At 56.6% G+C, this 56,317-nt stretch overlaps 3 protein-coding genes across 4 annotated transcripts; 1 reads left to right on the forward strand and 2 right to left on the reverse strand.

Annotated features, from left to right (window-relative positions):
* Positions 1–8,564: 8,564 nt before the first annotated feature.
* GPR142 (G protein-coupled receptor 142) lies at positions 8,565–12,047 on the reverse strand. The gene is made up of 3 exons (XM_019028581.3): positions 11,881–12,047; positions 10,829–10,987; positions 8,565–9,767 (listed from the first exon to the last, which is right to left on the reverse strand). Exons 1-3 carry the CDS (start codon positions 11,972–11,974, stop codon positions 8,896–8,898), a joined length of 1,125 nt encoding a protein of 374 aa, XP_018884126.3. The 5' UTR covers positions 11,975–12,047; the 3' UTR covers positions 8,565–8,895.
* A 7,464-nt stretch (positions 12,048–19,511) lies between these two features.
* BTBD17 (BTB domain containing 17) lies at positions 19,512–25,032 on the forward strand. Its single transcript, XM_004041051.3, has 3 exons — positions 19,512–19,720; positions 21,222–21,498; positions 23,718–25,032. Exons 1-3 carry the CDS (start codon positions 19,636–19,638, stop codon positions 24,790–24,792), a joined length of 1,437 nt encoding a protein of 478 aa, XP_004041099.2. The 5' UTR covers positions 19,512–19,635; the 3' UTR covers positions 24,793–25,032.
* A 708-nt stretch (positions 25,033–25,740) lies between these two features.
* Positions 25,741–55,224, reverse strand: KIF19 (kinesin family member 19). Of its 2 annotated transcripts, XM_004041050.5 has the most exons (20): positions 55,019–55,223; positions 52,901–52,981; positions 39,596–39,706; positions 38,864–38,951; positions 38,421–38,557; positions 37,233–37,358; positions 36,625–36,819; positions 35,056–35,202; positions 33,675–33,797; positions 32,242–32,407; positions 31,017–31,191; positions 30,687–30,885; positions 29,447–29,717; positions 29,245–29,366; positions 28,631–28,764; positions 28,277–28,382; positions 27,997–28,084; positions 27,019–27,416; positions 26,636–26,795; positions 25,741–26,395 (listed from the first exon to the last, which is right to left on the reverse strand). In XM_004041050.5, exons 1-20 carry the CDS (start codon positions 55,055–55,057, stop codon positions 26,265–26,267), a joined length of 2,997 nt encoding a protein of 998 aa, XP_004041098.5. In that variant the 5' UTR covers positions 55,058–55,223; the 3' UTR covers positions 25,741–26,264. The 2 variants fall into 2 exon arrangements, with proteins under 2 accessions (XP_004041098.5, XP_018884125.4); XM_019028580.4 differs by lacking the exon at positions 37,233–37,358 and having other exon boundaries at positions 55,019–55,224.
* Between the last annotated feature and the right edge of the window lie 1,093 nt (positions 55,225–56,317).

The raw sequence follows: 56,317 nt of genomic DNA on the forward strand, positions 1-56,317 counted from the left end.
ATATCAAGTCAAATAGTGTCCTTATAATTTGCAGGTATTAGGAGAGGGCCCTTTGGGAAAGGGTTGCATTAGCTGCCTCCCTGAGGGTTCATGACACAGAAAGTTCTAGAAAAGTGATGGCCCCTGGTTAGGGGAATCAAAACAGCATCAGCTGGCATGGCTGGGTGGCAAGCGAACCCTGGATTGCTTCCACAGTGGGCTGCTGCTAACTGTGGCAAATCAAGTCTTTCTCTGCCAGCTGGAGGAGCTGCTACTCTGATGCGCAGGTACCCAAGGCCTCAGCAGGTGTGGCTGGAATGCCACTGGGTCGGGAAAATGAGGTCTAGGACAAGCATGAGGCTCTCTTGGGTCTAACTGAGCTGATCCATTCACCTGGGAAGAAGAAGAAGGGAGGGGCCATGGAGACAAGCCAATAGGACCAAGCCCTTTGTCCTGGTCCCTGGGGACAATCCTGAGGCTGGGAAGCCAAGATCTGCAGAGTTATTCTTGGGACCTAGGGAAGGGTACAGACACTCCTGTTGAAAAAGCAAGCGAGCAAACCAAACATCTTCCTTGTGAACTGAACCTCCAGAGGTCTCAGGTACTTGGAGGAATTGGAATAAGGTGAATCACAGGTTTCCCCACTTAGAGTCAAAATACAGCCCTTAGCAACCAGTCCCGCCTAGTGGTTACCTAGTGAATACATTGCTCTCCCCCAGGGCAGAGTCCTTGGAAATAATCTCTAAGGAGGACTTAGAAAAACCTGTCTGCCCTTGTCTCCACTGGCCACACCAGAGCAGCTGTCCCAGAATGAAAGCACAGCTCTGAGAGGGTGGTCACCTGGACTGGCCAGGGCTATGCTCCCACGGTGCTCCCTGGTCAGGGGTCCCAGCCATTTCAATAGGTGGTAGAAGCTCTTCTAGCCAGCCCTGCCCCATCACCTTCACCGTTAAGCTGTTTCTAGCCCTTTTTCACAATCCTTCTACATCCCTGGGAGACAGAGTCATTGGGCCCTTCTTTCACAGATACAGAGCAAGCTCCTCCCCCAACCCCACACACAGGGCCTCAAAGTCCTCTCTGAGACCGCAGCCTTCCCTAGGCTGTTGTTAAAGCCACTTAAAGCCAACTCCCGTACCTGCCCCATCCCTCCACCTAGATGGGTCCCTTCCTCCATCCTACCCCGCTCCTGTGGCACTGCCTGCCTGCCCCTCCCTCCGAAGAGCGGTGTGGTAAGGCAGGGGCTGCGGTGCCAGGGCATCTTGGCACGCCTCTCCCGCCCCACCCCACCCCGCCTGCTAAATATATATCTTGGAGGAGTCCTGGAAGGAGCCGCCACAGATGTGATTAACTCTTTCACCTCCAGCACCGTGGAGAGAGGGCAGGCTGGAAGGAGCAGTGGGAAGTGGGGGTACCCAAGTCCCGCCCAGGCTCAGCTGGGGGATGGGAGGACTCGGCCCCTCACGCCAGGCTGGGAGGACGGGGTCCTGGGATCCCACAGACGCTGACTGAAGCCCTGAGGCTCCGCAGCCTGGCAGGCCAAGCTCCCCAGGGTGGGGAGGGCAGGTGAGCAGAACCCGAGGCCAGCAGGAGGGGCTGGCAGGACCCTGCGAAGGAGAGTGGAGAGAGGAGGGCGATGAACGATGAAAGGGCCCTTCACACCACTCTGCACAGGAAACCACCAAAGTCATCTGAGAAAATTGCAGGGCCCTGCAGCCCCGTGGCTGGCCAACCCCAGTGTGGCAGACGTGGCTTTAGGGTGGAGGAGACTGACAGAGGGTACAAAGCCCTCCCACCCAACTACTCGGTGCTGGCTGCTGGCGCAGGGCAGGCAATTTCTTTGCAGTAACTCGATCTTCCTTTGAACCTTGGCTTAAAGGCCCGCCCGTCCAGCCAGTCCTGCAGCGCCCCCTGCTGTCTGAGCTGACATGGACATGCAAAAGGAGGTGGGCAGAAAACCCGCCAGGGAGCTCAGGCCACCCCCAGCGACAAGGAGGCCAGGGAAGCAAGATTTCCAAGACACCCCCATGCCAAGGGCTGTCCCTTGGTCCCTGCCAGCCAGCACCTCTGTAATCTGGCCAACCAAAGTGCTCAATGTTTTCTTTTTTTTTTTGAGACAGTGTCTGGCTCTGTCGTCCAGGCTGGAGTGCAGTGGTGTGATCTCAGCTCGCTGCAGCCTCAAACTCCTGGGCTCAAGTGATCCTCCCACCTTAGCCTCCTGAGCAGCTGGGATTACAGGTGCCCACCACCATGCCCGGCTAAATTTTTTTTATTTTTATTTTTGGTGGAGACAGGGTTTCGCCACGTTGCCCAGGCTGGTCTCGAACACCTGGGCTCAAGTCATTCTCCTGCCTTGCCTCCAAAGTGCTAGAGTTATAGGCCTGAACCACTGTGCCCAGCTGGCTAAATGCTTAATTTGGAAAATATGGTCTTGCTTTCTGGGCCAGGGTGCTGAATGGATTCTGCACGATCCCTCTGGAAGCTTGTCTCCCTGTCCCCATCATGTCACCCACCCCACCACTGGTAAAGCCACCTCCTCGGCCCGGGCATGGTGACAGGAAGGGAGCCTTGTCACCTTGTCAGAATCGAGGGACACTCATGTCTGTGGACTGGAGCTCCCATGAAAGATCCCAGAGCAGAAGCGACAGATGTGGCTCCCTTTTATCCAGCCAGCATGCCTCCTCTTTCGGACTGAAAAAAAGAGGGGAAGGGGAAGAGGAGCAGAGCACTCATCGGGGAGGAACAAAGTGAGCATGGGAGTCAGAGAGAGGGGCAGAGGCTGCGTGTGCGGTGGGGCCTGAGACCATGCCCCGGAAGCAACCTGGGTGCGTTCATATCCATTCCAGAGACAAAAAGAAATGTGCTGCTCAGGCTGGGCGCGGTGGCTCACGCCTGTAATCCCAGCACTTTGGGAGGCCGAGGCGGGCAGATCACCTGAGGTCGGGAGTTCGAGACCAGCCTGGCCAACACGGTGAAACCCTGTCTCTACTAAAAATACAACAATCAGCTGGGTGTGCTGGCACGCACCTGTAATCCCAGCTACTCGGGAGGCTGAGGCAGGAGAATAGCTTGAACCCAGGAGGCGGAGGTTGCAGTGAGCCGAGATCGAGATCGCGCCACTGCACTCCAGCCTTGGTGACAGAGCAAGACTCCATCTCATAAAAAAAAAGAAAAAAGAAAGAAACGTGCTGCTAAGGGGGAGTGTGCAGTGACAGCATTGCAAACCGGAGCAACTGGGAAACCCAACACAGAGGGAAAGAGCTGTTTGAGGCGTGAGCAATGAGGAACCCAGAAAAGGTGCCAGTGGCAGCAGGACACCCCGCCAGAGAGCACATAAGAGTGGCCGAGGGAAAAGGGGGCCCGAAACCCAATTGTGATTAAGAAAATCAAGAAGGCCAGTGCCGTGGCTCACACCTGTAATCCCAGCACTTTGGGAGGCTGATGCAGGAGGATCGCCTGAGCTTAGGAGTTGGAGAGCAGCATGGGCAACATAGGGAGACCTCATCTCTACAAACAAACAAACAAAAAATTAGCAAGGCAGGTGGTGCATGCCTGTGGTCCCAGCTACTTGGGAGGCTGAGGCCAGAGAATTGCTTGAGCCTGGGAGGTTGAGGCCGCAGTGAGCCGTGGTCGTGCCACTGCACTCCAGCCTGGGTGGCAGAGCGAGACCCTGTTTCCTAAAAGGAAAAGAGGCCTGTAATTCCAGCACTTTGGGAGGCCGAGGCAGACACATCACTTGAGCCCAGGAATTCAGGAGCAGCCTGGGCAACATGGTGCAACCCCCACTCAGAAAGAAAGAAAGAGAGAGGAAGGAAGGAAGGAGGGAGGGAGGGAGGGAGGGAGGGAGGGAAGGAAGGAAGGAAGGAAGGAAGGAAGGAAGGAAGGAAGGAAGGAAGGAAACGAACGAGAAAGAAAATAACCTTTTCTGAATGAAAAGATACTCTCAGTGTGGAAATTAAAAGGCCCACCTCCAGGTACCTGTTCAACAAGGGTGAATCTTCAAAAACTTCAGGATCTTCCAGGAAGAAAGGAGAGATCATGTTTAAAGATACGAGACTGGCTTTGAGTCCTGTTACGCCAGCCAAGGAGAAGAGAAAGGTGGGGATAGTTCGTATACGGCCAAGAGAAAAGTGACTTTTACTAAAGCCTGGATCCACAGCCAAGGAACATTTGTACTTAAAATACCCATAGTTTCCCCCAACCCAAATTCATATGTTGAAGACCTTCCCCAGGTTGGATGAGAGCCCATCGTAACAGCCTCGTTTGAACTTCATCACCTCTTTCAAGGCCCTATCTTCAAATGCCGTCCCATTTTGAGGTACTGGGGACACAGGGAGAAGGTGACCTTCTGCAGGGCAAGGAGAGAGGCCTCAGAAGAAAGCCAAGCTGCTAACACCTTCTTCTTTTCCTTTTCAGACAAGGTCGCCCTTTACTCTGTCGTCCAGTCTGGGGTGCAGTGGCGTGGTCTTGGCTCACTGCAGCCTCGACCTCCTAGGCTCAGGTGATCCTCCACTACATCCAGCTATTTTTGTATTTTTGGTAGAGACAGGGTCTTGCTATGCTGTTTAGCCTGGTCTTGAACTCCTGGGCTCAAGTGATCCCCCTGCCTCAGCCTTCAAAAGTGCTGGGATTATAGGTGTGAGCCACTACATTTGGTTGATACATTGTTTTCAACTTCCAGCCTCCAGAACTGTAAGAAAACACATTTCTGGCCAGGCAGGGTGGCTCACGCCTGTAATCCCAGCACTTTGGGAGGCTGAAGCAGGTGGATCACTTGAGGTCAGGAGTTCGAGACCAGACTGGCCAACATGTGAAACCCTGTCTCTACTGAAAATACAAAAATTAGCCAGACATGGTAACGCATGCCTGTAGTCCTAGCTACTTGGGAAGCTGAGGCAGCAGGATCACTTGAACCCAGGAGGTGGAGGTTGCAGCGAGCCAAGATTGTGCCACTGCACTCCAGCCTGGGCGACAGAGTAAGACTCCATCTCAAAAACAAACAAACAAACAAAAACTCACATGTTGTTTAAGCCATCCAGTCTGTGGTATTTTTTTTATGCAGCCCTTGAAAACTAATAGAGTCCAGAAAACAATTTGTCAACCAACTTCCAAACAGCAAAAATCATATATACCCTTGGGAAGAAATGAAAGACATGTGAGCAATAACCATCCTCAGATATTAACAAAGGATGAATGATAGACAGTAAGATCAACCAGCACATCAAACCTGTGGTGGGAATCGTTAGGAAAGAAACTCAGAATTTCAAAAAGGATTTTCTTTAGCTAAGATATCTCAGCAGATGAGTGGGTAGGCTATGGAGGGAGAAGGGAAGAAGGATAAACTGAAACCATTTAAGTCTTTCTCTCCTCTAGAAGCCAGTTTGGCAGATTTAATAATACTTTTCATTTACATTTCAGTGACATGCTTACCAAGGTGATTATCACTTCATTTTATTAAAGGTTACACAAATGCTAAAAAGAAACTGTTACCTAATGTGTTTTTTCTCTTTTTTTTGAGTCGAAGTTTCACTCTTGTTGCCCAGGTTGGAGTTCCATGGTGTTTCTATGGTGCGATCTCAGCTCGCTGCAACCTCCGTCTCCTGGGTTCAAGCGATTCTCCTGCCTCAGCCTCTGAGAACTTGGAATTACAGGTGTCCACCACCACGCCCAGCTAGTTTTTGTATTTGTTAGTAGCGATGGGGTTTCACCATGTTGGCCAGGCTGGTCTCGAACTCCTGACCTGAAGTGATCCGCCCACCTCTGCCTCCCAAAGCGCTGGGATTACAGGCGTGAGCCACCACACCTGACCACCTAATGCATTTTATTAGGAAAATGTGATACTGGTTCTCAAATCTGATAAGTCCAGCACTAGAAAGTTCTAAGCAATGCAAAAGATCCCCGAGAGTGGTCTGCCTCTAATCTTCTACATCTGAGAGCACCTGGAAGGTGTGGGGTGGAACAGACAATGGACCAGGAACCAGGAGACTTGGGTTTGAGTCTCAGTGCTGCTCTTGACCAGCTTTGGGCTAGGGGCATACCATTTAATCTCTCTGTGCCTCAATTTCCTAAGTTTGTAAAACAGTTACAATACTCCACATGCAGGGTTGTTTGAAAAGGTCACTGACTGCCCCAGCCTGTCGGTACAAGCGAGGTTATGGCAATATTAACACTGGGGTTATGGTGGCTCAATGCAAAATTGTCTCAACCAGCCTGGCCAACATGGTGGAGCCCCGTCTCTACTAAAAAGAAAAAAATTAGCTGGATGTGGTGGTGTGCACTTGTAGTCCCAGCTACTTGGGAGGCTGAGGCAGGAAAGTCACTTGAACCCAGGAGGCGGAGGTTGCAGTGAGCTGAGATCACACCACTGCACTCCAGCCTGAGCGACTGGGCAACAGAGCGAGACTCCATGTCAACAAAACAAAACAAAACAAAACAAAACAAAACTGTGTCTTGAAAGAGCCTCCCCAACAGTTTCTGGAAGTTCCTGGTTTCACTGGTGCTCAGAGACAGTTGAGCTGATCTTGCAGCTGGCCTCCTGAAAGACAGCCCCCCAGCCAGCTGAGGAAGGCATCCTGCCTCTGGCCTACACCCAGCTGCTGTTGCCTTCCATGGAGACACAGATGCTCTTCCCTGATACTGGGTTCTCTCCTGCAGGATCCCTGCAGGTTGTTCCATTTAGTTCTTCATCCGTGGAACTTTGTGCTTTCTTCCCGTGCCCGCTTCTGTAGGGCAGGCTCAGGCCGGGCTGGGGCCGACATTATCTGGTCCTCCGGTGGACCTTCTCCCTCCCCGGGTACCTGCGTTTGCATCCCCCTCCTCCTTAAGCAAAGAATAAAGCGCAGGTGCATCAACCCTGCCTGGGGATACATCTGTGTGTGCACATGGAGGTGTGGGCGGGTGAGGGGGTCCTCCATCCTTAACACCTGCTCAGGGTCAGTGTGGACCACCCTGGAGCAGAAGTGTTGGGCTTACAGGTCCTCAATCCTTTCTCTGAACTCGGCACCACATGTCTTGGAATTCAGAATACGTCAGAGCAGAGGAAGGTGCTGTGTGCATCTAGTGGTGCGTGTTCGATCATGATTCCGTGGGGTGTGGACAGCAGTACATGATCACTCCACTAACAGTCCCGGGTGGGGCTGGCAGGACTCACAATCACAGGACAACTTCGGGACCAGAAATCACCTCACACCGGGTCACGCTGTGCCGCTAAATGTGTTTGTGGCCATTTTGGAAACATGTTTTGGTTTTCAGAGTTTTTTGGAGTTGACAATCATGGCGAATGCATTGGAGACCCACATTACCCTCTTTCTGGGTTAGCTGAACCTCCCTGTCTGGACATCCCTGCTCTAGGGAGAAGCAGAGAGGCAAAGTGGAAAGCCAAGCATTGATTCTGCATTGACTGTGTGCTGGATGCACAAACAGCTCTTTGACTGATGTCATCCCACTAAGAGGGTGGGGGCAGGTCTGAACCTCCCATTCAGGACAAAGGTCAGCTCAGCCTGACCAGGAAGCAGAAAGTGGTCCTAGCTCAGCTGCTAATGTGTTTACCCACAGCCTGGAGCAGGTGGGAGTTCCATCTGCTAATCTCTCCCAGCTGCCTCTCCGGGATGGTGGTGCTGAGAGGAGAGAGGGGCCCTGGAGAGCCTCCCTGGAGAGGCTGAGGGTGGGGAGCAGAGCTCCTCATGGCTCTGATGGACTCTGCCAACTCCCGCCTCCCAGTGGTGGAGGAAAAGACCTTTCCCCAAGGGGCGTGAGCTCGGGGGGCTCAGCAGAAGCTCAGGGTCATCTCCAGCTAGGTCCTCCTTTCCTGTTCTCCTAGTACCCTGGGTTAAGAGACCATTTTCTTTCTCCTCATTGGCAACAACAAAAACTATAGCCCCAGTGCTGGTTCTGGGCCCATGAACCTGTACTGGCTTAGGGCAGGGAGTAATGTGGAATCCAACCAGGGTGTTTGAGACCTAAGGGGCTGTGTCTCCTGTGGCTGGACAGACACAGGCCTGGGCTCCTCACATCTGATTTAAGATCACCCCTTTCTGACTGGCCCTGGGGGCTTTTATCCCCCAAGCAGCCCCCTCCCATTGCTCAGCTCAATTTCTTTGTTTCCTCCAGCCTAAGAAATGCCTTAAGTCCTGAAGATACCTTCCTTTTCAAACTCTGGCATTGCCACTAGGAGCTGGAGAGGTGATCCATTCAGGGAATGAGAGGCAGGCACCAGGAAAGGGGGGTGGGCTGGAGACAATTCACATCCATCCATCCATCCATCCATCCATCTGTCCTTTTTTGGTTTTTTTTTTTTTTTTTTTTTTTTGAGACGGAGTCTCACTCTGTCGCCCAGGCTGGAGTGCAGTGGCGGGATCTCGGCTCACTGCAAGCTCCGCCTTCCGGGTTCACGCCATTCTCCTGCCTCAGCCTCCCGAGTAGCTGGGACTACAGGCGCCCGCCACTGCGTCCAGCTAATTTTTTGTATTTTTAGTAGAGACAGGGTTTCACTGTGGTCTCGATCTCCTGACCTCGTGATCCGCCTGCCTTAGCCTCCCAACGTGCTGGGATTACAGGCGTGAGCCACCGCACCCGGCCTCCATCTGTCCATTTTTCTATCCATTCAACCAACATTAATCTGGCATTCACGATGAGCCAGGCAAAATGCCCCCCACAAAGGAATGCCCACAGCACTGATGCTATTAGCCTGTGCCTGGGAGTGCCGTTTCATCTTCCCAGGAAATAGGGATTGCTGGTGAAGCAAAGGTAAGAGCTGGCTAAGTTGTCCTCCTCTCTACCTGGGAGCCACACCCAAAGGAGGAGCCTCCACCCCCACCCAAGGAAAGCAAGCTGTTGATAAACGTGTTTTGGGTACAACCTCAAAGGCCCCAGTACATGTGGCCATGAGCCACCCTGAGCTCCCTAGCTGGGCCCCCTCCTCTACACTTCTGCCCCTTTGGGGAGTCCCGGAGGCTCCATCACAGGCTTCGCCGCCATGCCCTCTGGCTGTGATGCCAAAGTGCAGGGCAGGTAGGCATCGTGGATGACCTGTCGGACAGTGGCCCGGAAAGTCTTGCTGACAAAGCAGTAGAGGCTGAAGTTGGCTGCCGTGTGGAGCATGGCCACCATGTTGGCCACATCCAAGGCCAGGTGGACCCTCCAGTCCCGGTGGACAGGGGCCACGTACATGTGGTAGAGCATGACGAAGACCCGGGGCGCCCACAGGAGGGTGAACAGTGTGGTGATGCCCAGGAGGATGGCTGTGCTCTTGCCCACCCGGGGCTGCAGCCCACTCCGGCCCCTCCTCCGTAGCCGGTGGATGATGGCCGAGTTGGTGACCAGGAACACGCCACAAGGGATGAAATAGACAGTGAGACAGTGAGCCCACTTGAGGACCTCGTCCAGTGTGCTGGGTGAGTCGGTGTCTCTCCACATGTCCAGCCACCAGTAGAAGGGGATGCCGGTCAACAGGGCAGCACTCAGGACAGCAGCAATGGCCCGGCGGGTCCGGCCTGGGGACGAGGCGGCCCGATGGTGCAGGGGGTGGCACAGGGCAGTGTAGCGGTCAACCGTGAGCAGGATGGCGATCCAGACTGAGGCGTGGTTGGCAGCAAACTCCAGGATGTTGGCCATGCGCACCACAGCCTGGGGCACCTGGCGGGCCAGCACGGCTCCCTGCAGGAGGAAGCCCGCGAACACGATGACCACCTGGATGATGATATCCGAGGCTGTGAGCGCCAGAAGGTAGTAGTAGGAGGGCCTCCTGGTCCTGGTGGCAAGGCGCGCCAGGGCCACTGCGGTCAGGAGGCTGACTGATGGCAGCCGAGGTGAGGGAGGGGAGAGGCATCAGAAGAGAGCTCAGACTCTGCTTTCCAAGGTGTCACCATCGCCCCTCCCCATCTGCATGTGCAGAGGCTGCGCTGGCTTCTCTTTTTTCTCCTTCCAGATCCTTCTGAAACCCCACTTTGCCCAGAAGGCCACCCAGGCCAGCTCTGCTCTGTCCATCCACTGCAGGCCACTGGCTGTACCCTGGTTATGCACAGGTAAGTGCACATGGAAGGGTCCTCAGCAGCCACCTGTCCTGGCCAGGTGTGGTGGCTCACGCCTGTAATCCAGCACTTTGGGAGGCCAAGGCGAGCAGATCACCTGAGGTCAGGAGTTCAAGACCAGCCTGACCAACATGGAGAAACCCCGTCTCTGTTAAAAAAATATAAAAATTAGCCAGGCATGGTGGTGCATGCCTGTAATCCCAGCTACTTGGGAGGCTGAGGCAGGAGAATTGCTTGAACCTGGGAAGTGGAGGCTGCAATGAGCCGAGATCATGCCACTGCACTCCAGCCTGGGTGACAGAGCGAGACTCCATCTCAAAAAAAAAAAAAAAAAAAAAGAAGAAGCTACCTGTCCTATGGCATTGTCCTCCAAGTCCTTTTTAGGTTTTCTGTGTCCTCCAGAATGGAGGCGTCCCTAGACACAGGCATGGGTTTAGCTATCAGACTTGGGGAAATCCCCAGGGCCGAGGCCACCCGTCCTTCCCATATCCACACACCCGCCTCTGCCCCAAGCTCTGTTCTCTGAAGGCATGGGCAGCACGGGGAGCTTTGTACTGAGCTGAGCCATTTCCTATGTGAATTTTGTTATCCTAAGAGTGTGCTCACTGCTGGGGAAAACTTGGGTTTAGCTGTGAGCACCCCCAATCCTAGCCCCTTACTTTTATTCCCCTCCAGTGACCCAGAACACCCTGACAATGGCAAGGAAAGACCAGGGGTCTATGATCCAGGGCCTCAGGGGTCAAACACAGAGGACTGGCACCCATTGAAGGAGGATCCCCATTTCTGGCCAAGCCCAAGTCCCCAGACCCCAGCTCCCCACTCACCAGGCAGCCCCAGGCCCAGCAGGACACTGTAGTAGATGACAGGGATGACGCCAGCCACACACGGGGACCTCTCTGCGATCTCTGGCCAGTGGCTTTCAAACTCCTGGCTCAGCCCACTGACGTTGGGCGTGGGCAGCAGGGTCACTCGTGGCTGGCCAGCTAGAAGGTGCGGATGGGCAGAGTCAGAGCCTCTGGTCTATTTCTAACCTGGCTGGGCGCAGCCCCGCCCTGACCTGGGGTCTTTCTAGTCACCCTGCTCTCTGCAGACCCTCTAGTCAGACCCAGCTGAGTGCACTGTCTGTTGCTGTGAGAATTCTTGCCAAGACCACCCTCACCCCCACCCCATCTCACCCCACTCCCTCAGTGGCCCGGCTCCCCCACTGATGGGAAGTCCCTGGCAGCACGGCCTGCTGCCATAGAGACCATTGCTCCCCATGGGTCCTCCCCATGGGCCCTCACCCGGCCTAGCAGGGGCTCTGAAACAGGATCACGGGGGCACTTGTCGAGGTGCAGGCTCCTGGGCCTCCTCTGGGCCAGAGGGTCTGAAGCGGGGTTGCAGCAGCCATGCTTGTAGTCAGCAACCTGGGCGATTCCGACCCGGGTGATGCCAGCCACACATAGGGACCTCTCTAGGAGGTCCACAGTGGAGGCCCCCGGTCTGCACAGCTCCACTCAACAGCTGTCCCCCTCTAAGGAGAGGCTGTTGATAGGGCCCCCTCTTTTCTAAACTAAAGATACCCTCTTCAGAGGTGAGCACCACTAAAGCTGGAATGGCCCAAGTCCACAGATGGGGAAACTCAGTCCACAGGGGTAAGGCGGCTGGTCTAGGATAAGCACCGTCCACTCTGGCCTCTGTTCCCCTGAAGCCACACTGCGCGTCTCTTTCAGGTTGAACTCCAGCTCTTCCTTTCCTGCTGAGGCCGGGGGGCTCACTGCTCACTCACTCTCAGCTTCGGCCCCTACTCCACCCTCTAGGTCCCTAACCTGCCTCCTGTTCCCTCCTGCCTTTCCACCTTATTGCCCCCAGCACACCCCACTTCAAGATGCCTTACCTGTCTCTCGTCCCTCAAGCCCCATGCTCTGGGGCACTGAGTCCTGGGTCACCTGTGGCTTTTTCTGAGGGTCCCCGCAGCTCCCTGTCAGCATCGCCAGCTGTACCTCTCACTCCCTGGCTCTCCAAGTGGTTGTTTGCCCCAGGATCCTTCCGCAGACACTGAGCCTGTTAGTGCAGGGGGGTGGGGCGGGGGAAGGAGGAGGAAGGAATTGGTGGGCGGAGGCACCGGGGAAAGAGCTAGAGTAGATGCTGGTGGAGCAAACCAGGGTCCTCTAAGGTGCACAGGCAGGGGAAGGGGTCGGGCTGGGCAGGGGCTTCAGCTTCAGGAGAGACGAGCTGAGGGTGGCATGGGGTTCACAGGTATGTCTATGCCTGGGGGAGCAGGAAGTGAGGAGAAGAGGCAGGATGCCAGGATAGGGGTTCTGGGGGCTGCCTTGTGCCCCGGGGCACTCTGTGAGCTGGCCTGGGTTCAGCTGGGGTCAAACCTGGGGCTGAGGACTTTGGGGACAGGCAGAAGGACTCAGGGTGCTGACTCTATGAGCATCCAGACTGAAAGGGAAGAGAGTAGTGCACCTCTGTGAGGAGTTGGGGAAGTCGTGCCAGGTAGGAGTGGTTAGGCTGCCACAGACAGGGCTATGATCCCAAGAGGCTCAGGGGACCAGGTGTACAGGGTCAGTCCTGCAGTGGCCATGGTGGGGGAGGTGGAGGCTACCCCCAGGGGCAGGATGGCAGGCAGCCGTGCACAGGGTGGGGCATCCTCTGGGAGCAGCCGGACGAGGCTGCCTGCAGCCGGTGCTGGGAAACCACAGTCCTGCAAGCTGTTGTTTTCCTGGCCCTGGTGAAATGGACCATCCCTCAAGAATATCAATCCCTGGCAAATAAACAACAGCCGTTGCTGGTGAGCACTCAGAAGAGGCCAGACTGGCTCCCCTGCCCTAGAGGAAGAGTGACCAGAGCAGCCCACAAGCAGGCACCCGGGACATGGATGCCCCGTGGACGGCCTCAGGAGGAGAGCTCAGGCCCCCCTGGAATCACCTCCCATGGCCTGTCCTCTGGGAATGCAGCAGAAAATATGGCAGGAAATATAGGGAGCCTCCCAGCTCTGGGAGTTAGATCTCACATCAGAGCCTGGAACTCCCCATCCCAACACCCCCTCGGATACTCACAGCGCAGGCCCTGCTGCCCCCTGGTGGCCACATCCTGACCCTGCAAGCCTGAAAGTCCCATGGTTTGGCTAGGCACCCTGGGTGGCACAGTGGGACTGGAGATGGAGCTGCCCGCTCAGGACAGGTCCTCTGGTGGAGTGCTGGGACCCCAGCCCCAGAAAGTGCAAGTAGCACAGATGACGCCCCAGGCCACCACCTCCTTGCAGCAGGAGGCTAGGGATGAGAGGAGGCAGACCCTCTCTTCAAGGAACTGCCATGGGTGAGGGGCAAGGAGGGTCCCTGCCAACATTTACCGAGTGCCCACCCTGTCCCTACACTTTGTTTTTTTAAATTTTATGTATAGCTATAGAGAGAGTTTGGGGTCTCGCTGTGTTGCCGAGGCTGGTCTGGAACTCCAGGCTTCAAGTGGTCCTTCTGCCTTGGCCTCTCAAAGAGCTGGGATTTCAGGTGTGAGTCACCATGCTAAGCCCACTTTGTTTCTTTGAGGGATGTACACTTGACTGGAAACCTTAAATATTCTTCAGACGGAACACAATGGTTTCAACCAAGGCTGTCACACGGGCTACACAGAAAACTAGAGCTCCCTGGATTCAGAGCGAGGAGAGGGAGAGATGGAGGAGGGGGACTGAGTTTGCTAAAATGATGCCCCACGCACGTCCTTCCAGCAACTTAGCATCCCACCCCATAGAAGGCCTGTTCTGGGAGGCGGCTGGATTCACCTGGCAGAAACTGCTGGAGTCCTTGGATGGTCTTATTCGGAGGTCCCAGCTTCCCCGTGTGACCTGTGGAGACCTCAGCCACCTGGAATGGCTCAGACAAGAATACTGGCTTTTCTGTGCATGGGACACCATTGATTTGTCTTCCTCAGTATATGCTTCTGTACCCAGGACAGCAGTGATGTCCTGCAGGGAAGTGGGGACCCACTGGATCTTTTGCCTCCATGGGCAACATCATAATACTCATTGCTAACAATGCTGGGATCCATGGTTCAAGAGATGGAGCCTGGAGATGTCCAGCTCCATGGCAGCAGCAGACAGGACAGGGCAACCACGTCATCAGCCAGCACACAGCCTGTACAGAGGTGAGAGACCCCTTCTTGGTGGTGGCGATTCTTTCCTACATGGTGTGGTGTCAGTGACCAGGGTAGGCTGCTAGCCCACGGTGGAAGGGATCCTATCCACTAAGGCAGTCACCTCTGAGCCAGCCTGGGCAAGGTGAAAGACGTTATGAAGACCCAGCCGCACACCTTGACTTTTTTTTTTCTTTTCTTTTTGAGACAGAGTCTCGCTCTGTCACCCAGGCTGGAGTGCAATGGTGCTATCTCGGCTCACTGCAACCTCTGCCTCCTGGGTTCCAGTGATTCTCCTGCCTCAGCCTCCCAAGTAGCTGGGATTACAGGTGCCTGCCATCATGCCCGGCTAATTTTTGTATTTTTAGTAGAGACAGGGTTTCACCATGTTAGCCAGGCTGGTCCCGAGCTCCTGACCTCAGGTGATATGCCCACCTGGGTCTCCCAAAATGCTGGGATCACAGGTGTGAGCCACCGCGCCCAGCCACACCTTGACCTTTTTGGTCTCTGAAGTCTTCAGCCCTGATCAGTCCAGCCAGAGCCACCAGGCCTGAGCACCAGGGTCTCTCTCTCTCTTTTTTTTTCTTCTGCCTCCCTACCCCTCAAGACAGGGTCTCACTCTGTCACCCAGGCTGTGGTACAGTGGTGTGATCATAGCTCACTGCAGCCTCGAACTCCCAGGCTCAAGTGATCCTCCCATCTTAGCCTCCCGAGTAGCTGGCATTACAGGCATGCACCACCACGCCCAGCTAATTTTTGTATTTTTTGTAGAGACAGTGTTTCGCCATGTTACCTAGGCTGGTCTTGAGCTCCTGGGCTCATGCAATCCACCTGCCTCGGCCTCCCAGAGTGCTGGGATTACAGATGTGAGCCACCACACCTGGCCAAGGATTCCTTCTTATTTAAGTTTTTGTTTGTTTGAGACAGAGTCTCACCCTGTTGCCCAGGCTGGAGTGCAGGGGTGCAATCTCAGCTCACTGCAACCTCTGCTTCCCAGGTTCAAGCGATTTTCCTGCCTCAACCTCCCAAGTAGCTGGGATTACAGTCACCAGCCACCACGCTTGGCTAATATTTGTAGTTTTAGTAGAGACGGGGTTTTACCATGTTGCCCGGGCTGGGCTTGAACTCCTGACCTCAAGTGATCCGCCCGCCTCAGCCTCCCAAAGTGCTGGAATTAAAGGTGTGAGCCATCATGCCCGGCCTCATATTTACCTTTATGTGCTCCCCTGTGTACACGGGGCCTGAAACTTAAACCCATGATTTCCTGTCCCCAGTCCAAGTGGCCCAGTGACTCAGGGAACCCTAAGTCAGGACAAGAAGCACTACAGATGCAAGGGAGGGTGCCAGGTAGGGCCAGGCTGCGTCTGGAGCCCACCCCTCTGAGGGGTTACCACAGTCCAGTGTCTGATCACCCCCTTTGCAGATTCAGAAACTCTTTATCTGGCCCCAAGCTTGCAAGAGTTTTCCGTTGTTTTTACTGTACTAGAGATTCCTTGTCCAAAGGGATCACTTATCACAATTGGAAAAACTTCCCCAAAAAGACAGCATGGGCTGGATGTGGTGGCTCACGTCTGTAATCCCAGCACTTTGGGAGGCCGAGGCGGGCAGATCATGAGGTCAGGAGATCGAGACCATCCTGGCCAACATGGTGAAACCCCGTCTCTACTAACAATACGACAATTAGCCAGGCATGGTAGTGGGTACCTGTAGTCCCAGCTACTCTGGAGGCAAAGGCAGGAGAATCGCCTGCACCCGGGAGGCAGAGGTTGCAGTGAGCTGAGATCGCACCACTGTACTCCAGCCTGGCGACAGTGAGACTCCATCTCAAAACAAAAAACAAAAAACCCCAACATGGGGTTGTGAAAAGAAAAGTCAAGTAGCCAGGTGCAGTGGTTCATACCTGTGGTCCCAGCTACTTGGAAGGCTGAGGCTGGAGGATTGCTTGAGCCCAGGAATTTGAGGCTGCAGTGAGCTATGACAGTGCCACCACACTCCAGCCTGGGTGAAAGAGTGAGACCCCATCTCTAACAACAACAACAACAAAAATCAGAAAAAAGAAAGTCAAGCACAACTCAGAACTCGAAAAATAAATCCTGCCTCTGAGGTTCCTGGTCATAAGACCTCAGACACATGGCTTGGGCTATAAACACTCCCGTCTGGGGCGGGAAGTAACACTCCTCTCTGGGATGGTGCTGGCTTGTGAATTCATCAGACTTGCCTTCAAGGAATTATGGAGCTCCCAGATCCATGGGGCCAATATATGTATATATATGTATATATATGCAGTGCTGCAGATTCTTCCTCTCAAAGACTTGGCCAAGCACCGTGGCCCACGCCTGTAATCCCAGCACTTTGGGAGGCCAAGGCGGGAGGATCACCTGAGGTGAGGAGATCGAGACCAGCCTGGCCAAGATGGTGAAACCTCGTCTCTACTAAAAATACAAACATTAGCTAGGCATAGTAGTGCACACCTGTAATCCCAGCTACACAGGAGGCTGAGGCAGGAGAATTGTTTGAACCCAGAAGGTGGAGGTTGCAGTGAGCTGAAATGGCGCCACTGCACTCCAGCCTGGGCGACAGAGCGAGGCTTCATCTCAAAAGAAAAAAAAAAGCGCTCAGGGCAAATATCCGGCTTCCTCTCTCCCGCCCCAGGACACTCCCCCACACATACACATGCATGTACACATACCACACACACATATCCACAAATATGCATGCACACACACCACGCACATGCATGTACACACACAATACGCACACACATATAAATAGGCACATGCACACACACGCACTGCATACACACGTGTGCACATGCATACCACACACACACACACACACACACACACAGACACTCCAGCAATGCTCTGTTACGAAAATGAGAGGCCGGGCACGGTGGCTCACGCCTGTAATCCCAGCACTTTGGGAGGCCGAGGCGGGCGGATCACGAGGTCAGGAGATTGAGACCATCCCGGCTAACACGGTGAAACCCCGTTTCTACTGAAAGTACAAAAAATTAGCTGAGCGTGGTGGCGGGCGCCTGTAGTCCCAGCTACTCAGGAGGCTGAGGCAGGAGAATGGCATGAACCCAGGAGGCAGAGCTTGCAGTGAGCCAAGATTGTGCCACTGCACTCCAGCCTGGGCAACGGTGCAGGACTCCATCTCAAAAAAAAAAAAAAAGAAAGAAAATGAGAACAGAGAATGCCTCTATGTGGAAAGCTAGTTTCTAAATCATTCGAAGAGGGCCAGGGATAAGGGAGATTAGAAATAATGGGAGGTGGGGCCTGTCAGAGATGGGGAGTCAGAGGTGACTCTTCGGGGTCTTCTTGATGATCCAGGGCCTCCCAGCTTCCTTCACACTTGAAATGCCACCAATCTAGCTCTAGTAGGTAGCGCTTGTCTTGGGGTGCGTATAACAATTGTCTGGGAGTACTTAGAAAATACAGACAGCCAGACCCTGCCTCTGAAAATTCTGGTTCCAAGGTGGAGCATGGGAGATTCTAATGCAGGTGGCTACCCTTCAAGAATGACTGATACAAAATTAGCTAGGCTTGGTGGCGCTGCCTGTGTCCCAGCTACTTGGGAGGCTGAGGCAGGAGGATCGCTTGGGCCTAGGAGTTTGAGGCTGCAGTGAGCTATGATTGTGTCACTGCACTCCAGCCTTGGTGACTGAGAGATTCTGCCTCCAGAAAAGCAAAACAAAACAAAGAATGACTGATGCAGAGGCTGAAGGAGGCTGGAGTTGAGAGGCACAAATATCAAACGACAGTTTTCTGAGTAGCGGGTTCTCTTATCATCAATAACATTCCTATCGAAAGCACTGTGCTTGGAAGCTGGGATGCCCTCAGGGACCAGGGCTGCCCTGCTGCATGGAGACTTGGACTTGCTGGGTTGAGCCAGGACATGGTACAGCCCATGGGAAGGGCAGGCGGGCAGCCAGTGGGCAAGGGATAGTGGATTTGGATGAGGGGAGCCAGGCATGAAACTCAGGGCAGCCGGAGGGGTTTCCGCTGGGCTGGAGAGCTCCAACTCTGCCAACCCGGACGAGGCAGGTGCCAGACCCAGTTCTTGCTCTCTCTGCGGCTCCAGAGAGGGGGTGGAGCTGCTGGGTCTCTGTGCCAGCCAGAGGCAGAAATCAATGCATCGAGCTGGCCCCTGGGATCCAGAGAGCCAGGGAGAGGAAGATTTAATTCATCCTCAACCCAGAGCCCTGCCTCGGAGTCAGATCCCTTGGGAGTCACCCACTTCGGTTAGCCAAGCTCAAAGGAGTCCCTCCCACGAAGAACTGGGGCAGACCCTGCTGGCTCCCTGCAAAGGTGAGGACTCACAGCATGCCACCCTACACACACACACACACACACACACACACGCGCGCGCGCGCGCGCCTTTGCTGAGCTCCAGACTCACTTTCCTCTCTCTGTTGCCTTTGTTTTTAGAAGAGCACTCCTCTGCACTAACCCAACTGAGACTGCAACCTAGCTCCCTGCCTCAGTTTCCTTACATTGGGAGTGAAACACCAGGTCTGCAGCATGCCTCCTCAGCCTGGAAAAGGAAAAATTACAGTGGGAAATAAGACAGAAGCTGGTAAAACAAGCCTTCCAAGGAGGTGAACCCAGAGACCTGAGGCCACTTGGGGAAGGAGAATTCAAGTCAGGAAATAGCAGGGCAGACAGTGCCCAGCCTTGGGCTGGCTGGAGCGCAGAGCTAGAAGGTGGCCAGTCCCGCTCTGGGCAGGGGTCACCCATGCAGTGGTGCACGGGGCAGGGTGCATCTGCTCTATGCCTAGCCCTGCCACCTGGCTCAGCTTGCCCCTGGGGGAGGCGACAGTCACAGTCCCCACAGAACTTTCCTGCCAGCCCATCACCCTCCCCACAGCATTCCAGGAACCTTCTTCAACAAAGAATATGAAACTGACATCAGTTGCCCATGGGCCCCTATTCGAGAGATCTCTGAGCTTCTCTCTGAGGAGCTGCCCCACCCCAAAATGGGAGTGGGGGAGGGATGGGAGCCTCAGCCGCCTCTCCTTTCCTCTTCCAGGCCCTTCCTTTGCAGCCGGCTCACCATGGTGCTCCAGGCACGACGCTGCCAAGTGCGCTCCGTGCCAGGGCCGAGGCCTGGGGTTGGGGGAGGGAACTGGGGACCCTCAGGCCAATGGCTGCCAGTGGTCCTGGAGCCCCTCGCCTATTCTCCAGAGAGCCTGAAACTTTCCAGGGAGCGGCACGGCTAGCCCTGCTGGGTGGTAAGGAGATTGGGGGAGGAGGGTTCCGGATCTGTTCCCCTTGGGGGCCCACAGGCAGCACAATAGCCCCCGGGGCTGCCGCTCTCTGGCTTAAGTGGTTGCCTGGGCAACAGCTGGGGCCAGTTTCCACCAATCCATGGAGGAGGCTGAGTGGGGGAGGGAGGCCAAGCAGGAAGGGGGGTGCCGTCCCCTTGTGCCGGATCCTATATAAGGAAGAGGGATGTGAGCAGAGTGGTCTGGGCTTCACCGTCCCTCCAGTGGACTTGGGGGCTGAGCACAAAGATGCCTAGGAGAGGCTACTCCAAGCCTGGGTCCTGGGGCAGCTTCTGGGCCATGCTGACCTTGGTGGGCCTGGTCACCCGTGCAGGTGAGCGGGCAGTGGGCCAGGTGCGCGGCAGGGTGGAGCGGCAGGTCGTCCCAGCCCTGGCTGCACGCGGCCGGCCAGGAGGGGGCGGTGTCCAGCTGCTGGGGAGAGCACGGGGTGGACCGGACAGCTCCACGGACTCATCTCTCTGAAGGAAGGAGGGGCCTGGCAGGCAGGTGGGCAGGGCTCTTAAGGACAAGAGGACCCTCCATTGCCCATTGTCCTGGGCAGAGGCTGAATGGGGACGCCATCAGCATTCAGGTCCTTCAAAGTGACAGCTGGGGAAGGCAGGGCTGGGAAACATACTACCCGCTTCTCTTTCACCCTCCCTTTGTCCCTCGGCCTCCCTCTCTCATGCACAGATGCTCTGCTCCTGTGTGAGCCTTCTCTCCTGTGTGCACCACGGGCCTGTGTGTGCTGTGCGTGCACATGTGGCCGCGGCCCATCTGCTGCAATCAGGCCCCCACCCGCCTCCCTCTGCGAGGCTCCCCTCCCTGTTCTCGGCTTGGGAAAGCTGCTGACAGTTTCTGTAACTGAGTGCATATCCCCATCTGACTGTCAGGGCATCCTGGAGCATTAAGCAAAAGGCCGGCCTGGCCAGCCTCAGTGCTCAGTTACCCAGGAAGTTCTATTCCAGCACCAGCTGGCCCTTCGCACTTTGTCCTGTCCCCTGCTGGCCACCCACAGAAAATGGGCTTCTGTCTCAGAGATCAGGACCCAAGAGGGCAGGGCTGGGCCTGGAAAACAGCTTCCCTTCCACACCCGCAGCCTCGTCTCACACCCGCCCCTCTCTCCTGCTACTGCTGTGGCCTCCCTAACGCTCTCTCTGCTCCCAGTACCCCAGGCCCATTCCGTTCAAGGGCCTTTGCGGGGCTGGAGCCTGCCTTGACACTGGTTCCCTGGCTGGCTCCTTTAAAACTGGAGTGCTTATTTGTGTGTGTCTTACCCGTTTGATATGTCAATTTGTGCTTTTATGAGCTTTTATGAGCATAAGAACTTGGCTTGCTTTGTCCACTGCCATATCCCAAGCTCTTAGGAGAATGTCTAGCATATAGTAAGTGCTCAGTAAATATTTGTTAGTGAATGCACCACTTCTGACTACTGCTCCAAGGGGTTAGATGGACAATTCTTTAGGAAGTGAGAAGGGTGGGACCACGAGTTTCCTCAACCCTTGCCTGGGCGGCTGGCAGCATGGAGATGAGTTCTGGGCATGTTGTCCTAAACCTGAGCACAACCTCCCCCTGCCTGAATGCACCCCCTTCCAAGAGCATCCTCTTGGGGTTTGCATTGGCATGACCTTTCCACCCAGGGTGCGTTTGTGTGTGCACCGATGCATCCACGAGCCTCGTGGGCACAAACAGGTATGCACATACAACCTGCCTACGCCCACCTTGCCCTCTGCTCACACCCATGCATATGTCTCCAGCTGGTCCGTCTCCACCCCTGACTGAGGTTCTGGGCCCGGGCACCTTCTCAGGCTGTGCTGTGTTCCTTCCTGCTGCAGCACAGAGAGCCGATGTTGGCGGGGAGGCAGCTGGCACCTCCATCAACCACTCCCAGGCGGTGCTCCAGCGCTTGCAGGAGCTGCTGCGGCAGGGCAACGCCAGCGATGTGGTTCTGCGGGTGCAGGCTGCGGGCACCGATGAGGTCCGGGTATTCCACGCCCACCGCCTGCTGCTGGGACTGCACAGTGAGCTGTTCCGGGAGCTGCTAAGTAACCAGAGCGAGGCGGTGCTGCAGGAGCCGCGGGACTGCGCCGCTGTCTTCGACAAGTTCATCAGGTGGGGACGCGGAAAACTAGGGGAAGGCTTCATCCCTTCCTCAGCCCCCGGCTCCTCCACCTACAGGGTCAGGGAAGCCCAGGCCCTTAGAGGTTGTTATGTCCATTTCCCCGGACATCACTGGGATGACAGTGACCCCTGCATCCCTTCTTCCACTGTACAGCTCCCTGTCTTTGCCCGTGTCATCTGTGCAGTTTGATATCACTTTCGGTTCCTAGTAACCCCCTCAGAGCTGTTTCCGAACCTGGCCATAGACAGCTTTTAAAAACTACAGTTTTGGGGCCGGGCGCGGTGGCTCATGCCTGCAATCCCAGCAATTTGGGAGGCTGAGGCAGGTGGATCACTTGAGGTCAGGAGTTCAAGACCAGCCTGGCCAACATGGTGAAACCCTGTCTCTACTAAAAATATAGAAAATTAGCTGGGTGTGGTGGCACACGACTGTAATCCCAGCTATTTGGGAGGCTAAGGCAGGAGAATGGCTTGAACCTGGGAGGCAGAGTTTGGGTTTGCAGTGAGCTGAGATCGTGCCACTAGATTCCAGCCTGGGTGACAGAGCAGGATTCTGTCTGAAAAAAACCAACCAACCAACCAAACAAACAAACAAACAAACAAAAAAACTATAGTTTCACGGATCCCAACCTGGATCATCAGTTTCAGGTCTAGGGTTAGGGCCAGCAATCATTTTTTATTTTATTTATTTACTTTTTATTTTCCTAAATATTCCATTATAGACGAATATTTTTTATTTTAAAGCATCGCTGTGGTTTTGGTGTTTGGCCAGGTTTGGAACCACAGGGCTAGGGAGCTGAAAAAGTTAGACGGCTCTCTCCACCTCCTGCCTCCTGCCGTGATGCTGCTCAGGGGGTGCCATTCACACTAGTGTCTAAGAAAGTAACTGTTCTAACGGCTCAGACGAGATGCCTGCAGAATTCCATACATTGCTTCCAAGTTCCAGGCAACAGGAAAGGGGATAAGACAGAAGGGCAAAAAGGGTCTTCCTGTTAATCCTGAATCAGTTGCATTTAATCAGCCTTCCGGCAAATCCCAAACTGTGCCCACTGACCAGCAGTTAGTCACATGGCCAAGGCTAGAATGAGGGAGCCTGGGAAATGTGGTCTTTTATTCCCAGAGGCAATCACGCAGGGGAAAGGGGAGAAATGGATGTTGGGGAAGATGGCTGGCAGTGGCTGCCACACTCCTATAGAGGCAAGTGCAGTGCCGTGTGCCGGTGGGGACTGGCAGGAAAGGTGAGCCACGGGACAGCGGCAGAAGTAAGAGGAAGAGATACTCAGCACAAGTGATCACCAACAGTAGGAGAGGAAAAAGAAAGGTGAGGCTGCAAAAAAGAAATGGGGGCTCACACCTGTAATCCCAGCACTTTGAGAGGCCGAGGTGGGAGGACTGCTCAAGTCCAGGAGTTTGAGACCAACCTGAGCAACACAGAAAGACCTCATCTCAAAAAAAAAAAAAAAAAAGCTGGAGTGTAGTGGCATGATGATCATAGCTCACTGCAGCCTTGAACTCCTGGGCTGAAGCTATATTCCCACCTCAGACTCCCAAGCAGCTGGGACTACAAGCGTGCACCACCACACATGACTAATGTTTTAACATTTTTTATTTTTTGTAGAGATAGGGTCTTGCTATGTTGCCCAAGCTGGTCTTGAACTCCTGGCCTCAAGCAATCCTCCCATCTTGGCCTTCCAAAGTGCTGAGATTCCAGGTGTGAGCCACTAGCACCCACCTGGCCTAAAGCAAGATTCTTTATTCTCCTCTGGTTGTCACAATAACCCTGAGGGGTGTGTGCCACTCCCCCTTTCCTAGGTGATTGATTAGCCTAAGGTTCACTGAAGTTAAGTGACTTGCCCAGACTCATGGCGAGGAGAAGGCAGGCCATGGATCCCAACCAGACTGGAAACCCCAACGGCAGGAGCCACGTCTGTTTTGTTCCAGCCTAGGGCTGCACGCCTAGTAGAGGCACAGTCAATGCAGGCAATTTCTACATCACCACGGAAACGGAAAGAAGAGCCTGTGAAGTAAGAATGGCCTGGAAGGGTCCTTGAAAGGAAAACATGTGAAGTCTCAGGGTGGGGCTTCCACTGTGTTTGCACCCGGACCGTGAAGCTCCAACTCCAGGCCGGGTCCCCTGTGGACTCTAAAAAATCTATCCTGGGAGGTGGGTACCGCCCTGACCCCGCCCCACCTCTCGGTCTCTCCCGCAGGTACCTGTACTGCGGGGAGCTGACCGTGCTGCTGACCCAGGCCATCCCCCTGCACAGACTGGCCACCAAGTACGGCGTGGCCTCCCTGCAGCGCGGCGTGGCCGACTACATGCGCGCGCACCTGGCGGGAGGCGCGGGCCCGGCGGTGGGCTGGTACCACTACGCGGTGGGCACCGGGGACGAGGCCCTGCGCGAGAGCTGCCTGCAGTTCCTGGCCTGGAACCTGTCGGCCGTGGCGGCCAGCACCGAGTGGGGCGCCGTGAGCCCTGAGCTGCTCTGGCAGCTCCTGCAACGCTCGGACCTGGTGCTGCAGGATGAACTGGAGCTGTTCCACGCGCTGGAGGCCTGGCTGGGTCGCGCGCGGCCGCCCCCTGCCGTGGCCGAGCGGGCGCTACGCGCCATACGCTACCCCATGATCCCACCGGCACAGCTGTTCCAGCTGCAGGCGCGCTCGGCAGCCCTGGCGCGCCACGGCTCCGCGGTGGCCGACCTCCTGCTGCAGGCCTACCAGTTCCACGCCGCGTCGCCGCTGCACTACGCCAAGTTCTTCGACGTCAACGGCAGCGCCTTCCTGCCCCGTAACTACCTCGCGCCCGCCTGGGGCGCCCCGTGGGTCATCAGCAACCCGGCCCGCGACGACCGCAGCACCAGCTTCCAGACGCAGCTGGGCCCGAGTGGCCACGACGCGGGCCGCCGGGTCACCTGGAACGTGCTCTTCTCGCCGCGCTGGCTGCCCGTCAGCCTGCGGCCCGTTTACGCGGACGCCGCGGGCACAGCGCTGCCCGCCGCGCGCCCGGAGGACGGCCGACCGCGGCTGGTGGTGACGCCGGCCAGCAGCGGCGGCGACGCGGCGGGCGTGAGCTTCCAGAAGACCGTGCTGGTGGGGGCGCGCCAGCAGGGCCGCCTGCTGGTCCGCCACGCCTACAGCTTCCACCAGAGCAGCGAGGAGGCCGGCGACTTCCTGGTGCACGCCGACCTGCAGCGGCGCAACTCCGAGTACCTGGTTGAGAACGCCCTGCACCTGCACCTCATCGTCAAGCCCGTATACCACACCCTTATCCGGACCCCCAAGTAGCCTCGGGGTCTGGGAATAAAGGCCTGGCCTAGGTGGTCCGTGTGGGTCTGGGAAGGGCAAGGCGAGCGTGGAGGTGGCAACAAGCCTGGTCCCCTGGATGGCCAGGCGCCGGCCACCCTAGGGCTGGGGTGGAGTCCAGGTGAGGCGTGGTAGACAAGATGCCTGGTTTCAAGAGCTGATTTCACAGCTGACTTGAAGGAACGTTCTTGGTCCTGAATAAACCGATGCTCAGAGTGGTAAGGGGATGATTGAACCACTCAGTTTCTGGGTAAAAGCAGCCCAGGGAGGGTCCCACAAGCCAGGGGGTTTAGGGGTTTCACTCCCCTTTGTTGAGCTTTTCCCCCCACCCAGACACAGAACTAGGGCAGGTAAAAGCATCCACATGGTCACAGCAACCCACCTGCCTGGGAGACAGGGAGCGCCCCATTCCCCTTGGGGGAGTCAGGGAGCACCCCATTCCTCTTGCGGGGGAGTCAGGGAGCACCCCGTTCCCCTTGCGGGGGAGTCAGGGAGCACCCCGTTCCCCTTGCGGGGGAGTCAGGGAGCACCCCGTTCCCCTTGCGGGGGAGTCAGGGAGCACCCCATTCCCCTTGCAGGAGTTTCCTCACTTTGAGGCTGAGGGGCTTAGCTGGGCTGTTTCTGAGCCCTGACCTCGAGGGGCAACCGCCTCATCTGGGTTGTGAGACTTTCTGGCATCTGGGCCGCCTCAAGTCCCTGACCTCTCCTGGGAGGGTGCCTGGGCAGGTGTGAAGGCCGGTGGGATAGGGACATAACGGACCTTGCTAGCCCCACCATGGGGAGAGGCCTCAGGATCTAGAGAAAAACCCCTCTCCCCCAGGTATTTGTAGATTGGTGTTATACAGCGAGCCAGGGGTAGATGGGGACCGGGGGGAGCGGGAGTTGGTTGAATCTTAGTCATGGCCACCCCACATTCCAGACAAGGTCAAATTTCCAACACAACCATCAAGACCCAAATGGGATTTTATTGTTAAAAAGGAAGGGTGAGAAAAAACCACTGCCAAGTAACAAAACCAGATTCCCTCCCTCACCCACATCCCCAATTGTAATACGTGAAGTGCCTGTCGGCACCTCCCCAACCATCCAGGATGCCCATGCCCCACACGTGGGCCAGGAGCCCCATCTCACTGCCAGCTGCTTTCCCCCGTCTCCAAGGCTGAGGCTGGCCTCAGGGCTGTGCAGGGTTTTGGCAACAGCATTCTGTCCAGGGCTGGGAAGCCAGGGAGCCCAGCCGTCCTGGCCATGTCCCCTGGCCTCACCTCTTTTCCCCGGTGGCACTGAAAGCATGGGAGGGTTGGGCAGAGACCCCAGTTCCTGGGTCTCAGGAGCCCTGGCCTGCTGAGATCCTGAGCTTACTTCCTGGTCATCTCCATCTGCCCAGCCTCCACCTCCCATGCCCTGCTAGACCCCATTCAGTCTTGGGAGGTGAGAGAGCCAGTTCCAGGCAGGGCCCCTCAGTTATGCCGGGAGCATCCATCTTTGCCATGGGTGCTTGTGCCGTGGGGCAGGCGGGCCCCACGGGTAGCCCGTCGAGAACCACCACCTGGGTTGGGGGGAACAGCCAGGGGTGAGGAGTCCCCCGGGCCTGCAACAGGGAAAGGGGCAGGATCAGTGGTTTCGGAATGCCTCCCCAACTCCTCTCCCATCACCCAGTGGCCTTGAACTCTCTAGGGGCACCACCCCAGGATGCCAGTCCCATGAGTATTCTGCTAGAACCATGCTTCCAGCAAGGGGCAGCCACAGGCGCAGGAAATGCAATGTGTCTTCTCTGCTCCCCTGCCTGGTGGAGGCCTCCCCTCCCCATCCCCTCCTTGCCCATACCGACCTGTGTTCTGGCTTGGAGGGAGTTTGACTTTGGCCAAAGGTAGCGTGACCTTTCCCAGATGCCGGATACCAGGGGCTGGGTGCCTGCACACTGGCATCCTGTGGTCCGAGATGCGCTCCGCCTGATGGGGCCCCAGGAGGTGTGTCTTGGGGTGGGAGAGCTGTGATGATTGAACAGTGGGGTGAGGCCGAGAGCGGCACAGGGATCTGCTACCAGGATCTGTCCCAGCTACTATGCTAGGCTGGGGACAGAGACTGTGGAGGGTGGTGCCTCCAGGTATGGGGTAGGCTAGAGGTGCCCTGGAGCCTTTGGAGAAACCCAGCCCTCAGGCCTCCAGCTGCTATGGGAGTGCCTAGACACCCCACCCCTGCGCCTTGCCTCACCCCTTGCCCGGTGACCTCGAAGGATCGGGACCTCCGCTTCCTTCTCTTTGCCTCCAGCGACTCCTCCCTTTTCTTGCCCAGGCTTTTCTTCTGGCCACGCAGCCAGGGCCTGGGGCCGTCCCCATGATGTCCGACTGCCCGGGACGGGGCCTCGCCCGTGCTGCTGGACAGGTTGTCCTCACTGGCAGCATGCTGCAGTGTGGGGCTGGGCGGCCGCTTGCAGGCCAGCGGGCCTGGTGGCCGCGCATCGTCGCCCTCGCTCAGTGAGTGCAGGGACAGGCTGCTGCGCTCTGTCGCGGGCGCCAGCAGGTGTCGCCCCTCGGTGCCCAGGGCCCGCGAGCGCCGCCGGGCGGCCTTCACCCAGATGCACTTGGTGCCAGTCAGGATCTCCTTCCTCTCTGCAGCGGGACACAGGCAACACCCAACCCGAGATCAAGGCCACCTCTCAACACCCTCCTCTGACATGGCAGACGTGGGTAGGAGCTAGACCGCCTGGGTTTCAATCCCAGCACTTCCAGGGGTTTGCTATGTAAGAAACTTGGGCCCATTTCCGAGCCTCACTTTCATCTGCAAATGGGAGATGGTAAAACTAATGCCACTGGGTTATTTCCAGGATTAATTGAGGAAATGGGCTCAACCTACATTATCCAGGGGGCAGACATTGAATCGATATTTGCTATTACAGTGATTACTGAGCGGAGGCGGTGGGGGGGGGGTACATAATTCTCCATGCCACATGTCTCTTTTCTAATTTCCGATTCTGCCCCCATCTCTCTAAATGTCCTTGACTTAGAGAGGACTCTTAAGTGTCCTTGACTGACTAATCCTCAGGGGCAATGGTGCCTCTACAGAATGTGTAGCACCCAATGCATGGTTGCACTTGGCAGTGCAGAGGGCAGGAAAGGGCTTTGAGCTGGGTGATCTGAACAGTTTAGACAAGGCCAGGTGAGGTGGCAGGGCAGCAGAGGGCACACATACCTTTGTGGGACAAGGGGATCTCCAACAAGTTCTCACTGCTGTCAGGGGAAGAGTTGATCCAGCTGCCCAGGCTGTCCTGAGCTGGGGCCTGTGGGGTGGAGTGGTTGGGAGGAGGAAACCCTTAAACACAGCAGGGACCCCATGCCCCACTCAGCAGAGACAGCGGGGCCTCAAGCTGGTGCCATTTGGGAAAGGGTCCATCCCAACTGCTGCTGTCCACCCCCACGTCCTGCACCCGCTGCAGTGGAGCTTGTGGGGCCATCGGGTACTGAGAGCTCACCTCCTGCGTCACCAGGCTGCCGAGCTGGATGGGAGGTGGGGTGGGCACAGAGGAGCTTTTTGCCTGCCAGGCCCCAGTACCAGCCTTGAACACGTGGTGGCCTTCACTGAAGTTGGCAGAGGAAGATGAGTGGCTGTAGACCAGGCTATCTCACCGAGGTCCCACCCCCACCCCAGGGGAGAAGCTGTTGGTGTGAAAGGAGAGAGAACCCAGGAGTCCTGGCTCCAAACCTGGGCCACCTGCTCCCTCTCATTGCTGCTCTGTGTTCCCCATTTAGCCTTAGTCTGGGTTGGCCTCTCTGGGACAGGGCACGGGGGGGGGGGGGGGGGCTGGGGCAGGTGGCCCCCATCTCACCTCTCTGTGCTGAGGGGAGGGAGGGTGCTGTTCTGCAGGTGCTGGGCATCAGAGCTCAATGTCTTCACACTCTCCAGGTCAGAATCTGGGGTCAGTGAGGTTCCTGCTGGGGTAATTTTGGGCAAGGAGCTGTCCTGGGGAGGAGGGAGCCAGGGTGGACAGTTAGAAGATTTGGTCCTGGACCAAATCAGCACAGAGTCACAAAGGCTCACAGGGTGACAAGGGCTGTAAGATGGCCTGGGAGCCCCAGAAGGGCAGTGGGCTTCTGTTTGGGTCCTCGGGGGTAAGCTGTGGTCTGCTAGGCTTCCCCAGTGGCACTGCCTGATGCTTGGTCTCCTGGGAGGGCACCTGGGGCCATTTGTGATATCTCAGATGGCCAGCCCTGACCCTCAGACCCTGGGTGGGAGCAAGTGATGCCCAGGAGTGCCCAGGGAGGAGGGTCTTACTCAGGCTTGACAAGGCTTTGGGTGGGGTAAGAAGGAAAGGGAGTCAACTGCCTGGGGTGCCAGCCAGCCTGATCCTGTCCCCTCCAGCTGCCTGAAGGCATTGCCTTGGTCGTCAGCCCCTCCCTGGGCACATGTGCCCATGTTCAGGCCGCCCAGGCGCCCACCCACCTGCAGGGCCCTGGAGGCCACTTGGTCCATGATGGTGGCCTGCTCCAGGCTGCCCTCCTCCAGCTCCCGCAGGTACACTTCGTAGAGCTCTTCCAGGCGCTGCGGGATGGCCAGGTTGTAGTCTGCCGGGGAAGCGGCAGGGCTCAGCGAGTGCCAGCGGCCCCCCGCGGGTGGCTCAGATGCGCGGGGGCGTGGGCCCTACCGTCGATGATCTGCCGCTGGCCCTGGATAATCTCGTCGCAGAGACTGCGGTGCTGCTCCAGGCGGCGCACGGCCTCGTGGCGGTGGCGGAGCGCACCGTCGCGGAGCAGCGCGTACGACTGCATCTCGGTGTTCTCCACCTCCAGCTCGTGCACGCGGCACAGCAGGCTGAGCACCTCGCGCTGCTCCTCGGAGCCGATGCGCCGCGGCAGCGTCTCCTCCAGGCGCCGGCCCCGCGCGCGCAGCTCCCGGCAGCGCTGCTCCAGCGCCAGCTGCAGGAGGCGCAGGTCAGCACCTGGCAGCCGGGAGAGGGGTCCGATCCGCCTGCCCAGCCCGTCCTCGCCCCTCCAGCGCCTGGACTCCAGGCATCTGTCTGGAGCTCCAGGCTGAGGCCAACCCTAAAAGCTGAATCTTGGGCCTTACAATCAGGGACTGCTCCAAGGTGGCCCCTCAGTGTCTACTTTCTTGCTGTCCTGACCGCAAACCACCCCTGGAACCAGCTTGGGGGATAACTGCTCAACCCCAGCCCATGTGACCCCCTCAGGGCTCATGATACCCTAAAGCCCCTTTGGTCTGGGTATGTCCCAGAACGGAACGCAAAGATCTGTTATTGGGAAAACCCTAATTATTATTATTATTTTTCTTTTTTGAGACAGGATCTCCCTCTGTCACCCAGGCTGGAGTGTGGTGGCGCTATCCCGGCTCCCTGCAACCTCTGCAGGGTTGCAAGTGATTCTTATTCCTCTGCCATCCGAGTAGCTGGGATTACAGGCATGAGCCACCACACCAACCAGGCTTTTTTTTTTTTTTTTTTTGTATTTTTAGTAGAGACGGGATTTCGCCATGTTGGCCAGGCTGGTCTTGAACTCCTGGCCTCAAGTGATTTGCCTACCTCAACTTCCCAACGTGCTGAGATTACAGGTGTGAGCCACTGTGCCCAGCCTGAAAAACCCTAATTATAACATTAGTTACCATTTTTTGAGTCCTTGGTATGTGCCAGGCATTTATGTAATCTTCCCAGCAACCCCATGAGGGCTGCACCATGGACTGCTCCCATTTTACAGGTGGGGAATGTGACGCATAGAGAAGTTAAAGAGCTTAGCAAAGTCACACAGGATTTGTGGCCTGAGTTCCCAAGTCTCACGGCTACCCCCACCCCGGCCCCTCCGCCTTGCCTCTCAAACCTGCTCACCCTGTCCCCTAAACCCACTCTCCTTGCCCCCCCCCCAAACCCTGGACACCTTCTGCTTGCGCAGTTGCTTCTGCTCGCCCACCAGGGCTGCAATGCTCTCCCGGGCTGCGGCCACCTCGGGCGGCTCCAGGATGTCTGGCTGGTCATCGCCTGTGTCTGAGTCCTTCTCGCTGTCGTCCTTAGCGTAGCACTCCTTTCGCTGCTCCTCCCGCCATTTGAGGGCCCGGCGGGACTTCTCATGCTTCCAGCTGCCGCAGCCCCACCCAGAGAGACAGGGCATTCAGGCCATGGGGGCAGGGCACACTGTACAGCCACAGGTCGTGCTCCTCTGTCCCAGGCACACGGGTGGGGCCTGGAGGGTCCTGGGCGGGAGGCTTACCCGGCGATGGTGAGCAGGTGTCGGGAGGTGTCAATCTGGACCTCCATGGCACGGTTCTCCAGCTCCAGCAGGTGCCTCCGCACATCCATCTGCTCCTGGAAGGCGCTGGCGAGCTGCTCCCGAAGCTGTCCCATGCCGGCCTTCTCACCCTGCCCGCTGTGCAGCTGGACCTCAGCTGCCGATGAGTGAGGGTGTGCAAGGTAGAGGAGGGGGCAAGTTCAGCTAGCAAAGCCTGGGCCCACCTGGGGCCCTCCCCTCCCTTTCTTCCCAACTCAGTGCTCCCACTTCCTGTCCAACTGCTTCCTCCAGGAAGACCCTCTAGATTACTACATCCTCCCACACCCCACTCCCACATTGAGTCTTCAAGCTGTTGCCCAAAAGCGATTCCCAGCTCCTTGGTATGAACTGGGCTCCTGCTAACCCTTACAGCACCTCTGTGCCAACTATAAAAAGGTGCCCCTAGAAACTACCGTCTGTGGCCAGGCACAGTAGCTCATGCCTGTAATCCCAGCACTTTGGGAGGCCTAGGTGGGCAGATCACGTGAGGTTGGGAGTTCGAGACCAGCTTGGCCAACATGGTGAAACCCCGTCTCTACTAAAAATACAAAAATTAGCCAGGTGTGGTGGTGGGCACCTGTAATCCCAGCTACTTGAGAGGCTGAGGCAGAAGAATCGCTTGAACCCGGGAGGCAGAGGTTGCAGTAAGCCTAGATCATGCCACTACACTCCAGCCTGGGCAACAGAGCAAGACTCTGTCTCAAAAAAAAAAAAAATCTTTACTGTCTGCCTCTCTCTTTATATTAGTAAATTTTTTTAGAAAAGAAGCTTTACTGTCTGTTGGAAAACCATCATAGCAAATATGCAGGTCTACAAGGAAATGGAGCCCATTCCGGGGGTGCAGGCATGACCTCGCAGCCCTACGCCACAGCCCTTAGTGTGTGCCCTGCACAGCTCATTGCTCACGTGCCTCTCCCTCGTGGGATCCCACCTACTCTTCCAAGGTGGGGTTGTGAAATCGGGTTGTGATCTCTGGCAACTGTCTGAAGCAGAGATCACAACCCCATTTAACAGTTGAATGCTAGGAGGCTCAGAGCTGGTGAGTGCCTAGCTCAACCACCCAGCCAGAAAGAGCCCGATTCTGGATTTGAACACAACATGGCCTGATCCCAGAGCAACGTGAGGCTGCCCGGAGGGGGCTGCCACTCACACAGACCCACAGGCACACCTTGGATGTGGCGGATGTCACCCCGATCCTGCCGGCCCCGGGCCTGGCCCCGCCCAGTCTGCTCATCAATCTTGCACTTGAGTCGCTGGATCTCGCCCCGCAGGTCAGCGATGATGCTGGTGTACTGGGCGATGTGGTAGGAGACGTTCAGGAGGTTCTGCTTCACCTGCAGGGAACACGTATGGAGCGGAGGGGATGCAGTCACCCCAGGTGCACTCACCGAGGCCTGCCCGCAGGGCCTTTCTTCCCCCTGCCTCCCCCAGTCTTTCTGGGTGACAGTAATGGCCTCCTTTCCTCCACTTCCACAACTCACTGCTAGATCTCATCAACCTTCAGTGGCTTCCTAATGCCTGCGGGGAACGTCCTCATTCCTCCACCCATTGTTGAAGGGCCACCCCCATCTCTCTGATTTTCTCTGGGCTCACCGCTCCTGCATGAACATCCCACTCCAGTTGAAGACCTGTCCTGCTCTCCCCATACCCACCACAGACGCCATCCCCTTCCTGCCTTTGGAACCTGTGCCTTCCCTGCTCCCACCTTTCTGGAATGTCCTCCCAGCCTTCAGGGTCCCACTCACAGTCTCCAGAGAGTTCCACTGGACCCCACCAGGCCACCCCCACCTCCTGTTCCTGTCTTGCCCCAGCACCTACCATTGGCATCATTTACCTGCTCTTGGGAATATTCTGAACCATCAATGAGCTGTTTCAAGAATGTGTCTCCCGTCCCCCATTGAGGGGTTGGAATAAAACTTACAGCCCTCAGGGCAGCAGCTGGCAAGTGTTAGGTGTTGGGAGAATGTTCCCTACATGCTATCATACATGAATCCATTCCCATTCCTCCGCACACGAACAGGTGGAAATGGATTTCTAAGCGGATGGCAAGGGTTCCGACATGCTTACAGACAGGTGAGGACACGGACTTGGAAATGGGGCAGATCTCGTTTCCATCCTCAGCGCCATCACTGGCCAGCTGGGAAGTCACTTCCTTAAGCCTTGCTGTCCTAATCTGTACATGGGAACAGCAATAACACTGCTGTTTTTTGAGGATCAAAGGAGGTAGCATGTGAAACAGCTCACAGCAAGTGCTCAATGAAGCTTGCCTCCTGTGATGACCATCATGAAGAGGTGCTTTGGAAATGCAAAGGTCTAAATGAGCATCTGAAGACGAGGAAGGGAAGAGAAGAGGGGATGAGGCAGGGGGAGCACAGTCCTGGGACTGGACGAAGCGGGGACCCTTGGGAGCTGTCGGCTTCCCAGCAGAGGAGCAGGGTTTGGAGGTTCAGGGAAAGTGTAGAGGTGACGATCAACTAGGGAATGAGGCCAGTGCAGCAGTGGCTGGTTCCAGAGAGTGCGGTGGGGTGGCAGGGATCAGCCCAGGGGCTTGAATCTCAGCCCAGGAAGGTGTGTCCTGGTGGATGGTCCAGGGGCCCTCACCCTAGTCTTAATGTTCTTGGCCCGGCCGGCGTAGGTCAGGGTGTTCCGGGACTCCTCGAAGGCACTGCTCGCAGGACTGATGTGAGCAATCATCACTGTGCGGCTGTTTCCTCCCAGAGAGTCCTGGATGGGAAGTGACTGTGGTCAGCGGGGACTGCCTCCTCAGGCCTTCCTCCTGCCAGGCTGTTCACAATGCCCTCCCTGGCTAGTGCAATCTCTCTGTCTCTTTACACTCAAGGGACCCGGCTGCCGAGCGTCATATGGTGTGAGGCTTGGGAGGAAGAAAGCCCTGCTCCAGCAATTACCAGCTGTGTAACCTTTAAAAAGCTCATTCACCTCTTTAGTTCTTTTTTTTTTTTTTTGAGACAGGGTCTCGATCTGTCATCCAGGCTGGAGTGCAGTGGCACTGTCTCAGCTCACTGCAACCTCCACCTCCCAGGTCCAAGCAATTCTCGTGCCTCAGCCTCCCGAGTAGCTGGGACTATAGGCGTCTGCCACCATGCCTGGCCAATTTTTGTATTTTTAGTAGAGATGGGGTTTCACCATGGTGGCCAGGCTGGTCTTGAACTCCTGACCTTAAGTGATCCACCTGCCTCGGCCTCCCAAAGTGCTGGGATTCCAGGCATGAGCCACCACATCCGGCCTTCCTTGCTTTTTAAGGGGGCAGTCCTTTTGCAATTGTCCCCACCTCCCCGGCTTCTAGGTGCAGTCATGACGGCAGCTGCTGGCAATGTTAAGTAAGCGGTGACTCTGATATTAGACCAGGGAGGCCTCTGACTGGATCCTACTTTCAGCACTTACTAGTGTGAGCCCTTAGGAACATTACCTAACTGAGTTGTGCCTCAGTTTCTTCATCTGCAAATGTAATCCCTCAAACTCATAGAGTTGTTGACGAGATCTAAGGAGCTAATAGAGTGAAGTACTGAATTCAACAGACCAGCCAGGAGTGGGCGCTCAGTGATGCTGCTATAATTTAAGGCCAAGGACACCCCTGCACAAAGGAGGCCACCCCCAAACAGCAGACCTGTGGGGCCATGAGGCTGACTGCCCACCTGCACCCCCAAATCTAGATGGCTCTGACCCACAGCCCTGGATGGGGGTATCACGTGCTCCTTTTCCTTCCCATTGCCCAGCCTTTGGTTAGGGTCGTCAGATAAAACACAGGATACCCAGTTACATTTGAATTTCAGATACACAATTACTTTGTTTTAGCATAAGAATAGCCCAAATATTTCATGGGACATATTTACACTAAAATAAATTTTGCTGTGTATCCTGAGGTTGGAATTTAGCTGGGTGCCCTGTATTTTCATTTATTTAATCTGGCAGCCTCACCCTTGGTGCCCAGTGCCCAGTGCCCAGGCCCAGCTGTGGCTGGTACCTTCAGGAGCCGGGTGAGCTTGCTGTCGCGATAGTTGATATACTTGTTGCTACCCTTGTCGCTCAGGGCGTTGATGCAGTTGCCCAGTGCCAGCAGCGAGCGGTTGATGTGGGCCCCCTCCTTCATACGCTGCCCACGATTCTGTGTCTAGGGGGCGAGCAAAGGGCACAGGTGTGGCCTGATGAGGCAGGGGACTGGGTTTCTCCCCAGCCACCCCACCAATGAATGACCTGGTGATCCTGGGTAATAAACCCCCAAGGACCTTGTGGCCGTCCTCCTGCCAAGGCCACTGAGGGCACTGGAGAAGGTTAAGAGACCCGGAGGCCTCTGAACAAGAGTGATGGGCTGACAGCTTCTGAGGAGGGCTGAGATGGCCGGTTCTCCCCAGGGCAGGTGCCGTGGCACGGCCTGACACACAGTGCCATGGATGAGATGGGAGGGAGGTTGCTTTCCAGGCAGCTCAGCTGGGAGCCGGCAGGACCACAGGTGCTCCAGAGGATGCTCCAGGGAGCAAGGAGGAAAGCGCGTGCACATGTGCATGGTGGCGGAGGGCAGGTTCTTCTCCTTTTCTTGGGCCTGCAGGAGCATGTCAAAGCCGAGGAGGCCCTGCCTGCAGCTCTCCTTAGGAGGTGGCTCTGCCTAGCCTGGAGAAGCCGGGACCAGCTCGCTCCAGTGGCTGAAGGGCACTCTCTCTCCTCCCAGGCCTCTCCCCTGTGTGCCTTCCAGGAAGCCCCCCAGGCTTTACTGGAAGGGAGGGGTAAGTTTCTTGAACCTGACCTGTTTGGATCCGACCCCAGATGTTCAAAGACGAAAGACTGTTCATTCTTTCTGGCACTGTCATTTCCCTTGCATTTGTTCCAGTGCCAGCAATGGTGACATCACCCAGCCTCATTGCTCAGGTGACCATAAAACCCCCAAGATTGCCTGCATGAGGGAGCCCAGACCTACACCAGCTGGGTGGTGCTGCCATCAAGGCTGCAGAGCTCGGCAAGCAGGACTTCATGGGAGGGGACAAAGGTGCTGCCACGAAGCCAAGCTTCATGAGAGGGGACAAAGATGCTGCCAGAAATGGGTGATGGGGACCTTCTCCTCTTGGTGATGTGACTGGCTGTGTCCTCTCCCAGGATGTCCCAAGTCCTCCCAGTCAGGGGATGCTTGTCTCTCCCTGCCTCCAACTACTCCTTTGGGCCCATTCATTGTCTTCCCGGATCCCTCCCCTAGGGCAGCCACAGTCTCCTTCCCTGGAGAAACCCCCATCCTCCTTCCCCTTCCCACAAGAGCTCCTTGGCTCTTCCCGGGATGCCCTACCCCATTCCACCCCACCCTGCTACTCTGGAACGTTCCTCACTTCCTTAACCCGGGGGTCTCCACTCATCCCCTCCACCTCGCTGTGACATCCTCCCCGCTCCAACTCCTATGAAGCTGAGATGCCAGCGTCCCTGTCCCCACCTCCCAACCTGTCTCCCCTGTTCCTGTGGTGCTGGCCTTGCATGGGAGTCACCATTCCTGCCCTCCGCTGTTGCCTGGGTCAACCCTTCCTCCTCTGCCCAGCCCAGGTCCCAGCCTCACCTGGGAGGCACGCTCTGAGCCAGCCAGGTCGATCATGAACAGGCGGCCCTGCCGCACCTCCTGCAAGATGTTCTTGACCCGGCTGCGCTGGCGCACGGCCACCTGCAGCACCGCGTGGGAGCGGGAGGACGTCTGGTTGGCGGCCGTGGGCTCCTGGGTCCTCTGCCGGTTCCCCTTCATCAGCAGCTGCATGATCTGGGTGGGAGGGAGGAGAGGCAGCTCTTAGCGACTGCCGTAGATGCTCCGGCAGAGAGGAGCCCCCGAGGGGGCTAGCACGGAGGGTCCTATGGCTGAGCGGTTGGGAAAGGGCAGAATGGAGCAGGCTGGGCTCCGTGTGCTGAGAGGCCTGGGGTGTGCCTCGGCTCTCTGGGGGTCAGGGTCTCTGTGTAAATGGAGAGGCAGTGTTGCCTGGTTACTCTCCCAGGGTCAGTGTGGTGGGGGCATTGGGGCAGGTGTGAGTCCCCTCCTTGCTGCCACTCAGGGTTCTGCCTGTCTGTCCCAGCCTCAGCTGAGTGGGCAGCAGCTCCCTGGCTTCAGTCCCCGCCCCTCCTGCCCCTCAGGCGGTGAGCTTCCTCTCAGTGGCTCCAGGCTGGCCACACAAAACTCGCCTCCTTGGCATTGATGGTGGAGACTTCGGTGATGCCGGCCACCTGGATCACCCCCTTAGAGTCCTCCCGCAGCTCCAGGTAGCCCAGGGAGGGGTTCAGCAGGTCCCGGATCATCTCATTGTAGATCTGATGGGACAGGTGGGGGAGGGGTGGGGGAAGGGAGACTAAGGGCAGGAGGTCAAGACCAGGGCTGAGTCCCCTTTCCTTTCGTGCAGGAAAGGGACAAGAGTTCACCCTTCCTGAGCCCAGGCTCTTCTCAGAAGAGCCCTGATTAGGAGGAAAGGCCCTTTCCTTCCTATGGGGTCAGGGGCTTCAGCATCCACAGGAAACATCGGGCTGCTGGAGCCAAGGTTACAGGAGGCTTCGAAACCAAGGAGCACCCCTTTCCAGACAGGCTGGGCACCGGGCAGGGTCCTGAGTGTGAATCCCCGTTCCCTCACTTACTGTGTGACATTGACCTAGTTGTGTGGGGACCTGACCAATGACCAGAACCCCCTTCCCCCACCCAGTGAGGAGCCCTGTTCATTGCTAGGCAACCCCTATGCTCCTTCTGGGGGCACCCCCACCCCATAAAGTGAGTCTTGCTGGCTGAATCAACACCTTGTTGGCCAGCAGCTGCTGGTGCTGTGCCTCACTGCCTCCTTAAGATGTCACCCAGGAGATTATCAGCTCCCGGAGGAGCCAGATGAAGTCCAGCCTCCCACCTCTTCTGGACTCTGTGTGCTTCCCCAGTCCCTGACATCCCATCACTGTCTAGTGATAGCACTCCCATGGGGTGGGCACCAGGAGGCTGTGGCTGGGTGGCAAAGGCCCACAGGTTCCAGACTGTACATGTATGTTCAGTTTTCACTGTACCCACATACACAGAGTCGCTGGAGGCAGCCTGGCAGGGCAGACAGGGTCTGCTCTAAGGAATGGGCCTGTGAGGATGGTGAGGTGGTGAGCGTGGCACAGGGTGGAGCTTGGCCTTGAAGCTGCAGGGTCCTGAGTTTGAATCCCCGCTCCCTCGCTTACTGTGTGACATTGGCCTAGTTGCCTAACCTCTCTGATGAGCCTGCGATGTTTGTAAAGTGGAGCTCACAGTAGGCATGCAGGAGGGCAGCAGTGATGAGCGCCCCGGGAAGCTGCACAGTGACCAGCCCCAGGGAGGGAGGCCAGCCCCATCTGAGCCTAGGCTGGGGGACTCACCTCCAGGTAGGACATGGAGACCTCATACTCCATGTCATTGCTGGTCTCCTCGATGGCACGGAAGAGGTCATTGAGGGTCCGAACATAGATGCCAGGCTCCTGGTCTGTGCCCAGCATGGTGTAGGTTTTCCCACAGCCTGGGGCAGAACAAGGTGGAGGGTGACCGGGGTGGGGCTGGGAGGGAGGCCTTGCTGGGCAGGCACTCCTGGAAACTGGGGTTTGTCCTCAAGGCTGGGCCCTCTCAGATGGCCAGGGAGGTGGTGGGGAGTGGGGAGGATGATGCCCCGGCTCGGGTTGGGGCCTCTGGGGCTGGAGGGCCCTGGGTGAGATGTGGAGCGACCACATCCTGGATTCCTGCCCCAGCCAGGGTCAGACTAGTTGGAGGGTGACGGGGATTACAGGGGCATTGCAGTCCTCGCCCACAGTCTGGGCATTCCCCTTACCTGTGGGGCCATAGGCAAAGACAGTGGCATTGTAGCCTGAGATGACGCCCTCGATGAGGCTCTTGGTGGTAGCCTGATACACCATCTCCTGCGAGGAAGGAAGCCTGTCAGGGGCCGGGACACAGGCGGGGCACAGCACAGGCACCCACTGGCTCTTCCTGACCTCCGATAGGAGAGGTTTCTGTCCCTGGAGCCCCAGCCCCAAGATAAGTGAGGGGGGGGGGGGTGGGGGAGGGGATGTATCTGCTTACACTCACAGTGGGGGACATCAGGCTGAAAGAGAGCCCAGGTCACCTGAGACGCCTCCCTGCACAGCTGGCTCCTGGCCCCCCGCCCTGAGGATGCATCACATCTGTTCCTGGGAGCATCCCACAGATGGGCGAGATGGGGGTTCTCGAGGAGGGTGGTAGCTTCGCCGAACCCACCCTCTGCCCCTGTCCTCCTCACACCAGATGGCCTTCGAGCTCCTCTTCCAGCTCGGTAGGAGCCAAGCGAGGTGTACCGTGTAGTGTGGTGTCTGAGTGCCAACCCCAGTGCGTCCATGCAGGAGGCTGGGTGTGTGTGCCTTGTGTGCATGAGAACCTTCCTGAATGGGGAAGGCTCAAGGAACAGACGGTGAGCAGGTGGAGTGGAGGCTGAGGTTCAAAGGCAGGGGTCCTGGGGGGCCCCTCCTGAGTGGGGCTAAGGGTGGGGAGGGGCTCCTGCGTGTCTCCAGCCCAGGCCCTCCCTCACCTGGGTGGCGGTGAAGTCAAAGGCCACGTCGAACAGGTAGGACTTCTCCCGGGAGCGATGCGCCCGCAGGATGTCGTCGGGATCCTCCATTGGGTCCATGAGAACCACCATCTGCAAGGTCCCCGGAGGGAGGCCCACAGTCACCTGGGATCCCCGGGCCCCCATGAGGTCAACCCTCAGGAAGGTTAACAAAGTTAACCCCTTTGTCGATCAGAGTTAACAAAGCCCTTCTGGGCTCTGAACCTAGCCCTCATCACCTCAGGACGTGGGCAAGAGATGGGAGGGGCCAGAGGCCGGAGTCCAGGGCCCAGGTCCCAGTGGAGGTAGGTCTCAGGGCCAGAGCCCATTCCTGTCCTCTTCAGCTTTCCCATGTCGGGTCAGGCTCGCCATCATCTGGCCTTGGATGCCCAAAGGGGACACCTTCCTGACAACGAGCAATTGTCTCTGCAAGGCCAGTACAGCCCCAGGGGAGCAGAGCACACACAGGTGATGCCCAGGCTACCACAAGCCCAGACCCTGGGGGCCTGCCCCTCACTTCAACACCCCCCATGCTGCCTCTGCCAGAGAGGGGCAACAGAATAACGGGCAGCATCTGTCAGGGCTCATTTTGTGTCAGGACCTGTTGCAAGCACCCACACATACAGTCTCTTTTATTTATTTATTTATTTTTGAGACGGAGTCTTGCTCGTTGTCCAGGCTGGAGTGCAGTGGTGTGATCTCGGCTCACTGCAACCTCCACCTCCTGGGTTCAGTGATTCTCCTGCCACAGCCTCCAGCGTACCTGGGACTACAGGCGTGTGCCACCTGTATTTTTAGTAGAGATGGGGTTTCTCCATGTTGGCCAGGCTGGTCTCAAACTCCTGACCTCAAGTGACCCGCCAGCCTCGGCCTCCCAAAGTGCTGGGATTATAGGCATGAGCCACCACACCCGGCCTCACACAGTCTCTTTTAACCCCAGCCATGACCCCAGGCTAAGGCCAGCTATGACTCCCACCTTACAGATGAGGAAATCAGGGTCCAAAGGAGTCACACCCCCCAGGTCGTCACACATCAGCAAGGGGAGACCCAGGGTGCCAACCAGGCTCTGAGTTCAAAGTCCGCTGACTCCTATCCACCTCGCTACAGCCCTGCCTGCCCCGCTTCACCCCTCCAGGGCAGAGCCTGGCACAGGGCAAAGAGCCACAGGCAGCTGGGTGAGGGATGAGGTCAGCACGCTGGGCTTGGGGAGCTCCACTCGCAGCTGAGAGGGCTGTGAGGGAACTGCTCCAGTGGCCCTTTGCAGCTTTGAGCCTGAGCCGGGAGTGGAAGGGGAGGCAGAGGGGCTTGGGCTGGCAGCCAGGACAGGCTATGGGTGGGCCAATCCCAGCTGGGGCTCCCCTCCCTGCAGGGTAGGAGTGGCAGCACTGGGTGTGTGTGTGTGTGTGTGTGTGCGCGCACACCTGCTGGCATGTGTGTTGAGACACAGAAGGGTCCTGGCCGGGTTCTTCCCCTCCTCCAAAGGTAACTGAGGGGCCCATTTTCTAGAACTATCTCAGGGACTGCTCCACTCTGCCCCTGCCTCTGCCCCTGTGCACTTGGTGTGTACTCAGCCTTGTCCCGAGCTCTATGCAGAGATGCAGAGGAAGGAGGCTGTGTCCTTGCTGGGGGCCCTAGTCTAGGGTATGGGTGGGGATAGAGACAATGCCAGATTCATGGAAATGACGGGAGACATTCAAAGATGCGTGGGAGGGCTTGAGTTTGGAGGATTTAGGATGAGAGGAGCAGGGGCAGCAAAAGAGAATCAGGGTAGGCACTGAGGCCCCTGTGACCTCTTATTGGTGGTCGGGCCTGGTATAACCTGCTTGAGCCTCCATCTCCTCCTCTGTCAGATGGGACAGCAGCATGATCCACCTGCAGGGCTGGGAAGACCCTGGAACAATGTGTAATGTGCTTGGGCACAGCGCTGGGCATGTGCCGAGAGCTCAACAGTTTTTGTTCAAGGAGCTGTTAAGAGGGCAGGGGTGGAGACTGAGAGGGGCCACCTGTTCCCCACACCCATGACTCTGCCATCAAGTCGAGACCCACAACCCCACCCTCACCGTGGAGAAGGTCACTGGGATTCCACAGGCCCTGCACCTGCCTGGGGTCCCTTTGGACCATAGTCCCTGTCCTCATGCACCACCCCCAACCACTGCACCGTGGAGGTGCCCCCTGAGAGGCAGCTGGCGCCTCTAAATGCTGCTCTGCGCCTGGGGACGCCTGGGCTCCCTGGGGTCCTGGCTTGTGACAGCCAGGGGAAAACGAGCCACCACCGTGCTCTTCATGAGAAGGGAGGATGCTCCCTGGGGCCGTGGGTGCTGAACGGAGTGCATGACGGCAGCCTCAGCCAGCATGGGCATCTCACGCGTCCCCTCTTTCAGTGGGAGGGAAGGGGGCGAGGGAGGTAGGGAATGGGTGTCTCATCGGTCCCCTCTTTCAGTGGGAGGGAAGGGGGCGAGGGAGGTAGGGCATGGGCAGCTCCCTCCTCCCAGCACATAATCACAATGGATCATCGTGACTGAGCACTTCAATTTGAATCATCACGATGATTCTTCTCAGACGGGGAAGTTGAGGCACAAAGTCATGTTGCTAGGAAATGGCAGAGCCAGGACTGGGTCCTGGCAGTCTGGGTCCCAGCTGGTGCTCCAGCTACCCTTCTAAACTGCCTCTCACGCACACACTTCCACCCCTACTCCCACGAGGGGCCTTGTGGGGTGGGGCAGGTAGGGGAGTTCCTGCCCTGTCCCTCAGTAGTTCCTGTAATTCCAGGAAGCCCCAACACCCATGGTGTGCATTAGCCCTACCTAACTCAACCAGGGATAAGATACTGTCCAAGGAGGTAAACTGAGTCCTAACAGCGGGCAGGGCACTGAGGAGGGTGGGCTGTCATAGGGGTGCCCCATGGAAACAGAGACAGGGGCTATGCTCCCTTCCTGGGTCAGCAGGGGAGCCAGGGCTGGTGACAGTCCCAAAAAGGGCTTGGGAACAGACAAGGTATGAGGGGTAGCCGCTCCGGGGTGAGGAGAAGCTGGTGAGGGGGCAGCAGGCAGCAGAGCTGTGAGCACAGCCGGGCTCCATGGATCCAGGAGATCCTCGTGGGTCCCTCTGGATCCCTCGTGGGTCCCTCGATCCACCCAGATCAAGCTTGCGGATTTAGAATGCCCAGTCCCAGGAGGATGACAGCCCTGGGGCTCCCACCAGACTCCCTCAGCATTCTACGTGTGCCCTGGGCCAAACCCCCTTCCTTCACCACCTGGACTCCTGGGATAGGTTCGTACCTGTGCTCAATGCATCAAAACTAACCTATGGCCATCAGGTATCTGGCAAGGCCCTTTCTGGGATTCTCAGTGGAGGAGGGAAGTGGGAAGAGGAGGCCTGACCCTGGCAGCCTCATGTGGAAGTCTTTCCCAATCAGATGGGATTTTCAGGTCAGCCAGTTACAGGAGAGGGCTCTAGATAGGATGGACCGGGGGCTTTGTGCAGGGAAAAGAATGAGGCCACTCACTCAGGCTCCCTGCCAGCTGGCCAGAAGCTAGGTGGTCACAGTGAGCCTCTTCTAGGATCTGGCCCCTGTCCCAGGCCCCAAAGCTTGCAGCATGAGCCCTGCTCTAGTGTCAGACCCCACTGAAGGTAAAACCTGGCTCTGAGTTCCCCGGTACGGGTCCCCATGGGATGCAACCAGAACCCAGCCAGCTGCTCCTGCTCTCATCCCAGTGCCAGTGTTCCTGCGGACACGGGGAGGACCAGTGGCCTGAGGAGCACCCTCTGGGAGGGGGGCCTTCAGTGCTAGGGAGGGTGAGTGGCATGCACCAATGCCCATCCCACCCATGATCTTCATACAACCTCCAGACACTGCCAAGTTCACAGCGTCCTGGGCATTTGGTTCCTTTAGCTAACCAGGCTCCTGTAGTACACTGTCAGCACAGCTACCACGATCCCCGCTTAAAGAGGGCTTTGTCTGGGTTCCATCTGTCTGGGCTCCAGCCCCCGCCCCACCCTCGAGAGCATCACCCTATTCCTGTCCCCTCTAGCACACAATGGAGCCCTTGTGCCCCTCCTCCAGGTGAGCCAGAGCTGAGCTGGAGAGGGATGGGCACAGGTGCTCTGAGCTGCCAGGGAGACCAGCATGGGGTGCTCAGGCCAGGTCAACACGCTTGCTGAGCAAGGTCTCAGGGACAGAGTGCAAAAGGAGGCCGGGTTTCCTGCCTTCCGACACTCAAGGATCATGTCAATAACCTGGAAAGTGCCAGAGCACAGGGAGGCACCTAATCCTACCCCTAGAGGAAGACTTCCTGGAAGAGGTGGCACTAGCATTGAGTCCTAAAGAATGAGAGAGGTGGAGTGGAGAGAGAATTTTGGACTATTACATGAGCAAGGCAAAGAGGCGATGGGCAGGCTGTGGCACTGCTTCTCAGCTCAGAGCACTGGGGTTTCTTGTGAGAAACACTGGGTCGGGAAGAGAGCGCTGGAGCTTCACCTTCCACTCAATGTGCCAAGGCTCTTCACTGCACAGATCCGAGAACTGACGTGTGCATCCACAGAGGCCAGCACACGCGTGCCCCACCCACCCAGGCACCCCCCACCCCATGAGCACATGCAGTCCCTACTCGGGGAGGCTTCTCTACATCCTCTGAGCCTCCCTCTAAAGGCCCCCCTGGTTGGCACACAGCAGATGTCCAAGAGACATTTGCTGAATAAAGCTTTCGTTTATAGGGAGTGGTGATTGTGCCAGGCACGGTGCCAAGGGCTTGGCGTGTGTTTTCCCTGACAGCTTAAGAGTGGGCACTCTTGCCGGGCACGGTGGCTCATGCCTGTAATCCCAGCACTTTGGGAGGCTGAGGTGGGCGGATCACTTGAGGTCAGGAGTTCGAGACCAGCCTGGCCAACATGGCGAAACCCCGTCTCTACTAAAATACTAAAAATACAAAAATTAGCCGGGCATGGTGGCATGCGCCTGTAGTCCCAGCTACTTGGGGGGCTGAGGCAGGAGAATCACTTAAACCTGAGAGGCAGAGGTTGCAGTGAGCCAAGATTGTGCCACCACACTCCAGCCTGGGTGACAGAGCGAGACTCTGTCTCAAAAAAACAAAAACAAACAAAAAAAGAGAGGGCACTCTTATTATCACTTGCCTGGAGATGAGGAATCAGTTGGGTTAAGTAAATTACCCACAGCCTCACTGCAAAGTGCAGAGCTGGGCGGATTCAGAGCTGTGGGTCTCAGAACCCAGCCTGCCCACCATGCTTCTCCAAGGGCACGAGTGGACAAACAGCCGCCTGGCTGGGGGGAGTACCCGCTTGTTAGAGGTGGAACCGTGTCCCCCCCAGATTTCATGTTGTGAAGCCCTAATGCCTAGTGCCTTAGAATGTGACCTTATTTGGAAATGGGGTTGTTGCAGGTGTAATCAGTTGAGGAAGGATGAGGTCATATTGGAGTAGGGGGAGCCCTTTATCCACTATGACGAGTGTCGTTATGAAAAGGGGAAATTTGGGCACAGATCTGCATAGAGGGAAGCCGCTAGGAAGAGACACAGGGAGAAGAGGCTCATCTAAAGCCAAGGTGAGCCACGCATGGTGGCTTACGCCTGTAATCCCAGAACTTTGGGAGGTCGAGGTGGGTGGATCACCTGAGGTCAGGAGTTCAAGAACAGCCTAGCCAACATGGCGAAATCCCATCTCTACTAAAAGTACAAGAATTAGCTGGGTGTGGTGGTACACGCCTGTAGTCCCAGCTACTTGGGAGGCTGAGGCATGAGAATCGCTTGAACCCAGGAGGCAGAGGTTGCAGTGAGCGGAGATTATGCCACTGCAATCCAGCCTGGGTCAGGGAGTGAGATTCTGTTTCATAAATAAATAAATAAGCATAAAGCCAAGGAGAGAGGCCTGGAGCAAACCCTTCCCTGCTGCCATGTTGATTGTGGACTTCCACCTACTGTGAGACAGTAAGTGACTGTTGTTGAAGCCACACAGTGTGTGGCACTTTGCTACAGCAGCTTGCAAACTAATACAACATCCAAGGCAGGCTCACCTGCCATAGGGAGCTGAGTGTTGCCACACCCCAGGTGGGGCTTCAGCCAGCTCCTCCCCCAGCCTTAAGCAGGTGGGCTCAGCATGCGCATTCTCTCTCACAGGCCCCCGGGGAATGCATTCTCATGCTCATACTGGGTGCCTGTCTCTGGGAGGTTTCAATGGCAACTTTGCTCACATGGGAGGCGGGCAGCTTCATGCCAGAGCTCTGTCCCTCCAAGCCCATCTGCCGCTGCAGCTCCAGGCTCCCAACTCAGCAGAGGCTCTGGCTTGAGACCCCACCTCCACGGCCTCCTCTCCCAGCCCTGCTCTTAGTTCAATGCAGATTTTTGACCTTTCCAGAGTTCCAGACGGAGTCGGAGTCTTTTAAGCTGGAAACTCAAGATCCCGTAGGGAAGTGGGGGCCTCAGGCCAGGGAGAGGAGGTCTCATCCATAAGCTGTGTCCCTATCGGGGGACCAGGCTCATCCCAAGCATCTAGGTGAGAAATACTTTGCACAAAGCATGTCACACTACTAGGCTGCAGCTGCATTTATCAGCTTTGCAGTTTTAACAGGATTCTTTCTGGCCTCCAAATGGCTGAGCACGGACCAGGCTTTCTCAGGCTTGGCACTGTTGACATTTTGGGCTGGATCATTCTTTGCTGTGGGGGCAGTTCTGTGCATTGTAGAATGTTGAGCAGTATCTCTGGCCGCTACCCACTAGATGCCAGTCGCACCCTTCCCCCGGTTGTGACACTGCCAAATGTTCCTGGGGGCAAAATTGCCCTGGCTGAGAACCACTGACTTAGATCATTCCTCCCACAGCCTCCAAGGCTAGTGGCAAAAATCTCCGAGGGAGGGGATGCCACAAGTGAGGCTCAGTTTGACATTGCTGTGTGACTTTTAGGAAGCTCCAACACTTCTCTGGGCCTCAAGTTTTTCCCAGTTGGAAGTCAGGAGGACCAACATGGCTGTAGCCTTGAGAGGAGAAATCATATTATACCAACACCCCTATCCTACTCAGGAAGCCTCAGCAGATAATCTGGCTCTGGCTTTATCTGCAGCCCAGGGAGCCAGGCCACAGCCCCTTCATTCTTACAGGTAAAAATAAACCACAACAAATCCTGATTCTAGGCCTTGTAAGGCTGTTTCTGTTTCTGTTTCTGTTTGTTTGTTTGTTTCTTTAAAGGAGAATTTGTTGCTGGCCATGTTTCTAGTTGTAAACATACCATCCTGGGAGTCCTCAATAAAGGCAACGTTGATCCCAGGAAGGGTGTCCCTGGGGCCTGTCAGCCTTCAGGCTGGATGGAGAAGGCCAAAGTTGACCCTGCTGAGCTCATAAAGCCACCAAAGCCCAGCTGGCTGCTTAGGACACAGCCACACCTGGCTGATGTCCTGGTCAGATTCCTGCCTGGCTATAGGATTCTGAGACCTGGAGGCTTAGGATGGGGAGTGTGTATAACCAAGAATATACTAGGGCTGTGTCTCTCAAAGGGTCTGCAGATACCTTCACCTGAGTCACTCAGGGAGCTTATAAAATGCAGATTCTCAGGCACTTCCCACATGCGCACAGTCAGAATCTGTGGGGAAATGGGCCCATAAATCTGCAGGTTAACAAGCACCCTTCCTTGTATCCATCCAGATGCTGAGTGTAAGGATCCTTGCAACCTAGAGGATTATGCACAACAGCCAAAAAGAACAACCCACACACCCATCAACTGATGAAAGGATAAACAGAACACGGTGAATCCAAACCTCAAACATTATTCAGCCAGCAAACGGAGTGAAGTTCAGGTGACTGGATACAGTGGCTCACACCTGCAATCCCAGCACTTTGGGAGGCCAAGGCAGGAGGATTGCTTGAGCCCAGGGGTTTGAGACCAGCCTGGGCAAGATAGCCAGACCACACCTCTACTAAAAATTAAAAAAATTAACTGGGCACTGTGGCATGTGCCTATAGTCCCAGCTACTCAGGAGGCTGAGGTGGGAGGATCCTTTGAGCCTAGGAATTCAAGGTGGCAGTGAAAAAGTGAGACCCCCATCTCAAAAAAAGAAAAAAAAAAGGAGTGAAATTCTGATAGGAGCTATAATGTGAATGAACTTGAACTTCAAAAATATTAGGACCAGCCGGGCACAGTGGCTCACGCCTGTAATCCCAGCACTTTGGGGGGCCAAGGCGGGTGGATCACTTGAAGTCAGGAGTTTGAGACCAGCCTGGCCAACATGATGAAACCCATGTCTACTAAAAATACAAAATTAGCTACATGTGGTGGCACACACCTGTAATCCCAGCTACTCGGGAGGCTAAGAGAAAAATCACTAGAACCTGGGAGGCAGAGGTTGCACTGAGCTAAGATAGTGCCACTGCACTCCAGCCTGGGTGACAGCCAGACTGTGTCTCAAAAAAAAAAAAAAAAAGAAAGAAAGAAAATTAGGACCACATACTGCATGATTCCATTCACATTCAATGTCCAGAAGGGGCAATATGGAGATGGATAGTACTTTAGTGGCCGCCTGGGGCTGGGAGGGGCTGGGGACACAGGCAGATGGCTAAGCGGGGAGAGGTAAAGAATCCTGACCCCCTCCCCCAGCCACTCTCCACCAGCTCAGCTCTTTGGGGCAACAGGGCCAAGAAGCATCCAGATGGTCGGCCTGCAGCGAGTTTCCCACCTCACTGCCCCCAGGCAGGCAGGTGGGCTAAAGACAGCTGCTCCCGCAGCACTCCCGGGCTCGGGCAGCTGACATCTGTCACCTTATACTTTATTTATCTTTCCCAACAGCTTCCCAGTTGCGTGGCTGCGGCACCCCCTTACATTATCTCCTTTAATCCTCTCGACAGCCCTTGGGGTGGGTGGGGCAGGTTTCCTGTTCTCCTGTCTTCTGATGAGGAAGCAGAGGCCCAGGGAGAGTTTCAACTTACCCACCAGTATGTGGCCAGGACGTGGCAGGGCTGAGAGAGCCTGGGTGCTCGGGTTCCTGGGTCCCAGGCTGTATAGCTTCTGTTCTCGGGAGCTCAGGGCTCCTCTTGCCTACATTTCTCCTTTCCATCCCAGGAGTCACGCTGTCCTGCCAGATCTCCCCCGGTGGCCCTTCTGCCTTCGCTCCTCTTTCCTTTCCCACCCTCACCCAGCCCTCCTGGCCTAGGCCCCACAGCTAGGCCTGGTGGGAGCCCTTACCTGGCTCTACAGCACCCCGGGAGCAGAGGGGGGTGGCAGCAGGTAAACGCTAATGATGGGACATACACATGGTCAGTTGACTTAACTCCTGCAGACAAACAGCCTGGGAGAGCTAGGAGGAGGGTCCGTGGGCTGCAGGCTTTGGGAGGGATGGGGGATTGGAGGAGACGGCTGTTTGATCTGTAGCTTTTTCCCCCACCTGGAACGCTGGGGCCCCACCAGCCTCTCAGGCTGTCCCTGGCTCCTCTGGGGCTCCAGAAGTAAATTAAACCAGGCCCACCTGGTGCTTCCCCGCTTCCTGTGTTTACACGTTAGGGTCTGATCTCACCCCAGGAGCTACTAAGACGTGGAGCTCCCACCTTACTTCCAGGAACACACACACACACACACACACACATACACACACACACACACACACACACACACACACACACACACACACTGAAGTGTTCATTTGGGAACCGTCCTGAGCGCTCTGACACAGGAAGAGGGAGCAGGAAGGCTCAAGGGCCAGGTTTTGTTTACCTCTGGGACCCGAAGCCATCCCTTATTTCAGCCCTTGAGACACATTCACATTTATTAACCCCTATGAAGATATGTGCCAGGCACTGTGTTATGCACTGTGCCTCCGTTAGCCACAGGGACCCTCTAAAGAAGGCATTGTGACTACTAATGGAATTGAAGGGGGTCCTAATCACTAGCCTTCCAAGGCAACTGGACTATCCCCATTAAAAATCCAAACCGGCTGGGCACAGCGGCTCACACCTGTAATCCCAACAGTTTGGGAGGCTGAGGCGGGTGTATCACTTGAGGTCAGGAGTTCGAGACCAGCCTGGCCACCATAGCAAAACCCTGTCTCTACTAAAATTACAAAGATTAGCTGGGCATGGTGGCATGCGCCTGTAATCCCAGCTACATGGGAGGCTGAGGCAGGAGAATCGCTTGAATCCAGGAGGCGGAGGTTGCAGTGAGCCAAGATTGCACCACTGTACTCCAGCCTAGGTGACAGAGCAAGACTCCATCTCAAGAAAAAAAAAAAAGTCCAAATCCAAACTCCAGCTTCCCCAGAATCCAAGCACCCTGGGCTCCTGTCCCAGAGGACTCTCCACCTGTGGGAATGTCCCCTTCTGCCAAGCCTCGTTGCCACAATCTCCCTCATTTGAAGTGTCCCCAGGAGAACAATGCCTAGACTAAAGAAGGCTGCCCTAGGACCCCTCACGGTGGCCCAGCCCAGCGGGTTACTGCGTCCCCGGTCCACCTCTCCCCACTCAGGACGAACATGTCCTGGCTCAGCTCCCAAATACACCCACCTGTCCATGGTGCCTCCAGGCCTTAGGAGGAAGGACAGAGCTTTGACAGGCCAGCTGGCCCCATCAGTGAAGCTGACGAGGACTGGACCCTCAAGCCTCCCTCTGGGCCAGGGCTGTGAGTGAGCTACGGGGTCACTAGGGTCAGGTGAAGGTCAGGAGGTGGGGGAACTGGTCAGGTCGGGGACAAGGGTAAGGGGGGTCCATGTGCATTTTGCTTCCTGGGTTCATGTATCTTGTCTCCTACTTGCCAGGCATTTATTTGTCAGAGGGACAGTGTTTGTTACTAGAAGGGTCCCAGCCTGGCAGTTATGGCTGCTCCTAAACTACAGTCCTCCGTTAGAAGGGCTGGGCTGGATCCCTGGTGCAAGCCAATCTTTGGACCCACTGGGGACAGAAGGAGCTTAGGGCCAGAAGCCCACAGGGAGTTTGCATGGAGAGCTCTCCTCAGTGCCAGCCCAGAAAAGACTCTCTGCACCTCCAGCTGACAAAGGAGCAGCGCTGTTAGAACTGCCCAGCTCAGAGGCCTTGGAGGTGGAGGCAGTGGAGGCGTATCTTGGCTGGATTAGGCCAGACCCAGAGAGGGAGCCCCTCCCACTCCACACGCAGGGATAGAAAGGAACCAGTGTTTGCCGTGTGTGGGCACACAATGGGCTGTCCCCTTGACAGGGAGCGTTCCCATCAGCACCAGTTAATATTTATCAGCCCCCACGCAGGCCAGGAGCCAGGAGTAGCAGAGAGAGAGTCAGCATTGTCCCAACCCTGAGGACCTGATGTCTTTGGGACAAGTTGGACAAACAGAGTGGCTTTGCCTGGAAGGAGGTTTCTCCTCCTGAACTCTATGGCTCGTCTCCTGAGCCAACCCAGCAGCCCTGGGGAATTTCAGTCTCTAACAGACGTTAATAACTGACATCTATGAAACTCTTCCTATGTGCCAAGGACTGGGTAAGCATGTGCGTACATTAGCCTACAAAGACCCTCTAAAGAAGGCATCATGACGTCTGTCTCCACTTACACATGAGGCAACCGAAGCTCCTGGAAGCAACCCCCCAGGCTGCACAGCTGGCAAATGGCAGAACCTCCTGGAACCACTGTTTATGTGCATTCATTCTGCTCCAGCTGGGTCTGACCCATTTAGACGAGGTCTTCCCAGTCATCCCATGCTTTCCCCAAGGTCTTTGAGGAAGCCCACCCTTTTCCAAGAAGGAATATGGGCAAAGAAACGAGGACGCTGCTACCCATGGCTCTACTGTGCCCACAGTTCCACCATCACTGCTGAAGAAAGAGGCTTGAGTGGGCCCCTGCCCCTGGGGAGCCCAGAGGCAAGCAGGCATTGGAAGTGTGCCATCTGCCTCTGGTTTGCTTATCCTGGGCCCAGGGCTTCATGAGTCCAGCCGGTGGGACCTGAGCCCAGGCCCATCAGGTGCTCACGTGTGCCTTTCTCTGCATTGTACAGTGCCACCCAACTTCTCTGAGCCATTAGCACATCCTACCACCACGATGCTCCTACCTGGGCACCAAGCCCACCCCTGTTGCCCCCACCGCTGTGCCTGTGTACATCCCAGCACGAGTCCTCAACTGCCTACCCAAACAAACATCCTGGCCATGGTCTACAGAGTATGTGGTTTGGCCCAGCCCATTCACACCTCTTGCCCCTTTCTCTCCTGCTTGAGCCACTCTGGCCTTTTCTCAGCTACCCAGTTGCATCCCAGTCCCTCTCACCACAGGCCCTTTGCACATGCAAGCCCCTCAGGTCAACATTTCTCCCCTCATGCATGCTACTAATGACCTCTTCTTCACCCCTTATGTTTTCAGCTCAAGCACAGTTGTTGTTTTTTTTTCTCTTTCTCTTTCTTTTTTTGAGACAGAGTCCCGCTCTGTCACCCAGGCTGGAGTGCAATGGCGTGATCTCGGCTCACTGCAACCTCCACTTCCTGGGTTTAAGCGATTATCCTGCCTCAGCTTCCTGAGTAGCTGCGACTACAGGCACGTGCCACCACGCCCAGCTAATTTTTTGTATTTTCAGTAGAGACTGGGTTTCACCATGTTGGCCAGGATGGTCTTGATCTCTTGACCTCGTGATCTGGCCTCCTCGGCCTCCCAAAGTGTCAAGCACAGTTTCTTAAGGAAGCCCTCCCTGACCTCCAGGTTTAGGTCTTATCCCCTTCTTACCTACTCTCATGCCACTAAGCATTTCTTTGAAGCCCTTGTTAGCTGCAAACTCGTTTGTGATGCAATTCTTTGATGAATGCCTCATCTCTTCACACTAGACTTAAGGTAATGGAGAGAGCACAGGGCCTTTTCTGTTCACCACAGTTTCCCAGTTGCTAGCACAGTACCTGGCACGCCGCTGGTACTTGATACACACTTATTGCCTCGTGTGCCCTGCCTTCCTCATCGTGGTGACATGAGGACCAAGATTGCAAACAGAGAGCCGAGGATTTTGCCACACGTTACACCCTAGAGGCGAGCTTTAGCTCTCAACCATATATATATGTGCTCTGTGGGCAGCAGGCATATTAGGGTGGGAAAGTCAAGCAATGAGCATGTGAAAGGTAAAGGATCAGGGCCCACCCAGGCTAGGGAAGCTCCCAGTTGTCCTTGGATCAATCTAGGAAGGCTTCCTGGAAGAAGAGCCCCCAGCTTCCTTGGTGATGTCATCAACAGCACAGCCAAGAGTTCAGTGAGTAGAGGAAGGATGGTGCTGCAAGCCACAGGGGCACTTTCTGCCCTCACCAGGTGAGCTGAGCCATCTGAGCAGACCTCTGCCCTGCAGCTCCTGCTGCAGAGCCCTGCATACCTGCTCATCCACTTTATGGGCGATGAGGGTAGCTCCTTCCTCCAGCTCTGCCACGCTGATGGGCCGGACCCGAAGCGCCACCTGGGAGGGAAAACCAAGCCCCTGGGATTAGAGGGAGAGGACCATGCTGGGCCTCAGAGAGACCTCACGCAAGCCCCTGGCTTCTCTAGCATTCAGCCATCTCAGGCCTCCTTTGTCCTAAGTAAAACTCTACCTAGGTCAGAGGGCAGCAGGTCCACAGAGTGTTGGACTGTGTCTGAGTTGATGAGTCTCCCCAGGAGCCCTGGCCTCCGGGAGAGCCCCAGGGAAGAGAGCTGTCTGATCCTCCAGCCTGCCTCAGCCTCACGCCCAAATAAAACACTTGCAGCTCCCCTGGGCTTGAACTTGGGGCCCTGGCACTGGAGCAGCCTCTCTGTGTTTCCGCAAATGATGTGCTGCAGAGGAAGGTGCAGGCACGGCTCTGGGATGAGGCCTGGTAGGTGGGATGGAGCAGAGAATGTCCCCCATCATCCCAACAGCCTGTGACCACATTCCTATGCCGAGGAGAGTGTCACCTAGAGCCCCCCCCCCATCTGCCTGTCCTCCAGCCAGTGTGAAATGGGTCTCATCCTGTGCGTGGATCTCCCTAAAGAACAGGGTGGAGTGGGGAGCATGTCTTCTGCTGATCAAAGGGAAACAGCTGCTGGGTGTGGGGATAGAATGAACGGCCCTCTGGCCGAGTGAAGACTCCTTCAGGCCTGGCGTGGTGGCTCACGCCTGTAATCCCAGCACTTTAGGAGGCCGAGGTGGGCGGATCCTGAGGTCAGGAGTTCGAGACCAGCCTGGCCAACACGGCGAAACACCGTCTCTACTAAAAATACAAAAATTAGCTGGGCGTGGTGGTGCATGCCTGTTATCCCAGCTACTCGGGAGGCTGAAGCAGGAGAATCGCTTGAACTTGAGGGGCAGTGAGCTGAGATCGCACCACTTCACTCCAGCCTGGGTGAGAAAGTGAAACTCCATCTCAAAAAAGAAAAACAAAACAAAACAAAACAGAGGCACTTTCAGAGGGACCTACACTGCCTGACGGGTCACCTTTAGTGGCATCTTCAGCCAAATTCCACTGGTGGGAGGGGAGGACCCTTCATCCCTGCCCCCCGGGGCACACAATACATGCCAAGTCCAATGATTTTCAAAGAGACATATTCTAAAAAGCCAGAGAGGATGTCCTAGAGCCCAGGGCTTGCTTGGGGGCTGGAGCCGAGGCTCCTCTTCAGAGAAGCAAGCCCACCCTTGAGAGGTAGGGGACTCTGCGAGCAACATTATCCTCCAGTTACCTTACTGCCCACCTTCTGGTGATGAGGGCCCTTCCCTAGACCTCAAACATTAGGGGATGAGGAAGGGGTTTGCTGAGAGAGACACCCACCCACCCACAGCCTAGTGGTGGCCTCGAGGTCACTGAGTCATCTCCCTTGTTGCTCTGGCCCAGGCACCACTGATGTTCAGGAATTCCACCTTCCCCTCCACAGCTCCCACTCTCACCTCCCCATCTGTCCCAGGCCCCAGGGCTCTGTGGGGCCATCGTAGCTGCATAGAGCACTTCTCTGAACTACTTCGAATCCGGACTTGGGCAGCATCTGTGTTGCAGCCCAAGAACCAGGCACTCCGGGCCCCATCCTGACACCAGGGGCCGTTGTCTTCCTACTGGTGACCCCCAAATCCCTTTAAACTCCTGACCTCACCAGGGCTGGAGCAGCCTCTGATGAACTGGGAAACCGCCACCTTCCTTCTGGGGGCAGTTAGGTCAAGCCCTCCCTGCCCCTGGCGTTTCTGGATGAGAGAGCCGAGATTCATCTGCACACGCTTTGGGGGCGGGATCTCCCAATGGGAGGGTGGAAAGGTGGGGGTGGGGTTGAAGTTGGGGTAATTTTCAGGCTCAGGAAAGTCTAAAAAGGCCATGGTCCCTTCTTGACACCCATCCTGCAGGACTTGGGGACAGTTGCTCTGAAGAGTCCCGGCCCTGGCCGTTGCCTGTCCTCTCAGTGGGGTAGCGGCGAGGGGACAGGACTCTCTGTCGCTGGAGGCCGACTGAAGTAGACCACGGAGCGGGGCGGGCAGGAGGGTGTAAAAGGGTCTCACCATGAATTGCTGGTCCTTGGAGTCCCCGCTGTCCTTCATGATTGCAGCAGGTGGAGGGGCTCAGGCCGCGCCACCAGGCATGGCCCAGCCGCACCCCCACCGCCTCCGGGTCGCGTCCGCCAGCTGCTAGCTGCCCGCCGCCTCGCCCGCTGCCTGACAACCCGAAACCAACAACGCGCCAGCGGCTAAGGACGCTGACCCGAGGCGGGGCAGGGGGAGGGCCCGGACGGCGCCGCCCCGCCCCCGGCGCCCGCCCCTCCCTGCGCTGAGGGCGAGAGTTGGCCGCCTCCGCCGAGGAGGCCCCCGAGCCTGCGCCGCTGCGCGACGATGTGTGCCCGGCTGTGCGGCCCTGCGGCCCTGCGGCCCTCGGTGCGTCCGTGCGTCCGCCTGGCGCCTCCGTGTCGGTTCGCTAACTCCTGCGCGCCCACCCGCGCCCCTCGGCTCGCGGCGCGACCCCGTGCCGCTGCCCTTTAGGGCGCGCCCCACCAGCCACGCTGCCCCTTGAAGCACACGCATCTGCCGCCCGCCCGTCTGCCTGTCTCTGGGGTCTCCAGGGCGGCGGCTGGCAGCCTCGGGTTTCCGTGGGCGCCAGGTGCATCGCAGCAGGTGCCTGTGCTGTGGGTGTCTGCACCCACTGCCCACTGGCATGGGTGGCAAAAAGTTGTCCCTTTGCTCAGGCCGCCTGCCCAGGGGTATGGAGCCAGCACCTCTGTTACCTGGGGTGTGCTACAGAAGAGCCTGACTCAGTGCGTCCCACTAGCAAACAAGTCTCTACCCCTGAACCCAGAATCTAGGTCACGGTGGCTGGGTCCGTGTGCCCTGCTGGCTCCCCGCCTACTGCTGGAAGAGCCACAATACTGTGCAAGAAAGTCTAGGTCTGACGCTACCGCCTCCATTCTTGGCGACAATAACAACGGTTGCACTCCCAGGGAACACAGGGGAAAGGTTCTTGTCCTCAGGAGGCCCTGGGAAAACAGGATTCTGTTCCCAGTTCTGCCTCCAACTCGGCCAGCCACCTGGAGCTGGTTTTTCCTGCCTCCCTGGGGCCTCAGTTTCCTGGGGGATGTTGGAGCCTCTCCCACTTCTGATGTCCATCCTCTGTGTCCTCTGCCCCCACTGAAGCTGAGCCCGGCAGCCCCAAGACTGGGAGAGGAAGCCACTATGGGTTTCATTTTCCAGGGAAGGGGCTGGGAAAGGAAGCACTCACGTCCCCAGGGCTGCCTCAGACTGCCTGGGGTCCCTCAGAGGCAGAGTGTGATGCCAGCCTGTGCCCTGGGACTGGATTCCCTGGCTGCCCCT

The sequence above is a fragment of the Gorilla gorilla genome, chromosome 4 (genome assembly GCF_029281585.2).
Source record: "Gorilla gorilla gorilla isolate KB3781 chromosome 4, NHGRI_mGorGor1-v2.1_pri, whole genome shotgun sequence".
NCBI classification, from domain to species: domain Eukaryota; kingdom Metazoa; phylum Chordata; class Mammalia; order Primates; family Hominidae; genus Gorilla; species Gorilla gorilla.

What these genes read in the sequence shown, in the direction of transcription:
- GPR142 (XM_019028581.3), bottom strand. Translation starts at nt 11,974, where the DNA reads ATGCTGACAGGGAGCTGCGGGGACCCTCAGAAAAAGCCACAGGTGACC. An exon ending in GCTTGAGGGACGAGAGACAG is followed by an intron (nt 10,988 to 11,880) that starts GTAAGGCATCTT and finishes CGCACCTTCTAG; the next exon opens with CTGGCCAGCCACGAGTGACC. An exon ending in GCTGGGCCTGGGGCTGCCTG is followed by an intron (nt 9,768 to 10,828) that starts GTGAGTGGGGAG and finishes GGCTGCCATCAG; the next exon opens with TCAGCCTCCTGACCGCAGTG.
- BTBD17 (XM_004041051.3), top strand. Translation starts at nt 19,636, where the DNA reads ATGCCTAGGAGAGGCTACTCCAAGCCTGGGTCCTGGGGCAGCTTCTGG. An exon ending in GGGCCTGGTCACCCGTGCAG is followed by an intron (nt 19,721 to 21,221) that starts GTGAGCGGGCAG and finishes TTCCTGCTGCAG; the next exon opens with CACAGAGAGCCGATGTTGGC. An exon ending in GTCTTCGACAAGTTCATCAG is followed by an intron (nt 21,499 to 23,717) that starts GTGGGGACGCGG and finishes TCTCTCCCGCAG; the next exon opens with GTACCTGTACTGCGGGGAGC.
- KIF19 (XM_004041050.5), bottom strand. Translation starts at nt 55,057, where the DNA reads ATGAAGGACAGCGGGGACTCCAAGGACCAGCAATTCATG. An exon ending in CTTTGCCTATGGCCCCACAG is followed by an intron (nt 38,558 to 38,863) that starts GTAAGGGGAATG and finishes GTTCTGCCCCAG; the next exon opens with GCTGTGGGAAAACCTACACC. An exon ending in AGCAACTGCGCAAGCAGAAG is followed by an intron (nt 29,718 to 30,686) that starts GTGTCCAGGGTT and finishes CGCCTCCTGCAG; the next exon opens with CTGGCGCTGGAGCAGCGCTG.